Source organism: Miscanthus floridulus, chromosome 17 (genome assembly GCF_019320115.1).
Source record: "Miscanthus floridulus cultivar M001 chromosome 17, ASM1932011v1, whole genome shotgun sequence".
NCBI lineage: Eukaryota > Viridiplantae > Streptophyta > Magnoliopsida > Poales > Poaceae > Miscanthus > Miscanthus floridulus.
The window spans coordinates 93,300,604-93,371,524 of record NC_089596.1 but is presented as its reverse complement, the minus strand read 5'-3'; the positions used below and the strand labels follow the sequence as shown (position 1 = coordinate 93,371,524).

The 70,921-nt window shown below is 50.9% G+C and overlaps 4 protein-coding genes and 1 pseudogene across 5 annotated transcripts; 3 read left to right on the top strand and 2 right to left on the bottom strand.

Annotated features, from left to right (window-relative positions):
- Positions 1 to 13,585: 13,585 nt before the first annotated feature.
- On the top strand, positions 13,586 to 13,933 carry LOC136515998 (uncharacterized). The gene has a single exon (XM_066509424.1). It carries the CDS (start codon positions 13,586 to 13,588, stop codon positions 13,931 to 13,933), a length of 348 nt encoding a protein of 115 aa, XP_066365521.1.
- An 11,143-nt stretch (positions 13,934 to 25,076) lies between these two features.
- LOC136516722 (uncharacterized) lies at positions 25,077 to 29,492 on the bottom strand. The gene is made up of 7 exons (XM_066510201.1): positions 28,697 to 29,492; positions 28,020 to 28,259; positions 27,102 to 27,191; positions 26,287 to 26,436; positions 26,054 to 26,178; positions 25,521 to 25,650; positions 25,077 to 25,419 (listed from the first exon to the last, which is right to left on the bottom strand). Exons 1-7 carry the CDS (start codon positions 29,330 to 29,332, stop codon positions 25,294 to 25,296), a joined length of 1,497 nt encoding a protein of 498 aa, XP_066366298.1. The 5' UTR covers positions 29,333 to 29,492; the 3' UTR covers positions 25,077 to 25,293.
- LOC136515997 (BTB/POZ domain-containing protein At1g03010-like) lies at positions 29,385 to 36,676 on the top strand. Its single transcript, XM_066509423.1, has 3 exons — positions 29,385 to 29,555; positions 35,131 to 35,316; positions 35,408 to 36,676. Exons 1-3 carry the CDS (start codon positions 29,385 to 29,387, stop codon positions 36,674 to 36,676), a joined length of 1,626 nt encoding a protein of 541 aa, XP_066365520.1.
- Positions 36,677 to 38,517: 1,841 nt separating this feature from the next.
- On the top strand, positions 38,518 to 42,813 carry LOC136518294 (heat stress transcription factor A-4d-like). 2 transcript variants are annotated; one of them, XM_066511940.1, is made up of 3 exons: positions 38,518 to 39,525; positions 39,762 to 40,251; positions 41,429 to 42,813. In XM_066511940.1, exons 2-3 carry the CDS (start codon positions 40,012 to 40,014, stop codon positions 42,575 to 42,577), a joined length of 1,389 nt encoding a protein of 462 aa, XP_066368037.1. In that variant the 5' UTR covers positions 38,518 to 39,525; positions 39,762 to 40,011; the 3' UTR covers positions 42,578 to 42,813. The 2 variants fall into 2 exon arrangements, with proteins under 2 accessions (XP_066368037.1, XP_066368038.1); XM_066511941.1 differs by lacking the exons at positions 38,518 to 39,525; positions 39,762 to 40,251 and adding an exon at positions 40,503 to 40,853.
- Positions 42,814 to 43,839: 1,026 nt separating this feature from the next.
- LOC136516909 (serine/threonine protein kinase OSK1-like) lies at positions 43,840 to 60,461 on the bottom strand (annotated as a pseudogene).
- Between the last annotated feature and the right edge of the window lie 10,460 nt (positions 60,462 to 70,921).

The window sequence follows — 70,921 nt, the reverse complement described above, 5'->3', positions numbered from 1 at the left end:
TCTTCTCACATACTCTTTCTTCTTGGTATGATCTCTTCTCTTTCTTGCACCATAGCCCTTCTTCTTCATGAATTTTCCCATCTTGCGCACAAAGAGAGCCACAGCTTCATCATCAATATCACTAAGATCATCATCATCACTTGATTCTTTCTTGGACTTGCCCTTGTTCTTTGATGATGATGAGCTAGCCTTGAATGCTATGCTTTTCTTCTTCTTGTCTTCTTCTTCCTTCTTGTCATCCTTGTCATCCCCCTCTCTTTCCACATGGTATGTCTCTTGTGTCATGACATCACCTAGTACTTGGTTAGGGGTAATATCCTTCAATCCTCCTCTTATAATGAGCAATCTCAACATCTCAAATCTTGGAGGTAAGCACATCAAGAATCGATGGAAGACATCATCATCCTTGATCTTTTCTCCCAAGGCCTTCAAGTCATTGACAATTACTTGTAGCCGATGGAACATCTCCAGAATGCTCTCATCATCCTTCATCTTGAAACTTGTCAACTTGTCCTTGAGGATGTACAACTTGGCACTCTTCACCGCCGGTGTGCCCTCATATGTTTCCTCCAATCTCTTCCACACCTCATTTGCTCTTTCACAATCCTTGATTTGCTCAAACACCTTAGAATCAATGGCATTGTATATGGTGTTGAGAGCCATTGTATTGCATTGCTTGTTGATCTTATCTTGGTTGGTTGGATCATCAGGATCAATGATAGCATAGTCATTCTCGGTCACTTCCCATACTTGATCATTGATTGAACCAAGATACATCCTCATCTTTCTCTTCCAATAATCATAGCATGTGCCATCAAAGAACGGTGGTTTGCCCCTACATGGTTGAACACAACTTGAGCCATAATTTGACACCGAGGTTGTTAAGCCTTCAATCAAATGGTGACCACGGCTCCGATACCACTTGAAAGGTCCTAATATGGCTAGAGGGGGGGTGAATAGCCTATTTAAAAATCTACAAATCAACTAGAGCAATTTGATTAGTATGACAAATGGCGTAATGCAAACTTGCTCTAGCTCTACAAGGGTTGCAAGCCACCTATCCAACAATTCTAGTTGCAATGATTACTTAGGCATACAAACTTGCTATGTAATTACTCACTAAGTGCTCTCAAACTTGCTACTCTAAAGAGCTCAACTAGATGAATGTAAATAATAAAGCAAGCTCTTAATTCTAATTACACTAAAGAGCTTGTATCAACTAGTTTGCAAGAAAGTAAATAAGTGAGTAGGGTGATTATACCGCCGTGTAGGGAATGAACCAATCACAAGATGAATATATAGCCAATCACCGGGAGAATGCCAAAGATAAGAGACAATCGATTTTCTCCCGAGGTTCACGTGCTTGCCAACACGCTATGTTCCTGTTGTGTCGACCAACACTTGGTGGTTCGGCGGCTAAGAGGTGTTTCACAAACCTCATCCACATGATAGGACACCGCAAGAATCGACCCACAAGTGAGGTAACTCAATGACATGAGCAATTTACTAGAGTTACCTTTCGGCGCTCCACCGAGGAAGGTACAACTCCCCTCACAATCACCGAAGGCGGCCACGAACAATCACCAACTCGTGCCGATCCTCCACCGCTGCACCGAGCCGTCTAGGTGGTGGCAACCACCAAGAGTAACAAGCGAAATCCGTAGCACAACACGAATACCAAGTGCCTCTAGATGCAATCACTTAAGCAATGCACTTGGATTCTCTCCCAATCTCACAATGATGATGAATCAATGATGGAGATGAGTGGGAGGGCTTTTGCTAAGCTCACAAGGTTGTTATGTCAATGAAAAATGTGCAAGAGTTAGAGCTTTAGCCGGCCATGGGGCTTAAATAAGCCCCCATGGAATAGAGCTGTTATACCCCTTCACTGGGCAAAATGCGCTCTGACCGGACACTCTGGTCATACTGACCGGACCCTGGCCCTCAGCGTTCGGTTGCCCGATGGACGCCACGCGTCACTTGTTTCAAACGCTGTTCATCAGATTTCAACGGCTACGAAGCTGACCGAATGCTCCGCCAAAACTGACCAGATGCTGGAGCCTCAGCGTCCGGTCAGTTCCAGTAAGCTCCCTGAGGCGTATTTCTTTGACCGGACGCGTCCGGTCCACCTTGACCGGACACAGACCAGCATTCGGTGCAATACCCTAGGTACTATGCAGACCCGTTAGTTTGACCGGACGCAGCCAATCAGCGTCCGGTCGAAGAGTGATCCAGCGTCCGGTCAGTAGACCGACGCCAGCACCACTTTGACCAACTCTATTTCAATTCTAACTTCTTTACCCTTGCTCAAATGTGCCAACCACCAAGTGTATCACCTTGTGCACATGTGTTAGCATATTTTCACAAATGTTTTCAAGGGTGTTAGCACTCCACTAGATCCTAAATGCATATGCAATGAATTAGAGCATCTAGTGGCACTTTGATAACCGCATTTCGATACGAGTTTCACTCCTCTTAATAGTATGGCTATCTATCTTAAATGTGATCACACTCACTAAGTGTCTTGATCACTAAAACAAAATGGCTCCTATACTTTATACCTTTGCCTTGAGCCTTTTGTTTTTCTCTTTCTTCTTTTCCAACTTTGAGCATTTGATCATCACCATGCCATCACCATTTTCATGATCTTCGTCTTTGCTTCATCGCTTGGAGTAGTGCTACCTATCTCATAATCATCTTGATAAACTAGGTTAGCACTTAGGGTTTCATCAATTAACCAAAACCAAACTAGAGCTTTCACCGGTCCATGAGGGACCCCAGGTTTATGAACCCGACACATGGCGTCCTCAAGGGACACCTTGACCCTCTGTTCATCGTATGCCCTGACCGTCGGTGCTCTATAGTCAAGGTTAGTCGGGAGGATAGCCTCAGAACCATAGACCATGAAGAATGGTGTGTAGCTAGTGGCCCGGCTAGGGGTCATCCTCAGGCTCTAGAGCACTGCAGGAAGTTCTACGACCCATCTTGCGCCAAACTTGTTCAACTGGTTGAAGATCCTAGGCTTGAGGCCCTGTAGGACCATGTTGTTTGCATGCTCGACCTGCCCGTTCGTGCAGGCGTGCGCCACGGTGGCCCAATCAACATGGATGTGGTATTCATCATAGAATCGGAGGAACTTCTTTATAGAGAACTGTGTGTCGTTGTTCGTGATGATGGAGTTCGAGACCCCAAAGCGATGGATGATGTCAAGGAAGAACAGCATGGCTTGCTTGAACTTGATTGCGGAGATCGGCTGAGCCTTTATCCACTTTGTAAACTTGTCTACGGTGACAAGCAAGTGGGCGTAGCCCCCAGGAGCTCTTTTGAGAGGTTTGACCAGATCAAGCCCCCAGACCATGAACGGCCATGTGATGGGGATCATATGAAGTGCTTGGGCCAGTAGGTGGGTCTACCGAGCATAGTACTGACACCCTTCGTAGGTGCGCATGATATGCTCAGCGTCGGCCACCGTGGTCGGCCAGTAGAAGCCCTGTCGAAACATGTTTCTGACCAGGGTTCTGGGCACGGCATGATGACCGCAAACCCCACCATGGATATCGCTCAACAACTGCTTCCCCTGTTCTAGGCGCGAAGCCCTGATGCATCCTTGTTAGGTCACTCTGAGGGTGTGCGCTAGCTAACATTGAGCTCACATCGCCGAGACATCGAGCACTCGACCTGCTGCGCCACCGCGCGCTCGAGCAGCATGTGAATCTCATGATGGGCCCAACACTCATCGAGCGTCGTGGCCCCCGAAACCCCACGGAGCAAGGCCACCGCAGCAGCGATGTTCTGGCTCGCCTAGGCAAAGTGTGGGAGGGCTTCATCATTCTTGATGATCCTTCGGTTCACGTCATGAGCCATGGCACATGTGTGCCCACCGTCTCCATGGTGCTCGATCTCGCGATCGAGCTCCGCATGTTCCTGCTCGAGCTGGAGTCATGCTTCCTCGAGCTCTCGGTGCTGGGCCTTCAGCTACTCCACCCACAGGTGGGGTGGGGCCCCTACATCACCCTCGACCTCATCGTCAAGGTCGTTCGTCGGGGTAGCCTCCTCCTCGAGAAAGCTTTTGATGTGTCCTTCAGAGGTACCTACCATGAAGCATTCACGAGAGAGTTGATGGCCTCCCCTGCTGGAGTCAGAGCTGGAGGGCGACTCTGTTTCTCCCACGAGGAGGTCATGGAAAGACTCCATGACGTATTCGGTCACCCCCATGAACTCATCGTTTGTGGGGGATGGAGGCATGCGTGGTGCCACCAGGTGGCCAACGGTCTCTACAATGTTGCGGAGACCGAACGAGAGCAATATCGGGGCACTCTGGATGAGGTATTCCAGGGAGAGGGGCTCTCCCTCGGCGAGTTATGCCATGATGTTGGTGAACGAGAAGGTGAGGTGGCGTAGGTCCTCCCGGGACAGTCGAGGTCCCAAGAATGCACCAAGCTGGCACTCTAGCCTTCCATAGTCGAAGCCGAGGAGTTGGCTGCTCCTAGGGGCGTGGGCCTCCGATGCGTGCAGCAGCAGGTCCTCAAGCGCCTCAGCGATCGTGTCGAGGCGGTCAGAGTGAAGAGGCTGAATGACGATGGGTGCCCACACCAGCTCTCCCTCTATCGCGATGATGAAGTCCAAGTCCCCGAAGCGCACCTGCGCGCTCAGGACCTAGGTGATGTCGTGACTAGCCATCCGAGGCCTGGTGTTGATGTCGAGACATGCAAAAGGCCCATACCTAGCGCGCCAACTGTCGGTGTTTTGAGTAAACACCAACAAGTAAATTTCTAATATTGCGCGTCTGGCTCAGATGGTGTACTAAGAGGACATGAGGTTTATACTAGTTCGGACAGAATGTCCCTACGTCTAGTTTGTTGCTGCTGCTCGTGTTACCAGCACTAAAAGTTTGTAGTAGGGGTTACAAACGGGTGAGAGAGGGACAGGTCCCAAGTCTCTGGTGGAAAGAACGAATGGGTGCCATGAGCTCGGTTGCTGCTCGGCTATGCGTTCGAGGTTCGATGCTAGTGGTTCTGATCTGATGCGGGGGATGAGTTGTGATCTCGTGTGATTTAATGGGATGCCCTGCTTTCCCTTTTATTGGCCAAGAGAAAGCATGGGTTACAACGGGAGAAAAGAGGAGAACAAGAGGGAAAAGAAGTCCTTCAGGGTCGTCGGGCCTTTCTTTTCCTTCATGTGAGCCCCGCTGACATGGCAGGTGGTGATAGGTACAGCTCCACGCCTGGCGCCTATCTGCCGATGATGCCATGCCCTGGCGTTGTCAGCGGGTCATAATGTCCCACTCCGCCCCGGCGGGCGGTGCGGCGAACTAGCGTGCTAATCAACGGCCGTACAGGGAGTAGGCAGCATAGTGACCACGCGTCCGTCACTGTGGGCGATGTGAGTCCCCTGAAATGACATGTCGTAGGGACGGGTCGTGTTGAGACGTGACCGCTCCCTGCACGATGCCAGAAGTTTGACCTTGGGTTGTACTTTCTGGCCCATAGTGGTTGACGGCGATGTGAGCTTCCGTTAGGAGCCGTGCCCGAGGGATTGGGCGAGGCGGAGTCCGCCCTCAGACGTCGGGCGAGGCGGAGCCCGCCCTCAGGCGTCGACCGAGGCGGAGCCCGCCGTTAGACGTCGGGCAAGGCAGAGACAGCTCTCAGACGTCGGGCGAGGCGGAGCCAGCCCTCGGACGTCGGGCGAGGCGGAGCTAGCCCTCGGACGTCGGGCGAGGCGGAGCCCGCCCTCGGAGGTCGGGCAAGACGGAGCCCGCGGCCTCGGTGTTGGATGAGGCGGATCACACGACCTTGGGGTCGGGCAAGGCGGAGCCTACGGCCAGAGGTCGGACGAGGCGGAGCCCGCGGCCTCGGTGTCGGTTAGAGCTGTAGTCGCACCTTTGACTGTCTGGATGGATTAACGTATAACGACCATTAGCCCCTCCTATTTGGGCACCCTAGTATTGATCCCCGACACCGATTTTTGTGCTTTGTCAACATGCATAATGGACTTTACCATTATATTTCTCTCGTCGAGACAATCGAAAAAATCGTCTAGTTTGGAGTCTGAAAGAGGAAACTAGGACTTTGGGGATTGATTCAGTAGAAATCGACCGAAACCGGTCAAGCTAGATTTTTTACTTCTCCAAATTGAAGAACGGTCTACAGCATTGTAGTCCTCTCGTTGAGCTGATCCAAAAGCATACATAGATCATCTAATTGGGAGTCTAGATGAAGAAATTACGTCTTCCAAAAAGTTTTTGACCTAGCCCCGCAAAACTGGTCTGGCCGATTTTGAAAACCAGCCTGGCCTTTTTTCCAAATCAAGCCCAAATAATCATGATTTTCCTGTTGGAAACTCCTCCGACCTCTTGAAAAAATTATAAATTATATGTTAAAATAAGTTTCATATTAGGATAAAATCACCCTAACTACTTATATTAGAGGATCACGACCGATTGAGAGATTCATATATCCAATCGTCAAAAATATGTCTATCTTTACTTTTTACATCCAAACCCAATCTCTTCTAACCCTCTTGCTGTCCAGTGCGTCTCTTGACTAGATTTATCGGCGTTCTAGGTAGCCTTGCTGATCCTAGAGCACCCACATCGTGCGTCTTCCTGATGGATCTTCCTCAGGAGGGGTTCGTGGGTTTTTTTCGGATGATATTAATGTTGTTGGTCAGGAGGATGTTCTTTGCATGCTGACATTGTAACACATGCATGGCTTCACGGCGAAAAGAGTTGGAGATGCCAAGTATCTGTTGACCCTAGGTATCTCTCGGGAGAAGCTGTGCAGAGAAATCTCACTCGCCGCGTCTGTCAAGTCTAGCTGTGACGAGTTTTTGCTCAAAGGAAAAACAAGATTGGGAGTAGGTTTACCAAAAAAAAAAATCCAAAACACTGTTTTTGCAACCTTTCTAATAAATATATAAAAGGTAAAAATAACCCTATCGTCAACAGTTTCCAATAGTTTGGTGCTAATAAAATTAAAAGGCAGATTCATTTGAAATTTTTTTGTAACCGCTCGTGCTACACTACCGCCGCCTTATAACAGTCAGCTATCCCCGACACCTAACTCACACTACAAGCCTTCTGTTGCCTACTCTACTCCCATGCATTCTAATATCCAAATACATTAGACCTCCGGGCAGCAGCGGGGGCTACCGTGACCGTCATCCCCAGCACCGAACTCACATACATAGCCTACAAAACAGAATCTCTACTGCCAGCTCTGCTTCTCAGTATTCTCACATCTAAGAACTGTGCCCAAAAAGGTTCAACTCTGATGAACCTCCAAGTGACAACAGTCAGGACAATAGGGTGTCCAAGAAATAAAATCACCACCGGAAGTAGCGGTCGTCTGCGTATCTTTACACGTGGATGTCTTATTTTTCTTAGCACGGGCAAATTCGGAGTTAGGATAGAAATTTGTTTGATGAAGGTTTATTCTTATCCTACCAAACCAATGTACTCTCTCAATTCTAAATTATAAGTCATCTTGAGTACTTTTTTTAGTATGTATTTAGATACAACAAAATCTAGGTACCTTGAAACGCCAAAACGAAGAGAGTCGTTTCACTGAAATGTGGCTTATATTGATGTTTACGTTGATTTATTGTGAGAGAAAAATAATGTTCGTCCGCTGAAAAATACTGTTAAAGTAGTGCTGAAGAACCGGACCCTCGGTGACGCGTGTCTTGTGTGCATATGTATGGCGCTCCAGGCAGAGATTCCAACAACGACGTGTCGTCGTTTGACGCTAGGGGTACACACTTACATATTCTCACCGCATTCGTATGAAGACTTGTTCGTGGGCGACGGCGCCGCGTGCGCGAACACCCAGCCAAATTAAACTGAGCCGCGAACGTACCAGAGCGTGCGCAATGTGTTCCGTTCCACTTCCGCCCCGTGCGTCTGCATCTGCATGGCAAGTGTGAAGCGAATGGAGCGCTGGAGCTGCAAGCCTGCAACTGTAGAGACGGAGACATGTCGTCCGAGGTTCAGCGCCGACGGTTCAGAGCTGTTGGCGTCGTGATCGTGAATCGACTGCTCTGGACTTTTCGGAGGAAGTTACTGGCTGTAGCTGCACGGAGGATGGAGCTTGGATCATTGCCTGTTGCTTGGATCATGCTGCGCCGTCGCTTCAACCCTAGCCGTCCGAGTGTTGATGCAATGGCAGTCGTTCTCCAAGTTTCTCTTCTCTCTCTCTCTGATTAATAGCAGAGGGGATCTTGACTTCTCGAGCGCCTCCGATCTCTGGGGCAGGCCCCGCCTCGCCCGACCTCTAAGTTGCGTGCTTCACCTCGTCCGACCCCTTTCTCCGACCAAGGATACGCCGGACCCCTGCGTGCTGCTCTTTCCCGACCAACACGTTCGGGGACTACTGGGAACGACCGACCGGGGACGCTCGCTCGGTGTGGGCCTGAGGAGCAGGCAGAGCAGATAAGGTAAGGCGCTCAAGTCAACCGCAATATCGAGGACCATACCCTGCCATACCCTGCACACCTACAAGACGGTGCCTCCAGGTCATGACAGATGGACACTATACAACCTTCCAGACGTGTCAGACCACAAACAGTATTATGGGCGCCGACTTTTGCCATACCAGGTGAAAACGGTAGAACCTGCCAGACGCATCTGGGCATAAACAGTATTGTGGGCGCTGGCAGCCATCCCGTACCCGATGGCGTGAACAACAAGACTAGACAACACACGTATACACTTTCTCTCTTTCTCTCTAGCTTGTAAGGACATCCCTTTCAACTATAAAAGGGGATGCGCTCTCTCCTGAAAAACGACGCTGGCTCTCTCTCGATGACGCTCCATATACTCAGCATACGTTAGAGCCCCCGCCACTCTTAGCCACTCGGTTCATAGTCCGACCGGGCCTCTAACATCCCCTTCTCATTCTTTACTTGTTTGTAACCCCACAGCAAACTTCGAGCACCTGGGCTTAGGAATAAAGTCACCGACAGACCTCAACTGGACGTAGGGTCCGTTGCCTGAATCAGTATAAATCCTGTGTCATTGAGTGCTAGGCCACATCCGATCACAACGCACGGCAAAACAACAAATATTTATTTGTTGATTACTTTTCGCATCGACAATTGGCGCCGTCCGTGGAGAGGACGTCGTGCGTTAACGTTTTTGGTCATCGAATGGCCCACCTTTCCACCATCTTAGGCATGGTGGTCTCGAGCGATACGATTCGCTTCGGCTCATTGGAGTTTCCCACGCTCCCACTTGCTAGGATGTGGACTCCTCCCATCTTTGTGCCATTCCAGACCTTCCTCTTTGGGAGTCTGAACTTTGTTGCTGACCAGCTCGGCGTACTTCGCCTCCGCGAAGAGGCGCTTGTCCTGGCGCCCACTGGAGGAGCGCCCTCCACCGACTGCAACGGGCCTCTCGACGACCTCAACGTCGAGACACTCATGCTTTGCCTCGAGCCCATGCTAGGCTCAAACCCCACGATGAGTGATGTACATATTGTTCTTTACTCACTACTTGACACCTTTCGTCGACTCTCTAGAGGGACCCCGTTGCCCCCACCGCGACCGCCGCGCAATCGGTTCCCCTACGGCTTCGCGTCCCCTGTGGACGTGTGCGCACGGGGGGCTTCGAAGGATGCTGACGCCGCCCCCTCTCACGTCCGAGTTCGTGGGGATGGCAGTCTATGCTCTCGCCTCCTTCCACGACCTCATCGATGATGAGGTCAAAAGTGACGACTCCAGCATCGACGACGTCGTGGCACCTGGCCACCCTCTGTCCTGGGAGTGCGCTATGGCAGATGCCCTAGGATAGCCACCGGTGGTAGTGGAGTCTCTGTAGACTCACACCCCTTCGAACCCCTGTGCGAAGGCTGTGGCACGTGCGCAGGAGCACGGCAAGGAGTTACAACAAAGGCGATAGAGCCAGCCGCCACCTATGCTGGTGCGCTCCGCGCAGCACGCTGCATCACATGCGCGTAACCCGGCGAGCGGCGCTCAGGGTCATGTCCGTCAAGTCCAGCGTAACATCCTGGATGGACGGAGTGACCCCCCTCAGTTTGCTCGGGCTATCTAGAACATCGCTGCTACGACGATGCTTCTGTGCGACCTCTCCGAGCCTGTTGACCCCTAGGAGCAGGCAATCCACCAGAACCTCCGGGTGCTGGTGGAGACCGCCGCCATTCAGCAGGCAGAGAGCTCTGTATCACAACACCGGCTCGCAGCCTCTTGCCCAACCAGGGGACTAGGGCCGCACCAGTCGAATTGCTCCGTCCACTCACCACTACAGTTGTCGGGCGTGGGTCAGGAAGCCGTGGCTGCACCGCCGCCTGACCCAGCGCCCGCTCAACACCGACCATCTATGTGTGAACAGCTTGGGCCGAACCTTGACGCTTGTAGCGTCATCAACAATCGACGCCACGCCCAGCACAATGATAACGCCCATTGAATGGCAGCGAAAGCAGGCGGCAAGGGCCTCGGTTTGACCATCGAGGAGTGTGGGGACACACGCCCTAGGCATGGCGGCCGACCGAATGACCGAAGCCCTAGCCCCGATGGCCCAGGACCATAGACCCCGGTATATAGCTCAAAGACTTTCGGCTCGCCTACTGAGCCGGAGGAGTGGATGGTGACTACTTCATCATCCAGTACCTCCCCATCTGCGTGGGGGAGCATGTTCGAGCATAACTCAAATTCCTTCCGCCTGACAGCATCCACGACTGGGCAGATCTCAAGAAGGTCTTCATCGGAAATTTCTAGGGGACGTATGTCCATCCTAGGAATTCCTGGGACCTCAAGAGCTGCCAGCAAGAGCCTAATGAGTCCCTGTGGGATTGGATTCATAGATCCTCAAAGCAGTGCAACTCCCTTCCTGATGTCGTCGATGCAAATGTCATCAGCGTGTTCCTCTCTGGGACAACCTATAACTCCTTGATCCACAAGCTCGGCTGTGTGAAGCCCCGTACCATCCGCGACCTGCTCAACATCACCATGAACCACACCTCCAGCGAGGAGGTAGTCAGGGCAGTCTTCAGCGGTGGTCAGGACAGGGGCAAGGCCAAGCGTGAGAACCAAGGCGAGTGCCCCTCCACTTCTAAGGGCCAAGAAGAACAAGAAGGATTGGCGCCAAGCGGCCAACCCAGCTCTGGTCGCTGCGGCTGACCCAGCGGGCAAGCAACCCCAGCCGGGCTAGCCTGACCACTTCGACAAGCTCATGGAGAGTCTATGCACCAACCACGCCTATCCTATCAAATACCTCTACAAGGACTATGAGCTCCTCAAGCGCTTCTTGTGGCAAGCCACCAAGCCAAAGGAAGGGAAAGGCAAAGAGGAGGAGGCCAAGAAAGGAGGCACGACGGGCAAGGATGATGATGGCTTCCCCGGCCCCAAGGAATGTCTTATGATCTTTGGGAGGTTCGACGCTATCCACTCCAAGTGTCAGCACAAGGTACGCTATAGAGAGGCATACACCATCGAGTCAGCCATCCCCTCTTTCCTTAGCTGGTCGGACTCCCCGATCACTTTTGATCAGAGAGACCATCCTTCCCATGTTGCCTGACCAAGTCGCTACCCGCTCATTGTCGACCCCATCATCCACAAGAAGCGCCTCACCAAGGTGCTAATGGACGGCGGCAGCGGCCTCAACATTCTCTACGTCGACACCCTCGACACCATGCACATCCTCTGGTTGAGGCTCCGCTCAGTGAGCTCTCCCTTCCACGGCGTGATCCCAGAGGCATAGGCATATCCACTCGGGCAGATCGACCTGCCCCATCACATTTAGCGACCGCGCCAACTTTTGCTCAGAGGTCCTAACCTTCGAGGTGGACTTTCCGGGGTCCTACCACGCCATTTTGGGGTGGCATGCTACGCAAAGTTCATTGCGATCCCCAACTACACCTACCTCAAGCTAAAGATGCCGGGGCCGAATGGCATCATCACCATAGGCAGCACCTTCTCACACGCCTATACGTGCGACCGCTAGCATTACGAGCTTGCCGCTACCATCATCAACTCCGCCGAGCTACCAGAGCTTAGGAATTCGACGACTCTAGTAGTCCCTGATTGCAACGGGCCAACCTCCTCGAGTACCTTCCATCTGACTGAGGAAACCAATGCGGTGGAGATCGACCCCACTGACCCGACCAAGACGGTGCAGATTGGGACCAAGCTCCCGGCCAAATAAGAAAGCGAGCTCATCGACTTTCTACGCGCAAATCGCAATGTCTTTGCGTGGAAGCCTTCTAACATGTTGGGCATATCGAGGGAGGTCGCCGAGCACGCATGACGTGTCATCCTAGGCTCAAAGCCTGCCAAGCAACACCTGCATCGCTTTGACGATGAAAGGCGTAGGGCCATAGGCGAGGAGATCGCCAAACTTCTAGCAGCCGGATTCATCAAAGAGGTATACCACACCGGCTAGCTAGCTAATCATGTTCTTGTGAAAAAAGAAGAATGGGAAGTAGAGAATGTGTGTTGACTATATTGGCCTCAACAAGGCGTGCCTAAAGGATCAATTCCCTTTACCATGCATAGATCAAATAGTCAACTCCACCTCAGGGTGCGAAATTCTCTCCTTCCTGGATGCCTACTCAGACTACCACTAGATCGTAATGAAAGAGTCCGACCAGGTCACAACTTCATTCATCACCCCGTATGGTTTGTACTGTTATGTAACCATGCCTTTTAGTCTGAAGAACGCTGGTGCCACCTATCAATGGTGCATGCAGCGATGCTTCACCAACCAAATCGATCCGCCCGACCAACCAGATCAGGTCGAGCGGCTGAAACCAACAATCGTCGTTTATGTAGATGACATAGTGGTAAAAACGGCTCAAACTAGGGACCTAATCACAAACTTGGCCACAACATTCATGAACCTTCGAAGGTTCAGCATCAAATTGAATCCTGAAAAATGTGTTTTTGGGGTCCTAAATGGGAAGCTGCTTGGATACATCATGTCTAAACGCGGCATCGAAGCCAACCATGAAAAAATCATGGCCATCTCCAACATGGGCCTGATACGTAACATCAAGGGCACACAGAGGCTCACCAACTGTTTGGTCATTCTGAGCCGGTTCATCTCCTAACTAGGCGAACGAGGGATGCCTCTCTACAAACTTTTCAAGAAGACAGATGCATTCGTCTAGACAAAGGAGGCACAGCAGGCTTTGGAAAGCCTCAAAGCATCACTGGCGTCGGCACCAATCCTCGTCACTCCTAAATGGGGAGAATCCCTCCTCCTCTAAGTCGCGACAAGCAACCACGTTGTGAGCGTCGCCCTCATCGTTGAGAGGGAGGAGCTGGGACACCCCCTAAAGGTCCAATGGCTGGTGTACTTCATCGATGAGGTACTCACCGATGCCAAAGTTCGCTACCCCTAGGTTTAGAAGGTTCTGTACGCTGTGCTAATGGCGACCTAGAAGCTCCTGCACTACTTCACCGACCATGATGTCATGGTTGTCACCTCGTACCCACTCGGGGAGGTCATCCATAACCGCGACGCCGCCAGCTGAATCTCTAAGTGGGCTCTCAAGCTCATGGGCCATGACATCAGGTATGTCCCCTACATTGCTATTAAATCTTAGGGTCTTGCGACTTCATCGCCGAATGGATGGAAGTCCAGCTCTCGACCCCGAATGTCACCCACGAGTACTGGATGATGTACTTCAATGGGTTAGTCATGGCACCTGGCTTGGGGGCTAGAGTGGTTTTGATCTCCCCAGATGGGAGCAGGCTCCGCTACGTGATCCATCCCTATTTTTTAGCCTCGAACAATGCCACAGAGTACGAGGTTCTCATCAACGGACTACACATTGCCATCGAGCTCGACACCACGTGGCTGTATGTTCGTGGTGACTCAGACTGTGTCATTGACCAAGTCATGAAGGAGTCCTCCTGCAAGATCCCTCTCATGGCGGCGTACTGCCAGGAGGTTCGCAAGCTCGAGGACAAGTTCTGAGGGATCAAACCACATCATGTCCCTTGAAAGGACAACGATGCCACCAACTTCCTTGCAAAATTAGTGGCCAGAAGAGAACCACCCACCGATAGGGTCTTTGTAAATGACCTCCACGAGCCATCTGTCCGCATCTGAGAGGATCCGACCCAGACACGCTCCAACACCAATCTAGCACTCAGGGGCTCCAACCTCCCAACGTGCCCCGACCCTGACCGAGTGCTCGGGGGCTCTGACCTTGGTGCCTCCATGGCAACATCGCCCAGTGACATTACCATGATGGCACTCGATCCGGTCGACTAGAGAGCACCACTGCTCATCTACCTCCTTGAGGAGGTTCTCCCACCAGAAAGGATTGAAGCGCAAGGAATCACTCGACGCGCCAAGACGTTCATCACCATTAGTAACAAACTTTACAAGCAAAGTCTATCAGGAGTGCTCATGAAGTCCATGCCAGAATCTATGGACATCACGCAGCCCTAAGGTCGCTGGTCGGGAAAGCCTTTCGCCAAGGTTTTACTAGCCCACTGCGCTGCAAGATGCAGAGGAGGTGGTCCGCAGGTGTGAAGGATGCCAGTTCTATGCTCTCTAGACTCATTTGCCAGCGCAGGAACTTCAGACCATCCCCATCACCTAGCCATTCATGGTCTGGGGCCTCGACATGGTTGGACCCCTCAAAAAGGCCCCGAGTGGCTTCACTCATGATATGAACCCGCTAGGGTTTATGGATGATCTTTCGATGAGAGGCGTGAGACAACTCGATTTGGTGGATGGAGATGACGTTCACGGCCTGACTACAGCCTTCCAAGACTGCGCCTTAGCAACCGATACACCACCTCCAAAGGCCGTCACGATCTTATGGAGCGCAACAACCAGCCACTAGGGCTCCTGTCCTGCAAGCAATCGAAGAACTAGCAAGAACAACGAAACAAGCACTGAATTTGCAAGATGAAATTGAAAGCCTCAAACTGAATCTTATTATGAGTGGGGTTCCGAAGACAAGGAGACGGGCGGCTGGATCAGCACGCGCGCCTACAAGCAAGTAGCAAAGGCTAAACTTGATCTAAACAAAACCCAAGTGTTCCTGGTGGTGGCTAAGGGGTATATGACATGTGGAGGATGACCACAAGAGAGTTTGGGTCGTGCTCCAACCCTAGGACGCGTCCCTACTGGACTCTAAACGATACAAGCCCATTGGGCTAACTTAAGGTGGCGCAGCACCCTAGACAGAATAGACCTCTCGGTGATTTTTGGACTGTTGACGCCGCTTCTGAGCAGGTATGAGTACGAGGTTAGATCCGTATGAAAGTAGACTTTATTAGCTTTCCAACAAGTCCAGAATCACCCCAATCTGACTCCGTATGTAACCGTGGCGACCGTCGCAAGTTGGAGGTGTGCTGCAGTCCGAATCCAGCCTACGCGAGTCCTTTTCCCTTTCGGTCTTCTCCTTGATTCCTAATCAAAACAAGAGTGCACGTGTCTCCAAGATCTAAACAGGATGGACAAGAGCTCAAGAAGGAACTCACTTAATGATTAACTTTTCGAGCACGAGCACGAGTAATAGGACCAGCAGGTGTCGGCATGGACGGCGTGGATGTATGATCGATGTTGATGTCCTCATCAACTCACCTACTCATGGCGGTGGACAAGTTCACGAAGTGGATAGAGGCAAAACCCATCACCAATATCCGCTCAGAAGAGGTAGTCAAGTTCTTCCTCGAGATCATCTATCGGTTTGGTGTCCCTAACTGTATCATCACTGACCACAGAACAAACTTCACCGGGAAGAAGTTCCTAAACTTTTGTGATGGATACGGTATCAGGATCGATTGGGCCTCAGTCGGATACCCGCGTACTAATGGTCAAGTCGAGCAGGCCAATGACATGGTCCTCCAAGGACTCAAGCCCCTCATCTTTGACCGACTCAAAAAGTATGCCGAGCAATGGGTTGCAGAGGTCTCAGCAATCCTCTAGAGCCTAAGAACGACCCCAAACTGATCCACAGGGTTCACCCCTTTCTTCCTTGCATATGGAGCCAAAGCAGTGTTGCCCTTCGACCTCGTTCACAGTGCCCCAAGAGTAAAGGCCTTTGACCAAGACCGAGCCGTAGAGGATCAGTAGGACATAGTCGACCTGCTCGAGGAGGCTCATGAGACGACCACCATCCGCTCCGCTCATTACCAGCAAACTCTCTATAGGTACCATGAAAGAAAAATCAGGGAGAGGATCCTCGAGGTCGGTGATCTCGTACTCTAGAGGACCTAGTCAACCAAGGAGAAACATAAGCTCTCTCCACCATGGGAAGGACCGTACACGATGACCAAGGTGATCCGACCAGGCGCCTGCCGGTTGAAAGACGACAATGGCAACGTTCTCACCAACACATGGAACATCAAACAGTTACGTTGTTTCTTTCTCTAAAGCTCGGTCTTACTGTTTATTTCCATTCAACATTTGCTCCTATAGCGCCCTAGACTGAGCACTCTCGGTTAGGGTCGCTCGAGGGCTCCACGAGGGTGCACTACCACCCTCCTTTTTTACAATCATGTAGTAATAATTTTTGCCCAAACGAAAGGGCGTCTCCCAAACGAAAGGGTAGGTGCGAAAAAGAAAGGACAAAAAACAAAGCTACGTAAGGGTAAAAACAAGGGCGGATGGGACAAGCTTCCCCTCATGAGTGATTTCATCACAAAACGAACTTGAAATATTCACAAATGTAAAACTGTTTACACGGGGGCTCCCCCCATGAACTAATGTTTTACATAAACTGACTATTTCTACTCTAATTCCATTATGGCCCTCGGCTGCGTCGGCTGATGATGCGATTGACGAGGATGAAGGTAGCTCGGCTACGGTCAGAACGATGTTTGGCTCGGTTGGGGGCTGGACGACACTCGCCTCTGACTCGGCCTCTGCTACCTCTGCAGGCTAGATGACATCTTCCTAACGCACATCTATAGCCACGGTCGAACGGTGAGCCTCCATGACCCACTGCGCAGTGATCTGCTTCGTCTCGCCCGACCCCTTGTGTTCGTGGCCCTAGCTAACAGAACGTGGCCTAGGAGAGGCCCACCACTACCACAACCCAAGCACGGGAAATGAGGCACAACCACACGCAAATGACCCTCCACCTTCCCAGGCACAATTTGGAGGGGCCCATTGATGGAATCTCCATCAAGGAGAGGCCAACTGGTCACCCAAGTCGATCGGACGGCTCGGGTGGCTACCGAGAGATAGGTAAGGAGCAGTGGGATGCCCCATTTGGGTTATGCTGACTCCATCATGAACGACGGATCCAGATTCCACTCGAACATATCTGATAGGAGCTCCCCGAACTCGTCACTCGAGCCATCGAGGTAACTTTACCAACCCCAGTTCTACTTTTCCAGTGCATAACCATTCATTCATCCATTCTCATGCATGCATTCATATATTCATTCATACATTCATCCATACATTCATCCCATACATCCAAGCATTGCATATGCAATTGTTGCATCACAACGCTCCGCGTCGCGTCACGAAGCGGTAGTCGCCTCATTCGATATAAGCGACGACCGACAGGGTTCGAAGGCCGGTTCGCGAAGGGCTCGAGGCCGCCTCATGTCAAATAGAGCCAGGGGAGAAAATACAGATGAGCCCCAGTGGTCTTTGCCCGATCCGCTCAGAAGCGGATAGGGTCATCTCGACCTTCTCGTTTGATCCGGACCTCAAGACATGCCCACAGAATCTCCATTGAGGGGAGGCCAGCGGGCCACCTGAGTCGGTCTTTGGAACGGCTCAGGCATCTACCGGGAGATGGGTTAAGGAGCAGTGGAATGCCACATGAGTGCTATGCCGACCCCGTTACGAACGATGGACCCGGATTCCACTCGGACATGCCTGTTAGTAAGCTCACCGAGCGCATCACTCGAGCCATCAAGGCAAGCGACGTTAACTCAACCCCTCCGGTTGCAGAAACCGTGGACAGGATGACGCACGAAACTCGATCGACCCTTACCAAGCCCAATGGGGTTCGGAGGCTTGGGCCACACGACCCTGACTCAGGAATCTAGCCAACCGCATAGGTTGCGGTCGGAACGAACACGGGTGAACACCCCGATCGGAAGAGACACAATAGTCTACAGCCCCAAAAAAGAGTACCAAGGCGCTTAGCCTCCGACCGACCCCTAGTCAGCCGTAGGCTCAGGGGCTACACACATCAGGTGCGCTCGCGCGTACCCTGTGGAAAACGGATTACCAACGAGTCTCCTCCTCAGGGACTGGGCGCCTATGTCTGCATGGCGTGCCTCCGCGGCCTTCGCCAGTCCCTTCCTCAGGGGCTGGGTGCCAATATCCCTCCCGTGGGCCTCCGTGGCCTTTGCCAGTCCTCCCCACGGAGGCTGGGCATCTATATCCACTTTGCGCGCCTCCACGGCCTTTGCCAGTCCTCCACATGGAGGCTGGGTGCCTAAATCCTACTCGATTACCCTACGCGGTACAACAAACCAAAAGGGAAAACACCGAAGTTCCAATAACAGCCCCTTCACGACTTCACAGAAGTCACAAAGAGGCTCGGGGGCTCCTGTCGGGTTCATAAACCCGGGGTCCCCAATGGACCCGCTTCCCTACAAAACTTGGCCCAACAGGTGGTGCAACGACAACACACGCCTGGGCCGACCTAGATACACAATAACATGCCAAGGCCACAATCCGGTCCCCGACCGTCACCTTCGATCTCTGGGGGCAGGCCCCGCCTCGCCCGATCTCTGGGTCTTGGGCTCCACCTCGTCCGACCTCTAGGTCGTGAGCTCGACCTCGCCCAACCTCTGGGCCGCGTGCTCCACCTCGCCTGACCTCTTTCTTCGACTAAGGATACGCCGAACCTCTGCTTGCTGCTCTTTCCCGACCGACACGGTCGGGACAACTGGGAACGACTGACCGAGGACACCCGCTTAGTGTGGGCCTAGGGAGCAGGCAGAGCAGATAAGATAAGGCGCTCAAGTCAACCGCAATACCGAGGACCGTACCCTACCATACCCTGCGCACCTACAAGACGGTGCCTCCAGGTCATGACAGATGGACACTATACAACCTTCTAGACACGTCAGACCACAAACAATATTGTGGACGCCGATGTTTGTCGTACCAGGTGAACATGGTAGAACCTGTCAAATGCGTCTGGGCATAAACAGTATTGTGGGCACTGGCAGCCATCCCGTACCCGATGGCGTGAGCAACAAGACTAAGCAGCACACGTATACACTTTCTTTCTTTCTCTCTGACTTGTAAGGCCATCTCTTTCAACTATAAAAGGGGATGCGCTCTCTCCTGAAAAACGACGCTGGCTCTCTCTCGAAGACTCTCTCGACGACTCAGGAACACAACATAGTTCAACAAGCTTGAGACACGCAGAGCATACACTCCATATACTCAACATACGTTAGAGCCCCGTTGCTCTCGGTCACTCGGTTCAGAGTCCGACCGGGTCTCTAACACCCCCTTCTCATTCCTTACTTGTTTGTAACCCCACAACAAACTTCGAGCACCTGGGTTCAGGAATAAAGTTACCGACCGACCTCAACTGGACGTTGGGCCCGTTGTCTGAACCAGTATAAATCCTGTGTCATTGAGTGCTAGACCACATCCGATCATAACGCACAGCAAAACTATAAATATTTACTTGTTGGTTACTTTTCGCACCGACACGAAGGATCTTGGGCCACGCAATGAGTAGTCTTGGTCTCTTGGCATATTCTCTGCCAAGCAGGTTGAGTAACCCTGTGATAAACTAAAGACCTAATCAACGATGCAAATAAAATGGCCATTTGCTGAACTTTGTGAGCCATTGTTTTCCCATGCTTCCTTCCCTTTTGCAAATCTATCACGGTCGGCCATGATAACCTAAAAAAACCACCCACGGTTCGTCTTATATAAAAGGAAAAGAAAAAACAAGGTTTATACAAGTCAGAGGATGCGTGAGGCAACGAACGAATATGCCATTTCCACGAGGACGCCTGATTGCATCGGCTTGCACGAGGACGCGATGGAGCAGATAGAAACACAGAAGAACACAGCAATGGCCGGATGTGTGTTTAATCCTGGCCGCTCTCCCTCCCTGCAATGCGTTCTCGAATCAGATTTGGGCATTTGGCCTCCCTTTCGCTGGCTGCCGTCCGTTTCGACCGCGATTCCTTCGGTTTTTTCCCATGGCAACCGGTGGCTAGCACATGCCGAGTTGCCGACATCCCGATTCGCAGCTGCTGGCTGCTAGCTGCTGGCTAGGTTACTTGTGATCCTCCTCTCGAGCTCTCCTCATAGTCATAGGTCAAGAACTCCGTCGCTGACGCACATGCAGCCCACACACGAGTGTTTAACTGTTTGTATATTCGTTTTCAGCAATCAGCTCTAGTAGCCCCTAAATATTATATATATTGTTTGGAGAAGTCGTCGTCGCATACTTAACTGAGGATCAAGGTTTACAATTTCGGTGAAATATCGCCGAAATTTTCAAAATATCGCCTTTTTCGCTGAGGCCCGAAAAAATTTTATATCGGTCAAAAATTTTCGGTTAAATTCATCTTTCGCTCCAAAATTACACCAAACCATACTAAAATGGCCCTTCATATCTTCTAGTCTTATAAAAGCCCTAAATTTCATCAAATTTATTTAATTTTCTCACTCACACATTCGATGACACTAGCATATGCAGCTCGCCCACCGTCAGCCTGTTGTATTTACCGCGGTGATATATTGTGTTATTTCGTCGATGTTATATAAATTTGTGATGGATGATGGATTAGAGAGTTTTTCTAGTGAAATGATGCCAAATTAAAAAAACAATTTGAATTTATTTAAATTTGACTAGATATTTCCAAAATTTCTGAAATTTCATATTTATTGCCAGGGACCGAAATTTTTTTCCTACCAGTAAAAAAAACCTTGCTGAGGATTCGCGCAAGCTTTGTACTGAAGATGCTGCATGTTTGCCAAATGTAGTTTGGTTAGAACACTTGACGTAAAAAGTAATCAGTTACACGTTCGAACTAACTGCCCATGTTGTTATCTCCAATAACAAAAGAACTCGTTAGTCAGACGGTTGACATGTTCAGATTGGATTGGAAGTTGTTGTACATAGTAGAGATGTCACAGTCATCAGTCATCACCTCTGCATCGGCCGTCCGTTAAAAAAGAACACCGGGAATTCCACTTCGGCAGCTTTAACACTCCAGCTTTGGTAGAATACTACAGAAAGACATGAGCTGAAAAGTTGAGAACCCAGCTGCCGTCTGTAGAGAAAGATACTAGTTTGGTGGCCGGCAGTTAGTCGCGAAGAGTTCTCCACCGGAGACGAGGAATCTCCCCGCGCCGCGGGCCTATAAATTCAGCGCGGCGCTCGGCCCCATCGGCACCAGCAAAGCAGCCCATCATCAAAGCCTGTCTGCAGCAGCAACGAAGCAGAAGCAGGTGCCGTGCCGCCGGCTATAAGCAGTGCAGCTGTGCAAGGCCGAGCCACCACTCTTCCAAGTTCCAAGTTCCAAGTTCCAACGACCAGAGCAGAGCAAGCAACGCCGGCCGCCCACCACCTCGAGGTCCAGCAATCCAATGGGTTCACGCAGCGGCAGTATCGGCGGCAAGGCGGCTGCGTCATCATCGTCGCTGCGGCCCGTGCGGGCGTGCCTTGCCCTGTGCCTGCTCCTGCTGCTGTCTCGCTGCTCGCCATGCCAAGGCCGCAAGCTGCTGGCAGCGGCCGAAGAGGAAGGCGGCAAGGTGATGTACTTCGAGGGCGGCCTGGTGCTCAGAGTGCCACCGCCACCTAGCGTCGTCGTCGGCGAGGAGCCCGTGGCGGCGGCCCCGGTGCCGAGGGGGTTCGCGGCCGCCGGCAGGGCCGCGCGGTTGATGCGGTCCGTGCCCAGTCCAGGCGTCGGGCACTAGCCACAGTTCACTGCCTGGTGCTCGTGTAGACGTGTACCAGTGTGCAGCTGCGCTGGGGACTCCATCGCGATCGATTTCTTTGCTTTCGCTACTGCTGCTTGTACGTTTTCTTTTCTTTTTTTCAGTTCTTGAGATAAAACAAAGCACGCCAATGACACATGCATCCAAAATGTTGAAAGAGTCGAATAAGGTGTACGTGCTTGTGCATGGCCAAGCTGAAAACAGTGAAAAGTTCATGCCTGTAAAAAGTGTAACGCGATGCACTAGATAATAACGCTGCTACGACGTCGGCGGCAGAGCTCCCCTGTCGTGCTAGTTGGCAGTTGCGCTGGTCAGGTGTTCGGTAGCGTTGTGCTCGGCGCTTGCCATCGTCGCTTCGCATTGATGTCTCGGCCGCTCAGCGACGGTGCCCACCTTTTTGGCGTTATTTTGGCACGGTGTGCTAAAAATTGGTGTCTTGTTCCTGGGTGAATAAACACGTGCTATCTGTGAGACGGCACTCCCCTTCTACAGGCAGAGCCAATACACGATCAGGACAGGCCCAAGATATGACATCGCCGTGCGCATCACTGAGAGCAGATGTACATAAGACCTTTTCACTTCACATCCGCTGTATACGGTGGTGCGATGGCTCGGCTCAGGCGGCGGTGAACACCGTGCTGACAATGATGACCCAGCGTGACCACAAGAGCAACCACAATACTGAGAGAGAAAAAGTAACTTTAAGTATTTAATATTGCAATAGTAATACATAATAGATCTCGTTTGGTACGTCTCTTTTTTGAGCTATTTTATGCTAAGCGGCGTAAAATAAAACAACTCTACTTGAGGAGCTTCTTAATTAAAACATGCTCTCCCAAAGAGTGGAGGTAAGATGGAGCTGAAATAGTAGCTTGTCCCAGGTCCCACTCACTCTGATGGGTCTTGCGTAGAATTCTGCGAGAGCATATTTCAAATAGCTACACATATAAAATTGTTTCGTCAAATTGTTCACCAAAACAGCTTCACTAATGAAGTAGAGCCGTGTAAACACAGGGCCTTAGTAATTGTGGATTATGACCACAAACACATGACAACAAAAATGGACCACAAGCTTAAGGTGCAGCCACAAGGCAATAGAGCACAATTGTTTTGATCTATTGTTCAGTCTAATAAAATACATAATCGTTGGCTTCCGGACGTTGGCCTGGTGCCTGACATCCTATTCATTGGCTTTCACCTTGCTAGTCGTTGGCTTCCTCTACTTTCAACCCAGTGATGCCTACAAAATAGATGCATGACTCCATCAGAAACACATCAACACAAACTTTATTGCATTAGTTTCACTACACACTACATGGACATTTCAATAGAAACCTCACAAACCAGAGAGGCCGATGGCCAAACCTCCCCTCCTACCTAGTTTCCTGTTTTCAGCAGTACTTCGCCCCTAATTTTCTCCAGAATTTCCACCCTTCTAGTCCTCCTAGCAATTACCAGCCATATAGCCACCCTCCTCCAATCTTTCAATGTGCTCACTAATAAGGAAATTGGGGGGCAAACTACTCCTACTAGCTATCAAGGTGTTCAATAAATTTTAGTGCGCTCACATATATTCCGATAGATCACAATTTAGTAGCCAACAGTTCTTCCCATGGATCAGAGTCAGCTTCTCCATGTCTTACAAGTCCAAAGGACAAACATGAAACTCAAGTGTCAAGAGTTAAGTTAGAACATTGAAGAGGATGGAAGAAGAGGAACACACATCAACTGGACTGAAGATGACAATGTAAGATTATTAAATTCTTGGTTGAACAACTATGTTGATCCCATAAAAGGCAATGAGAAGAAACTAGAGGGTTTTATTCGAAAGCTTGGAGTACCTTCACTAGGGGATACTCTGATGATATGATCTAAAGGAAGGATCTGAAGGACCAACCCTAATGGTGTAGAATCCTTAAAAGAGGATCTGCCTTTTTCTCCGGTGGTACGCCAGTGCCTTCTTTGCACGCACAACCGTGGCAGGCCCTCCTCCTTGCTTACCATGGTGGATCTCACCATTGCAGGTGCCAGCAAAGGCCAAGGCTTCCTGAACGACCATGCCATGTGCCCTTCGCTCAGCCCCCACATGTCTCTACTCGCTTGCTAGAGTGGATTCGAAGGATTTTGTTGGCGCTATAACCTAACTCTCTCCTCTCTAAGAGGATTGGGGATCGGTTTCTCGCACAACAAACTTTATGGGTGGTTAGGTGATCTTTTTTTCTAGCGAGCCAATCCCACCTTATCTCCTTCATGCGCAGTAAACATTGCTGACCAGACCATAGCTAATGCCGCCAGGGATGGATCCCGCCCCTAATGCCATCTGAGACATACATTGCGCCTGCCCTAACTGAATAGACAAGCAATCATCTTGTCACAGAATACAGTCATGTTGACGTGACTGGTGTTGTGTTGTCATGGAGGAAGGAGGCACAAGGTGATGCACTCCCACGGCTATCGTGATGACAACGGATTGTAGCACGATTATATGATGAAAAATGGATCTAACTCTAAGTATGACCAGAGAAAAGTCTAGGTTGTGGCCAATGCACGGCAGCATAACATTAATCTTTGGGTCCTCAAACCCCTACCGGAGAGATTATGGACATCAATCTCCCTAAGTGCAGCCAATGCGAAAGCATGGATATAACATCTCAAGTGCAGTGTTGTCTCTGCACAGGTCCACAATAATGATTCGCCTTAAGCCACCTTCACCTGGCCCGTCTAACGTTGAGTCAGATGACAAGGACCCCTAAAATCAGACGGCAAGGGTCGACGTCCATCCAGAGAGAGCACCCTTGAAAACTACATTTTTCGATATTTTATATGTATAAGGTCATTTAGTAAATACGACACTTGTCTAATAGGAAACTCAGATTGCATGACTTTCAAACGATGCCGGTGTTACCCTGGCATGTGCTGGCCAATAGGAGGAAGGCCACCTGGTGGCCTCTGCACGAGTATGAATATGCACTTGTATAATAGGTGGATCTTCAACGCGTAATGAAAAGGGCCTGCGTCCGCTTGCCCACGTACCAGAGCGTGTAAAAAAGAGTCACTCCAATTGAATTGGGCCAGGCAGACCCTCACTCTCATTGTCTCACATTCGATAGGATCGATGTGATGACCTTTTGTATATCGCATAAATGGTAAAAAGAAAATGACACGTATCAAAAGATTGACATAGGAGTATAGTTGTTATTAAGACAGATAGTTGTAACGCACGAAATATGAGCCTTCGAATTTATTCATAGTGGACCAAAATAGTAGGCCATTTTCTGTTTTTTAGGACTATACACTTCACTCGTTGGGAAGATATCTACTGAAACACAGCTATATGTCTACGGGGATCGTGCAATATATACAGTGGTATCATCTTCTCGAAATGAGACACAGTATATACAGTTGTATCCAGAGCTCACGGGGGGGCGTCAGAACTCAAAACCCCCGTTCAATTGAACAGATAAAGAAGGCCTTGCCATGTTGTCAAGGGGTGTCTCCAAGGTGATCACTAGTCCCGAACTGCCGACCTGGCCATTCCATTTGGATCGCCCAAGCTGCCAAAGCACCATTCTAGGCCTCAGTTCGCGGTAAGGTGTGCACAGTGCAATTCAATTACAGGCAACTTATTATACATGAGAAGAGGTGGAGTGCTTACAGAGAGAGCTGTGAATGCTGAGGGATGTCTTGAGCAAGAGAAACCACACATTACGCTGAGTTCGTCTTTCAAAGAGTGGACAAACTCGGTGCGTATTCCAGGATCACTTCCTCCAAAAGTGGGGCAAACACTGGTGCATGTACTTTGGTTAATAAGTTCAGAAGTGTGCAACTAAAATAAACTTGGAAAGAAGGGATTGATACAATGGCATGAGAACCACAGTAGTAAAAACCCAAAAGACACTTAAATATCCACCGATGTTTGTACTCATTTAAAGAAGGCCAAAAAGTAAAATGACATAAGCAAGATCAATGAACAAGCTCTCAGGTTGTATTCTATAGTAGAATGTAGTATATCTGCCAAACCTTTCCTGACCAACAAAAATATTTACAAGATGATGCATCCAACAGAAGATGTCACTGTATTGTGACTAACAGCAGGCCACATTTTTACTAAGCTACTCAGAATAACCTCATTTATCTTGAAAAGCAACTGCTAATTATAACTCTGAGCAAATGCTTATATTTATCTACCTGATTTGAATGCTGGGCCTCACCATAAGGCCAGACCTCTTCCATGCTACAGCTTGTGCAACTCCAAATGAAACGGAATTGTCAGGCCACTGAAACGTTGGGGTGAACCTAGTACCTTGTTTGTTCTTCAAAAGAAATGGAGTAGAAATAAGAAGGGGCAGGTGAAGTAATTAGGAACATATCTCAAGAGGATTAAGTGATGCTACAGGTAGCATGCTTACGCATATACTAACCTTGAAAGAGAAGCTCACTCTTGTATCACCAGGACACTTTCCATGTGCTTGGAGTAATCCGCCAAATAAAGGGATTAAACCACTTGCTGTTATCCCCTCACCAGCAACATATGTCAATTGTCCATTTGGAAATTGCACATCCATGAAGGACTGAAACAAAAAGCCAAGCAAAGAGCATAAACAGCAGAAATATGTCATACTGCAGCGGTAAGATGATAATCTGTACTTCTACAAAAGGGCATGTCACAGAAATTATGAGTCCTGCACAGTAATTCTATAAAACTCTAGTTCGAAGTCCCATTTTCCTGCAAGCAGTTAATGGGGGCAATCCTATAAAAACAATATGATAGGAATCATGTATCCTTCAATAGCATGATGGCAAATTTAAACAGGAAAGCTTGTTAACCAGCCAACTAGGCACCAGCTGCCCAGTTATCAGGCCAATGTTCTTATCATATTTTTTTTGAACCGGAGGAAACCCCAATTCTATTAAAGACATAACGGAAATACATCATTCCAAGAGTATACCAGATAGAAAGAACAGAGAGCTAGAAAGCTTAAGAGAGCGGCTACTAAAGGGCAGTTTTAACTTCTACCCATAACATGATGCGGCTAAAACCTGCATAAGCACCACAGAACCTAATGTTCTTATCATATGGAGTGACAATTTGCAAATATCATTCAATCGCATTGTTAATTCGCTAGATATAAATTACTGAATTTTGATAGCAACCACAAATTCGGTAAAAAAAATGTGTAGAACCAATAGGATAAAATGGTGCATTGAGAGACAGGTAAAAGGCATATACACTTACACAAGCTACAGGGTTGAGGCACATCATTGACATCAGCATCCATTTTCTATGCTTTGACCAGATAGCTGGGCATAGGGAGTGCATTCCGTTCTGCAACACGTGCATGAATCTCAATATGGACATGTAATAAAGAACAGCCGGTACAGACACTTGAAGTGCTTGGATAGGCGTAATTGGTACACAAACTGGAAATGCTTGAATATGTGAAATTCTATAGAGAGGGCGGCAGACACAACTATATTAGGTGCTAGACGTCCTCGATTTAGAAGAAATTGGTATGTGTAAAATAATATACTTCTGAGAATAGCAAAAGAATATTACATGCATGACTTTGGCGATAGGGCCAAAATTCAGCAATGTAAATAGTTTATGTAGATATGGATACATAAATAAACAGCAAAAGGTTGATTATCAATCAGTAATGTTCAGAAAGAAGATAAGATAGATAGCTAAGGAAATATAAAGCTTCCATAGAGCTACTTGAGTATTTGAGTGGAAAAACAAAAATATACAACAAAAAATTGAATATCCATCTGTAATGTTCAGAAACGGATATTTAGCTGGGAAATGCAAATCCTCCATAGAGCTACTTGAGCATTTGAGTGCAAAAACATAAAACATAAATAACTGTGAATCATAGCGAATGATTCGCCGGAGAGCATTCTCTAATACCTAATTATACGCTATCACTTGCATGTATGAACTATCCTTCAAACCAAGAACGAGTTCCATCTGCGGTGGATTTTCTATGACCATAAACTACATGCTAAACTTTGAAGCTATCATGGTGTATAGAAAATAATCCAATAGGTTGCTAGTGTTCACAAATCACAAGATAAGTGATGTAACTATACAATTTGAATGGCCACATACATAACACAAAATGACATCAAGCCTAAAGAAAGGGAGGAGAAGTACCTTGCGATCGTAACCATACCAAAGAAGGTGTTGCTTTGACAGATGAACGGGCAAAAGAAGTGTGGAGTCTCGAACAAACAGTAAAGGCCCCAGTTGAACAAGGAAAAGTGGCGAACTATCATTTCCAGAAGTTAAATTGCCACGTGATGACTCTAACCTCCAAAGGTCTCCCCGTGCAACTACTGAACTCTCGAAGTCATGGTGCCTGGTGTTGTAAGTTGCTGAGATATTTACAGTGCCCTGTGCCAGCATAAACAGAAGAGTTATGAGTTATGACTCGTAGATCGGGATTAAAAAAAATACATTTAACACCCATACGACTAGCAGAAGATAAGAAAGAAGTTTTTGATACAGCAACAGCATAATTGAACTGCAGGTAGTGCTAATTACAACCAATTAGTCACAACCAGTTATTAACATAAAGGGCTCATAACAGACACATTAGATGAGTGAGAGCTATTTAAAGCACCAAAGCATAAAAAAGAAGTCAACGTAGACAAATGATATGCAGTTCACCTAAATGCCTAAATCAACCATATAGCCAAAACATCATATTCTTAAGCACAGTTTAGCTCACCAAAATGTTTCAGAACAGAACAGAGCAGTCTAGGTTATCCTGTGACTGAAATGTGTCAGTTATGTGCAAGTTCATCGTCAATCCGATTGATCATACAAACCTTAGCCTTCTCAAAGTTCTCCAACGTCCCAATTTCGCATCCAAATCCGTCTTCGTCCTCATCCAGTCCATCGTCGCCCATGGCCCCAACCGCACCCGCACTAGCTGCAGTGGCACTTCCAGTGGCCGCAGCAGCAGCCGCCGCTGCCACCTCGAGGGACCCTATGTCTACAGCCCTTTCCAAAGGGACATTCGTGGACCCAACCGTCCTCACAGCGAGCGCAGCCTCCCCCTCGTCCGCCGTCACCACGGTCGGCGGCTGTGCGGCTTCCCATTTCAGGAACGGCACAGGCACAGGCACAGGCACCAGTCGCGCGAGCTGCTGAACCGCCGCACCGAGCTCGGACCCCGCCTGCCCGAGCCTGCCGCCGATCTCGACGAGCGACGAGACGGCCACGGCGGGGAGGTCCACGGCCCCGGCCGCGCGGCGCACCCCGCCAACGAAGGGGACAACGGGGAGGTCGATGTCGAAGGGGATTACGATCTTGGGCGGCAACAGCGCCGGCGGCGACCACGGGGGCAGCTGCGGCGGCTGCGCGTGGAGGAGGAGCCCCGAGAAGCCCTGCGCGAGGCGGTCCGCCAGGTCCTGCCCGTGCCGCTGCACGCCCACCCACGACGCCTCGAGCGAGATCTCCATGCTTCCGATCCGATTCGATCGGAGCCCCCCGAGCCCGTAGGCTTCGAGGGGAATGGGGGGGAGGTTTCGCGGAGCCGAGAGGTGTGGAGAGGAAGAAGCGGGTTTAGTGGTGGCGGTGGTGGTGGTGGACTGGTGGTGGGTGATCGGGAGGCGCTGCGACGGCGATAACGTCTTGCTTGTCCCCGACGAGACGACGTGGATGGATGGACGGCTGGATATTAGGGCATGTTTAGTTCAAAAAAAAATTTTACGTCGAATTTTGCGACACATGGAGTACTAAATGTAGACAAAAAAAAATTAATTTCACAGTTAGATGAGAAATCGCGAGACGAAACTTTCAAACCTAATTAATTTATAATTAGACACTAATTATCAAATACAAATGAAAATACTACAGTAGCTAAAATCTAAAAAAAATTGCATCTAAACGCGCCCTAATATCCACGCTATGGGGCCTACATGTTCGCTTCTGTGGTGGGAGCACGTGAGGACATGTCACGCGCGCAATGGAAGATGGTTAGAGCATCTCCACTTGCCTCCTGTTTAGTTCCACTCTAAAATACCAAATTTTTCAAGATTTTCCGTCACATCGAATCTTTAGACGCATGCATGAAGCATTAAATATAAATAAAAAATAAAACTAATTATACAGTTTAGACGAAATTCACGAGACGAATCTTTTAAGCCTAATTAGACTATGATTGGACACTAATTACTAAATAACAACAAAAGTGCTACAGTGGCATTTCGCTAAAAATTTTGCCAACTAAACGGTACCTTGATCGGAACAAGTAATCTCATTTCCCTGCAACCAATAATCATAAGAAAGATCTAAGACAAAAAACCAGGCTCCAATAGATTTCCTTCTCAAGTCTCTAATTTTTTTCCTTAATTGAGAAAACTAATCTCTCAATCCCTTAAAGAAAGGGGAACAGCTAGATATTTTTTTCAATCCCCTTTCCTATTCCTCTCTCACTGACCAGCAGGACCCACGCTCTTGAGCGACATCGGCACATAGCCGCGCCGTGCACGCCGTGCGCCGAACGGGAGGTGACGCCGCCGCGCCAGGTGGACCGCAACCACGCGCACATATGGGACGGCCGCCGCCGCGCCATGGCCCGTCGGCCAGCTTGTTATGCCCTAGCGAGACAAGATGACTGTTGCCATGCCACGCGCGTTTGCGCGAACCTCGCCCGTCACTTCGCCGTGGCTCACGCCGAGCATGCCGGTACCGCACCGCGCGCTCTTGCGCAAGCTCCGCACACCGCCATGCCCCATGCCTAGGTTAGCCCGTCGTTGTTGCGTGCCGCTATGGATAGGAGAGAAACGAGAAAGGAGAGGAAGGAGGAAGACAGATTGCAGATTGATTTGGCATTGACATGTGGGGTTCACGTACATAAAGGGATGAGATTTCCTCAATCAGACGGAGCACATATCTCCTATCCAGTGTAATCCAGTTTTTTTAATCTCCTATACTAAATTTTAAGAGAAAGGGGAAAGAGGATCTAACGGAGACAAACTAACTCCAGTCCTCTACTTTGATCTCTATTTTTTTATTAAATTTATCGGTACTTGATCCTGTCTTGAGTTTTTATCCTAATTCTGGTGTCTACAAAATTCTAGCTCTAACAAGAAATTATAGTCCGGTAATCCACTACAAGTTTTATTTTTTTCCGAAATGTCTATTCTCATACCTTGTCTAGGTGATATATGGATCCTTTCAATTGGTCAAAAAGAAAGAGACAAAGATGGTTGCACCCATGTGAATAGATAATGAGAAATGACATGAAAACTTAAGTGGTTGAAATAGACATATCTTTTTCATATTGAGTATAAGTATGGCATACTATCAAGAAGGAGGCAACATGAATAGTTCGACAAGTTTCAACTGCTCAAACTAAACGAACACCAAGTGCAAACATGAGAGAAACCTTCACATAACACGTACATTTGATAGTATCAAATTTTGTTTTTTACTTGGGATGGCGAGCCCTCCGAATAAGCTTTCCGCAGAGTCCAAGATCATTGAAATCGAAGTTTTGAGTAAAAAGTTATGACACTTTTTGTTGAAGTTTTGCATTTTTTATTGCAACGACTAGTTTCATGTGCCTGCATTTATACTCCTTCCCCTTCATTTGGAGGGTTGATGGCTTTGTGCATGAACTAGAGACATTGCAGAGGCCTTGTGGCACTGTCCAAAACCCTCTTCGTAGGTTTGTGTGATTTATGAGAAATCTAAAGAGTTGGGTTGAAAGATTTAGGGTCCCTTTAAAATGCAGGAATTTTGCAACAATAGTATAAGAATTTCACATGAATCGGTTCATTTTAATAGGAAAACAGAGGAAAACAAGACAAAATCCTGCTTTTCTGAAGTGGGGCCTAGTGGTTGAGAGCAAGAGTGAGCAACCAAATCAGGAACACTTATGGGCTTCTTGAAGCATATATTATTTTTTGAGGTTAAACCTCCTAGATGGCTAGATGTTGTCAGGCAAGCTCCTATCCTTATTTTGAGCTACGTGAAAGTTTGTGAAAGCCTCGACTTTCCCTCAAGAACGAAAGAATTCCAATAGTGAAGCAAGGAAAGAGACAATGCTAGATCTAGACCTTTGGTGGTCGCTCACGGCCCCTTGGAAGGAGCCAAACTTTATGAAACAAATCTTTGAATTTTCATTTAGCTTTGCTTACTTTTGAGTTCTTGCTTTGATTTGTGTTTCCCACTCAAACTACTTGATTGTGTGTGTTTATGAGTGTAGGTGCATTGTGGAATTGCTATTTTCAAGTTGTTCTCCTTTTTTGCTAAACTTATGCAAAAATGTGGAAGTTTCGCAAAAGTGTGATTCTGCAAAAGTGCTGAAGTTGTGCACCTAGCTAATCCGTTGAGAGATTTTGTTGTTAAATTCTAGAAACACGTATTAACTCCACTCTAGATGACATCCTATCCTTTCAAGGGTGTTGAAAAAGTCTCATAGGATAATCTAGTGATGGCATTTTTTGTCTCTATATGTCGTCTTCCAGTGATAACTAGAAGTGAAGCACAAAGTATTAAATGATCATAGTATGATCTAATGTTAGCATTTGTGCGTCATCTTATCATCTGGTGTTCACAAACTATTTCTAATGGCTAGTTGTACTAATAGGATAATCAAATGATGGTATTTTTTGGTCGCAATATCATTTGTGATTGAAAAAATGTGTATTTGGAGCAATGGCTAGTTGGTTTGCTTGTGCTATTTATATTACTCCAGCTGGACACTTCAATTGTGTTGGAGACATGAGAGCCTAGAGGAACTTGCTATTTTTGAAATACACTCCAACCACATATGAGAGCATAGCTATCATATCTATGGTTTGTAATCACGCATAGTTCTTTATTCAGTGAGTGTTTAGGCCTTTAGATCAAGAGCTAGACAGAGATCGCTTTGTGCTCCTTATAATGTTGGTGTGCTAAAGCCTTTGAGAGTCTTAGTGACTCTCCAACAACGTCGAGGATCTTTCGAGCTTCAAGTGGAGCGATAGAGACACCGTCTACAGGGGATGATGCAACCCCCACCTTGGTGGACAAGGACCATAGTGGATGACACCTTGGTGACTGAGAGAGTTAGTTGACAAGTAGTGAGCCTAAGTGGCTTGCGTGAGAGCCTTTGTGACTAGCCCAATGTCATGACTGAAGGAAAGCTTGTTGACCAAGAGCATGTGCTTAGTAAAGTTCCAACGTCGTGTCTTGGGAGTTTGCTCTTTCCTAGTTAATCTTTACTTACAATAGTTATGCTTCCACTCATGTGTTTATGTGTCTATACCTTTCCTAGAGTAGTTTAGAATATATAGTTGATAGGTTTGACTACAAATTGCAAAACTTTTTTTTGCTATTTAAGTGAAAACATTAGATAAACCATAAATGCACATCTTGCTAGTTAAATTATTGCGTATCTTAATATTTTTTTTTTAATTCAAACGGGGGAGAGCTTCCCCACTAGATTTTTATTCCAAATGAGAGCTCCAGCTAATTTAAGCTATCAGGAAGTTACAAGAGAGGAGGCAGCGATGCCAATTGTTAGGCTGTTTACATCATGATCGTGACTTAGGCGTTTGCGCCAAATTACAAAATCATCACCGACCTTAGAAATAATATCTTAATAGTTCGATTTTATATATTTATCTAGTGTCGTCATAGGTCGAAAAACTTTTAGTGACCTAATTCACCCCTTCCTCTCTTGGATCCCATCGAGCTCCCCCTTCTTCTTTCAACCTCCTTGTCTTGGGAATGAGGCTATTTGGCTTGTTTAAAGAAAGAATTTGTTTTCCACGACATTATGAAGTGGTTATTTTACAAAATAGTACATGTCTTTCTGCTATGCGCATGAGCATCTAATCACGTTGCATCTCTCATGGTAGAAGAGCACAAACTCTTTTAAGCATGCAGTCCCTCAAGTTCAAATTATGATTTACTTTGATTTTGTCTTAAATCAAACTTCTTAACTTATCAAGTTTATAAAAAAATACACCAACATCTAATTATTAGTTCTATTAAATAAATTCTCCACGAAACACATTTTGACAGTGTGTTTATTTGAACAGGTAGATGTTGTAGTTGATAAGTCTTTTATTCGAGGTAGTTTAGAGATTTAAATATTTATTTTAAGTTCTCAGATTTTAACAATTAAAATTTATAATTTTTATATGACTTTAGATATCGACATATTCCCTCCGTCGTAAAAAGAATGCAATTTTCGTTTTGGACCTAGACACGCGCTTGTCCGGGTTCAAAACAAAAAATGTATTTTTTTAAGACAGTAGGAGTAGATCGTAGATTATGTTGGTTCTTGTGCGTAGGGATGGGAATGCGTCGGGTTTGGTGCCGGTGGAGTAAAAACTTGCCCTCGACAATGTCCGTGATACTTGGCTACACCCGTCTTAATGAGACCCGCGGGTGGAATATCACACCCACACCCGCGGTGTGTCAATAAGAAGCTAATATATAACAAAAAAATTATAAAAGTTGAGAGAAATAACACATAATTATCAATTTATCATAAAAAAACAATGAATCAAAAGTTCACAGCAACTTAAATCTAGTCTAGCATAGTACATACTATGTAGACAACATAGTCCATACAAAACATACTATTTTTACACAGATTTATACCAAATATTAGTTTTGGACCTCTAATTATAGATGAAAAAAAATACAAAAACATAGGCTTTGGGCTCCACGAGTCACCCGTGGGTGAAATATGACAAGCGCACCCCACCCTACACCATCACGGGCCCTGACCCGAGCGGATGTGACTGCCATCCAGAGTGCGTATCAGCTGTTCTTTCTCTTTATTTTTTGGACTATGATCAGGCATGTCCTTTTTGTTCAACTCCATCTTTGCACGTGTTAGTGAAGTTTGAAAATACGGTCCTCGTTTTTTTTAGTGAACTCGACATTATTGCCTCCAGAAAAGTTGCTTCCAGAATCTTGGGTTTCTATCTAGTTCCTCGTCAGCAAATTTACAAAAACGAAAATTCTATTGTCCCATCATCCATGGCCAACTTTATCCAGAGCTGGAGAGTCATAATACTTGACAGTGGTATCTATCTATAAATTTGTCCAGAAGTAGACTTCCGAGTTTGGGTATGTTTGCTTTTCACCCAAATATGCTATGCATTAGTCAAGCCAAAACTTAGCGGTAGCTAATTTTTTAAGGGAAAATTAGTCTGGTAGCATTGAAAGATCGCCGTATCCGGAAAATACCATCGAAATTTTGCCGCTCCGTAAAATACCATCGAAGGAATGCAATGTCACCTGGATATAGCATTCCGTCACGTTTGGAGCAAACGCCGTCGCCTCCGTCAAGCTCGTCCCCTTCTCCTTCCTGTGCTCCGATCCTGTCACGAACTCAGCTGAACCCTCTCTTCGTACTACGTCTTGCAGGCCTCCGACCGACGTCTCCAGCGACCTCACCGTCGAGGTCGGCACCTCCAGCTTCGCGCTCCACAAGGTGAGAGACTGAGAGCTCCTTGGCCTTGCACAAGAACGCGGCAGAAAACCAAAACGATGTGCTAACGCCGACGGCATAGCTGTTCGCGCAGTTCCCGCTGGTGTCCCGGAGCGGCAAGATCCGGCGGCTCGTCGCGGAGGCCAAGGACGCCAAGCTGGCGCGGCTCAACCTGCACGGCACCCTGGGGGGCGCGCCGGCGTTCGAGCTCGCCGCCAAGTTCTGCTACGGCGTCCACGTGGACGTCACGGTCGCCAACGTCGCCATGCTGCGCTGCGCCACGCACTACCTGCAGATCACCGACGACTTCTCCGATAAGAGCCTGGAGCTCCGCGCCGAGGCGTTCCTCCGCGACGTGGTGCTCCCCAGCATTGCCAGCTCCGTCGCCGTGCTCCGCAGCTGCGAGGCGCTACTCCCGGCCACCGAGGACGTCGGCCTCGTGCCCCGCCTCATCGCCGCCATCGCTAGCAACGTGTGCAAGGAGCAGATCACGTCGGGGCTGTCCAAGCTGGACCAGTGCGCGGCGCAGCTGAAGCCCGCCGCGGCGTTCGCCGACCTCGACACGCAGGGCGACTGGTGGGGCAAGTCGGTGGCCGCGCTCGGCCTCGACTTCTTCCAGCGCCTGCTGTCCGCGGTCAAGGCCAAGGGGCTCAAGCAGGAGACGGTGACCCGGATCCTCATCAACTACGCGCAGAACTCGCTGCACGGGCTCATGGCCAGGGACGTGCACAGATGCGGCGGCGGCGCCGCGAACGCTGACGCTGTCAAGAAGCAGCACGCCGTCGTGGAGGCCATCGTGGGCCTGCTCCCGGCGCAGTCCAAGAAGAGCCCCGTGCCGATGGCCTTCCTCTCGGGGCTCCTCAAGACGGCGATGTCGGTGTCCGCGTCCAGCATCTGCAGGGCTGACCTGGAGAAGCGGATCGGCATGCAGCTGGACCAGGCCATCCTGGAGGACATACTCATCGCCGCCGGCGCAGGCGCGGGCGCGGCCACGCCGGGGCACGGGCAGCAGCACGCGCTGTACGACACGGACGTGGTGGTGCGCATCTTCTCGGTGTTCCTCAACCTCGACGACGACCACAACGAGGAGGACGCCGGGTTCGACTACGACAGCCCGCGGTCGCCCAAGCAGAGCCTCCTGGTGAAGGCTGCCAAGCTGCTGGACAGCTACCTCGCGGAGGTGGCGCTCGACTCCAACATCCTCCCGTCCAAGTTCATCTCCCTCGCCGAGCTGCTCCCGGACCACGCTCGCGTCGTCACCGACGGCCTCTACCGCGCCGTCGACATCTTCCTCAAGACACGCACCGATGCAGCCTGCTTTAATTTCCTTCGCCTAGCCAGAATCAGAAGGCAGCTAGCTTAACGTGCTTGTGCACCAGCCCGCGATTCCGCCCGCAGCAGCCAGACGCCGGAGCTCGCTGCCATGGCCCCCGCTTGGAGCGGAGGCAGCGGCCGCGCTCACCTCAGGAAGGAGAAGGGGACGAGCTTGACGGAGGCGACGGCGTTTGCTCCAAACGTGACGGAATGCTATATACAGGTGACCTTGTGTTCTTTTGATGGTATTTTACGGAGCGGCAAAATTTCAATGGTATTTTCCGGATACGGCGATCTTTCAATGCTACCGGACCAATTTTCCCATTTTTTAACGAAATTGGTGACTATGGTAAAGCTAACCCAATGAAGATCGATGTTGATGAAAGTAGCCAAAATTTAGCACGTACGTCATCCGTAGCACACATGGTTCACCAATCAACCCCCCCCCCCCCCCCCCCCCCCCCCCCCCCCCCCCCCGGCTCAAATGATCTTTTATTTACCGTCACATGTTTAGTCATGTGCACCGCAAAAAAGTCTCGTGCCTTTTTCATTCACAAAAAAGGACAACGTATATATGTACGTGATACGTGGATGTGTACTCGAGCCGTACATGGATTTACAAAGCCAAGAATTATTATGTAACCACAAACATATTTCTTTTTGCTTGTTTTATATTTTGAAACCGATGACAAAATGCAGGTACGTACACTGTTACTGCCCATCACATGTTTATATATAGTGATGAGAAGTGAGAGAACATCCTCTTATCGCGTCACGAGTTGAAACCAACCGCCGAGGGTTCATACGACATGCCACTCGCGCGCCGCCCTTCTAGATTACCGGTAGTACTTACTGCTACTACAGGAGTATTTATTATTACTACTCCTTCCTATACGTCGCAGGTAGGTATACACGCGGACGCGGACGCGGCAGGGCAAGCACAAGTTGCAGAATCTAGAAGACGAACTACTAGGTAATCTCGCTCGTGCAGATAAAATAAAGAACAAACCCCTGATAGCCTGATCCTGCAGGGCATCAGAAGTCCATGCTCATGCATCTAGAAGAAGCATGATAGGAACCCTCAGAAACACTCAGCAACAACCTGAACTGAAGCCGAGGTCAGCCCGCCCCTTCCGATCCGCGCGGCGGGTGACACCATAGCTGACGTTTTTCAGCGGCTAGCTCCATCGCCATCGCACGCACAGGATTACTATTGCCATGCTTCTCAGTCTTGTAGTTGGTTCATTCTTGAGGACAAAGTTACTGTAATGAAGAAGAATTAGAAGAAGGGATAGCACACGCAGCGCCCACAGCGCGGACATAGGGGAAGGGAACCGTTGACACGCAAAAATGTCCCGACATGAAAATTGGGTTGCACCGTCAAGTTCATAGCATAGAAGACGTGCTAGAGGATATTTGGCACAACACAACTTGAAACACGGAGCAAAAAGGAGAAGACGACGACGCTGCCCTGCCGAAGCCGGATAGGCCAGCCACCAAACTAAAGCCGGCTAGGCCGCCAGGCCGGGTGCCCAAAGCCAGCCTCCCTGTTGCCGGTTTTTAATCTATTTTGACGTAAAGTTTTTGGAGAACACGTTTTGGTGCCATCGCACAGAATTATCGCCATGCTTATGAGTCTCAGTTGGTTCATTCTTGGCTCTTGGTGACAAAGTTAATTAAGGAAGAAGAATAAGAAGAAGGGATGGCACACGCAGCGCCCGCGGCGCGGACACAGGGAAGGGTACGAAGCGTCCAAGCCCGCCGTCGCCGTCGCCGTCGTATCGGCGTGGTTGTGGTTCTGTCTACAAATCTGCTTGTCCGTGCGCTCGTAGCCACTCGATCGCTTGGCGATCCACGATCCTCTTTTTCCACGGCGCACGGCCGGCACCAGCGCACCGCTGAAAAGTCTCCCCCTGGAATGGTCGCCCGCCGAGACCGAGCTCACGTTCACATCCTGCCCGCGATGACCCGACGAGCGACTTGCCCGGAAAAAAAAGGCGTCTCGCTCGTCGCTGCCAGTAGGATCTCGGGTGTGCCTCGCTCGTTTGTTAGCTACAGGTACTCCTCGGCATTCGGCAATTAGCTTCTTGGCTGCTTCAGCTCCGTCTTCCAAGCGACGCGCAGGGGGGTGTTGGAAGATTCCTGCAGGCTCCTGAAGCTGACCGACGTCATTGGAGAGCGACGGTCTCCACGTCGGAGCACATGCACATCATGACAGCACACTGACGGTCGCCTGTTGCTGTTCCAGTCACGAAGACGACCGACGGGGAGACTGGTCCGGCCAACAGCTAGCGAACGCTGCTGGCTCGCTGCTGGTGCCTGGTGCCTGGTGCTGACCGAGACCGAACCTTTGCCCGTGCGCGCTGGCTGGCTGGCTGGCGGCGAACTTTGACTGCCCGTCCGCCCTCCCGACCGGTTTCCCCATTCTAGAAGCAAGTTGGGGGCCAAGGGGCCACGGAGCGGCCAAGGGGCCAACGCATTGGCCAGTCAAACCTCACACGCCCCATGCAACGACCAGCCGCCGATGCGCCCAGGATGCGCGCGGGCGCCAGCGAGCGAGCCCAGCCCCATCCACGTCCACGTCCACGTCGTCGTCGTCGTCCGAGTCCCGGTGGCCGCGCACCCAGACACACGCGACCCCCTTATAAGACCGCGGCGCGACGGCGCACGCCACTCCCCCTCGATTCATCGGCCCCTTCGCTCGCTCGTCTGAGCTGATGCGAGCCAGCGAACCGCGCGAAATCCTAGCAAGTTGCCGCGGTCTCGTGCCCGCCAACCGGACGGCCAGGCTTCCGTGACCTCCCTTCCCCTTCCGTAGCTCTTGCTTTCGTCGTCGTCGGCCCGTTTCCAGCCAAAGGCCAAGGAGGAAGGAGGAGTAACTAAAATAACTACTTATAGGTGAGTCGACGCTGCTTCTCTTTTATATCCTTATTTAAAATGGGAAGAAAAATTCCTCTCTACTCGAAAACTTGTGCTTGATTCTTACTTAGAATCCTGACTGGAGCTGGACCCGAATCAATCGACCGCTGCGCTGTGCCTAGTTGCTTCTTAATTTGCATTCAGATTCCTTCTTCGCTTCTACGCTGCGGTTGGTTACCTGATCGACGCGTCTGTATCTATGTGTGTTCTTGCAGCACAAGCAGCCCACCGGAAAGTCGCCGTCGTTGCGGCAGTTTGGCGAGAATTTTTCGCCAGACTTCAGTGTGAAACCTGGCGCGGAGGGACCTGACGACGCCCAGTCCATTCTGGTGGGTAAGAGTAAAGACAGAGAGTTGGGAAGCGGCGTTGAGACCCAGTGAATTCCTGCACACGCACGCACGCCCTTCATTAGTTAGTCGGTGAGAGCGAGGGAGAGACAGAGGAGGTGGAGGGACGCCGGCCGGCATGGAGAGGTCCAACTCGCACGGCGGCAGCGGCGGCGGAGGCGGGACGAGCTCGCCGCCGCCGTTCCTCATCAAGACCTACGAGATGGTGGAGGACCCGGCGACCAACCACGTCGTGTCGTGGGGCCCCGGCGGCGCCAGCTTCGTGGTGTGGAACCCGCCGGACTTCTCGCGGGACCTGCTGCCCAAGTACTTCAAGCACAACAACTTCTCCAGCTTCATCAGGCAGCTCAACACATACGTGAGTCACTCTAATCTCTGTCGCTCCATGTGTCATGTGTGTGACCCACTTCTTCGTCTCGAATTTTGCTGTGAAGAGATGTTGCTGTGGCGCGTCGATTTTCACCATTTCGTTTCCGTCTTCTTTTCTAGACGATGTGCCTTTTCCGTGGCAGTTTTTGCATGTTTTTAGTTGGCACCAAACACGTGCTTCGAGTTTCAGTGCTGGAAACAGAATCCCTACTGTGAACGGTCATGATGTGGCATGGCATTCAATTTAAAAAGTTTCGTTTAAACTTATCAGCCGGCTTTATCAACTAGAATCTACAATATTTTTCTCTCATAATAAAACAGCTTCAGCCGGCTTTAATACCAGCCGAACAGACCCTTTGCAAGGAATCCTGTGTGCTCTGTTTCTAGTTCTTCTGTACAAGAAGCCCATGTTTTCTATTCACTTTTTCAGCATGCTCCATAGCTGCTCATCCTCAAGGTTAGAGGTGGGACTTGGGCCATGTCGTGCCCTCTACGCACGGCGGGACGTACTGATATGGCACGGTAAATCTTTTCTTCGGCTCAAGCATGGCCCGTGGTACGTCGGCACGTCTTCGGGTCGTGTCAACCCAAGCACGGCTCTCGAAATATCTCTGCTAGTTTTTTTTTTTTTTTTGCTCGTGACATAAAAAATATATATCTTGTGTGCACCATTTTCGTGTCGTGCCGGCCTAACCACGACAAAAAATGAGGGCCGGGCCATGTAACCCGCCATGCCGAGATCCTAGGCACGTCACGACCCTCGTGTTCGCATCGTGCCGGTACGGTCCAAAATATTTTGTGCTATGACGTGCTAAGAGACCGTGCCATATGACCCACCCTCAAATGGCACGGCCAAGTCCCAGCTCTACTCAGGGTCATCTAGATAATTTTGCCGCGGTTCAAAACTGCTATTGCAAGTCAGCATGCAATTTTCCATGCTTCATCTGAACAAAATGCTACCATTCTCTTTTCCCTTCCGTCCTTGTGCAGCATGTTCATGTCATTGTCAAGGCAATGCCAGGACTGTCTGGTACCAAGTTAGCAAATTTAATCTACCATGGAATTGTAAAGCTTTAATTAAAGTGACAAATCTTTTTAACAGTTGGCTCCTCATGGTTTATCTGTCTGTCTTCACTTTCTGCTTGCAAACTTCATTTTACTTTCAGGGTTTCCGAAAGATCGATCCAGAGAGATGGGAGTTCGCCAACGACGACTTCATAAGGGGACACACGCACCTTCTGAAAAACATCCACCGGCGCAAGCCGGTGCATAGCCACTCGCTGCAGACCCAAGTGAACGGGCCGCTAGCGGAGTCCGAGAGGCGGGAGCTGGAGGACGAGATCAACAGGCTCAAGTACGAGAAGAGCCTGCTGCTGGCCGATCTCCAGAGGCAGAACCAGCAGCGGTGCGGGATCAACTGGCAGATGCAGGCGTTGGAGAGCAGGCTGGTGCAGATGGAGGAGCGCCAGAGGAACATCGTGGCCTCCCTGTGTGACATCCTGCAGAGGCACGGGGTTGTTCCGGGCTCGACGACGCTGGTGGAGACGGCGGCGGACCACTTCAGCAAGAAGAGGAGGGTTCCGAAGATCGATTTCTTCGTCGACGACGAACCCAAGGTCGAAGAACAGCAGGTGCCGTTGTTCCTGCAGACAGTGGGCGCAGCAGAAACACCAGGCATGTCTCCGATCCACCTTTTGAATGCTGAGCCGTTTGAGAAGATGGAGCTGGCCTTGATGTCGCTGGAGAATTTCTTCCAGAGGGCAACCCATGCGTCTCCTCAAGACATGTACGCTGGTGGTGCTGCTGAACCACCCAGCCCTGCTCTGAGTCTTGGCGAGATGCTCTCAGTCTCAGCACCAATGGATACCAGTATCAATCTGCAGTCATCAGCTTGCCAGAATCCCTTTGCTTCGACCTCAGGGCAGGACCAGTCGTCTTGTCCATTGGCGGAAGCAGAACCTCCGAGCTACGCCCAGAGCCCGATGCTGCCGATGGCACAGCTCCATGAATATGCTGCCCATAGAACAGCTGAAGTCGATATGAACTCTGACACCACAACCGGCGACACCTCACAAGATGAGACCACCAGTGAAACTGGAGGCTCCCATGTGCCGGCCAAGGTGAACGATGTATTCTGGGAACAGTTTCTCACAGACAAAGAGGGTAAAAGCGAGGCAACAGAAGCAAAGGAAGATCTGAAAACTGCCGTAGACCGCAGCTGTCTTCGTCTCCAGGACAATGTTGATCAGATTACTGAGCAGATGGGGCAGCTTGATTCAGCTGAGAACCACTCTTATGCACCCCAGAATTACTGATATCACAACATCGGTGCTGATCCATATAGTCCATTTGTAAAGCTATAGCAATGTACATTATAGACTAGTTTAGGCCACCTTGATAGTATAGCTAGCTGAGTCTTTTCTAGCATTTCTTATTGTAAAAAGTAAAATTATCTGCTGACCCATGTACATTATGTCCTTGCGCTGAAATCGATTATGTAGAGCTAGAGGAGCACAGATTCAGTTATTTGCAGTCTCTAAGCTCTTCCGTTGTTGTGCTTGTGTGTGCCCTTTCTGATAAATCCTCTGGGATGCATCTTATATAATACCTAAAACAGTAATCTTATCTGATGATTGCGCACTTGCTGTGACATCTAATTACTGTCTCTCCTGTTATGATGCATGACTGCATGGAGCAAAATGAGCACCGACCTTTAGTGTCAGAGTTAACCCTGGTATGTCAACGGACAAACTTTCTTTCCAATTTTCAATGGGACAATTCTCGGTCTGGGTATATCATGCTAGCACGATTGCCTTAGGGCGTGTTCGGTTAGCTGATTCCAGGCCAGGAACAATACCAGGTTTACTTGATTAGTACGGGTACAAAGCTAGTACAAATTAAGCTAGTTGTTCCAGCTGGATTTTTTCCAGAGAGTGATTCCCTACTAACCGAACATGCCCTTAAAGGGATATCATGTCCCAGGAGGCCAGGACTAAAGAAAGGCCAAAAATTTTTGAGGAAGAAGGCCTAGGGCTCAAAGAACTCTCAGCTGCGTTAGACAGGCGGAACTCAAGTCCAGAAAGAGGAGCTGAAGGTACTCCCTGTCCGTTTTCTACCAATTTCAGATACCAAGGAGCAACCGGAGTTTGTGACAACATATTAATCAAGCGCTAGTTACAGAGCTCTTTATTGGATAATTTTTTTGTGGCATGCATGCGATTGCAGCGCAACAAACACCTCAGTATTAATCTACGCTGGATGCTGAGGTTTTCTATTGGATCGGTATCAATCATGCCAGAAGGAAAATGGGAAAACCTCCATGCAAGCGATTGTTTAGTTTCGTCTGCGAGTAAAAAGCTGCCTTTGTATACATGTGACACCTAATATTAAGAACTTTCTCCAAAATACAAATACACCTTAGAAATTGGACCAGAGGGAGTAATTCTCACCCCTTGTTTTTATAAAGCTGCAGTCAGTGTAAAAGTGTGTTAGAATTGAGTACATTTTCCAAGTAGACTTTATGCTAACAAAATGGGAGCATCTAGTATGGAAGTGCAAATTATGGAATATGTTAATTTGAATAACAAAATATACTTCGTCCCAAGGGATTGTGAATATCGAAGCAGTTTAGAAAATAACATAGCATGCAAATATAATCCTAACAAAATTAAGTTTGCCTGCATAAACATAGCACATAAAGAAGTCAAGGGTATATGTTAAGAGTTATGCACAATGTCGTTCATATTCTGCACAGCAAACGTTCTAATCAAGACTAGGTTACATAATACTTAAGCGCGTATGATTAAGGTTCCAAATGATAACTGAATCTCAAACTTCACTATACGGGTTTTATCGATGAGATCATCAGTTTCAAGTATAGCAGGTTCCGCACCAAAGCCATCACAGTTATGCATCATACTCTCAAGACAGCCAGGACTCCCATCTACATTTCATGTTGTAGTGTCGAATCCTTTTCTAGTAAACATTCAGTTTTTGCAGAGCTTTAAGCACTTCTATTATTATTTCTCATGGATGTGCCCGAGACTGTTAGACAATTACAGATAAATGAATCAGAATAATTCAGGAAAAATATCATAAGATGTACTTAACATGAAAATTACCTGAAGACCAAGGGCCCATTTCCTTTCAACTGCAAAATGCTGCCTCAAGCTGGATCCTGGAGATTCTGGGCGTGTTTGGTTGGTTTACGTGGCCAGCTCACCTCGCCTCGCTCAGCAAGGCCAGGCTTGCCAGCTGCGCAAAGCGGTTTCAGGTCGCTTGGGTTGGCGACGAAAATTGTGGAAAGCGCAAGAACCGAGACTTGAAGCAAACCAACCAAACGGTGTATCTTGATGCCGAGCCAAGCAAAGCAAGGCAAAGCAAAGCGAAGCATCCAAATGTTCCCTCTGTAAACACATGCTGCTGAAGTTCAGTTGCTGAAGTTGGTGTTTCAGCGATTACTTGAGAGAAAGATGAATCCTAGAGATCATATAAAGCAAGACAGAAAATTAGTGAGAAATTTATAGCATCACAAGTACTGAACAACTTGCAATCAACATCTTGATATACAAGAGAAAAGAAAATCATACTCACCATAGATTCTTGAAAATCAGATCCAAGATAAACACTGGTTGTACGAAGCGTATCATCCAAGAGTAAATAATAGGCAACTGTTGCCTGCACAGCCAAACTGTGTCATGATACCATAAAACACGACCAAAGGAAACAGAATAAAGCAGATACCTCATTCTGCAATCTGTTTTGCAGAGATGCAATTAGCTGATTCTTGTCAAAACCCATATTAAGAACATCATTAAGAGTTTCCTCGTTGAGCTACAAAATTCAAAACAATGTCATTTGCTGAAGTAGAAAATGTTAGATAATCTACTGCTTCCTTGTGTGAACACACAGCAAGGGAAGACGGCGCCGAAAAGGCTCTCTGCTGTGGTACTGTAGCCACTGTAGGGGCAGGCGCCGAACGGCTCACCTGCCTCACTGTAGCCACGGCAGGGATAGGCGCAGAAGTCAGTCCTGCTGTGGTATATAGTCACTGTTGCAGCAGGATAGCTGTACTAGAACTAGATGAATAGAGTTGTATATATAGTTTGCCACTGCAACTCAACAAAAAGAGTTTAGATTTGCCATCTCCAATACAGGGCTCCGACCAACGCTAGTGCTTATACTGTGTGTGTATGCTCTGTTCTCCTTCTTTTTCTACCTCTAGCCATAGTGTGTGGTCGGACAACGTCTATCGTGCTCGGCCGTGGTCGGCAAGACTGGTGAATGATCGACTCACCTGAGCCGGTGATCTAGTGGGCTAACAAGTGGTATCAGAGCTGTACAAGCGCCGTCGCCGGTCTAACCGCTGGCGATGACGGACGGTTCGGAGATGGGCGACAGCAGTGGCACTGCTGTGGCTGCCCAACCACGATAGGAGGTCGTTGTTCGCACGGTGCGGGAGGTCAGCGGCACCAGTTGGCCGACGGTGACTCGCACCAACTATGGAGAGTGATCGGTGACCATAAAGGTCAAGCTCAGAGCCCGACGGCTCTAGAATGCTGTTGACAAAGGCACCGACAATGAAGAAGATGACATGTCAGCGTTGGAGGCTATCCTCGCTGCTGTACCGGCGGAGTACAGGGAGCCATTGGGGGCGAAGAGCTCTGCTAAGGAGGCGTGGGAGGCTATTGCAGCGATGCACGTCGGTTCCGACCGCGCAAAAAAGGCGACGGCCCAGCTTCTGAAGCAGGAGTACGCCAACCTCAAGTTCAAAGATGGTGAAACGGTGTTGGACTTCTCCCTCCGCCTGCAAACGCTCATCAGCAAGCTGAAGAGCCACGGCGTCACCATCGATGAAGAGGAGGCGGTCTCCAAATACCTCCACTTCGTGCCGGCAAAGTACATCCAGATCGCTTTCTACATAGAGACGACGTTGTACTTGTCCATCCTCATCATCGAGGATGTGACAGACCGTCTGCGGGCGGTGGACGAGCGCCTGAGGCATGCGTCAACAACGAAGGACAGCGGCAAACTGCTGCTGACAGAGGACTGGGTTGCTTGGAGGAACTCCAGGGTAGCCTCGTCCAGCCGCGGTGGCGATGGCAAACGCCGCGACAAGGCTTCTTTGGTGAAGAAGAAGCAGGTCGACCCCAACGCCTGTCGGCGCTGCGGGAAGACGGGCCATTGGGCACGATGGCAAACGCCGCGGCGGTGATGGCAAATGCCGCGACAAGGCTTCTTCGGTGAAGAAGAAGCAGGTCGACCCCAACGCCTGTCGGCGCTGCGGGAAGACAGGCCATTGGACACGGGAGTGCCCAAATCGCAAGCAGGAGAAGAAGGCTGAAGCTCATCTGGCGCAAGCTGATGATGATGATGAGGCCACTATCCTGATGGCGACGTTCTGTGCACTGCACGACGTCGAGGCCGAGGAGAAGGAAGAGGTGCAGACGGTGGAAGGACCTGAAAGCCGTCAACCTCGACGAACCGCGCGCCCAAGTCCACCTCGGACGGCTGGGCGGCGAGCAGGAGCTGTGGTGGTACCTGGACTCTGGCGCCAGCAACCACATGACGGGCTCCAAGACAGCCTTCTCCGAGCTCAACGATGATGTTACTGGTATGGTGAAGTTTGGTGACGGCTCAAGGGTGGCAATCTAAGGACGCGGCACCATCATCTTCAGGTGGCAGAACGGGAGCACCGCACGCTAACGGATGTATATTACATCCCGCAGCTGTGTTCGAGTATCATCAGCATTGGTCAGCTGGATGAGCGTGGTAGCGAGGTACTGATCAAGGACAGAGTCTTCAGGATCAGAGACCGAGAGCAGCGACTTCTCGCCAAGGTGAAGAGGTCCCAGAACCGGTTGTACCTGCTCGACCTGAAGGTAGAGCAACCGGTGTGCCTGGCGGCAAGGCACACCGAGGAGCCGTGGATATGGCAAGCCCAGTTCAGACATCTCAGCTTTGACGCGATTGGTCGGCTGGAGAAGATGGTCCGAGGGCTACCCCACATCAAGCACGGAGGCAAGCTGTGTGTCAGCTGCCTAGCCGGCAAGCAGAGGAGGCTACCGTTCCCAAAGGTGGCCAAGTATCGCACGGAGAACGCTCTCGAGCTCGTCCACGGCGACCTCTGCGGGCCGATCATGCCAGCCACAAACGGTGGTCGGCGGTACTTCCTTCTACTCGCGGACGATTACAGTCGCTACATGTGGCTACAACTCCTGACGAGCAAGGACGAAGCGGCGGCGGCGATCAAGAAGTTCAAGATGCGCGCGGAGGTCGAGAGCGGCAAGAAGCTCCGCGTGCCAAGGACTGATCGCGGCGGCGAATTCACTTCGGTGGAGTTCGCTGCGTACCGCGCAGGCCGTACTCGCCACAACAAAATGGCGTGGTGGAGCGACGAAACCAGACGGTGGTCGGCATGGCCTGATCTATGATGAAGGCCAAAGGCATGCCGGCAAGTTTATGGGTGAGGCAGTGACCACGGCGGTGTTCATCCTCAACCGCGCTCCGACCAAGGCCCTGATGGGCAAGACGCCGCTCGAAGCTTGGTATGGGCGCAAGCCGAGCGTGTCCTCCTCCAGACATTCGGCTGCATCGGCCACGTCAGGAAGACGAAGCCGATCCTCACCAAGCTAGAGGACAGGAGCACACCGATGGTGTTCCTGGGCTACGTGGAGGGTACCAAAGCGTACCGGCTCTACGACCCACGCGGAGACAAGGTACTTGTCTCACGCGACGTCGTGTTCGACGAGAAGACGGCTTGGGACTGGACCAGTCCGAGCACGGGGGAAGCTGGCGGCTTCACCAGCACCTTCGTCGTCGAGCAATTGGTGCCGAGCACTCCAACAACAGAGCCGAGCACTCCTGGGGCGGTGCTGAGCACTCCTGGAGGGATGCCGAGCACACCAGGAGTGGTGTCGGGAGGTTCTGCAGTGGTGGCGACCACTCCAGGACGGGTGCCGAGCAGTCCCGTAGCAGAGCCAAGAGGTCTTGCAGTGGTGCCGACCACTCCAAGACTGAGGCTCAGCACTCCTACAGTGGTGCCGACCACTGCAGAAGTTATGACGAGTTGTCCAAGAGTAGTGCCGAGCATTGCAACCGGGGTGCCGAGCACTCCGGCAGAACAGGGAACTCCATCGATGCCGATCGAGTTCGCCTCACCTCCAAGTGACATCACTGAGTTCGTGGATGCCTTCCACGAAGGTGAGGAGGTGCGGTTCCGCAGGCTGGATGATATCGACGGCGCCACAGGGCCCTCAGGCCTGGCTGGTCGGCTACTCAATGACCAAGAACTGCTGCTCGTCAGTGCAGAGGAACCACCCACGTTCGCGCTGGCAAAGCGCGATGGAAACTGGCGACGAGCGATGCTGGAGGAGATGAAGGTGGTTGAGGAAAACGAGACATGGGAGCTCGTCGATCCACCTCCAGGATGCCGTCCGATCAGCCTAAAGTGGATGTACAAGATCAAGCGCAACGAGCTCGGCGCCATTGTCAAGCACAAGGTGCGCCTCGTCGCCCGAGGCTTTGTTCCGCGCGAGGGCATCGACTTCGAGGAAGTCTTTGCGCCAGTAGCGCGCATGGAGTCTGTCCGTTTGCTACTAGCCTTGACAGCAGCAAAGAACTGGCGCGTCCATCACCTGGACGTAAAATCGGCCTTCCTCAACGGTGACCTGGCGGAAACGGTCTTCGTCAGGCAACCTCTGGATTTCGCCGTCGAGGGAGCGGAGCATAGGGTGCTCCTACTGCGCAAGGCGCTCTACGGGCTGCGGCAGGCCCCACGAGCGTGGAACGCCAAGCTTGACGCCACGTTGGGGGAGCTTGGGTTCACGAGGTGTGCAACCGAGCACGCACTCTACATGCCGACGGCGTGCGCTGGCAGAGCGCGATGGAAACGGCGACGGGCGATGCTGGAGGAGATGAAGGCGATCGAGGAAAACGAGACATGGGAGCTCGTCGATCCACCTCCAAGATGCCGTCCGATGAGCCTGAAGTGGGTGTACAAGGTCAAGCGGGACGAGCTCGGCGCCATTGTCAAGCACAAGGCGCGCCTCGTCGCCCGAGGCTTTGTTCAGCGCGAGGGCATCGACTTCGAGGAAGTCTTTACGCCAGTAGCGCGCATGGAGTCTGTCCGTTTGCTGATGGATAAGTCTCATGTGTGGCTGGTCTTTATGGGGCTATGATGCTCACATGGTCATGGTCCTTGTGGCTGTTTTTTTGTTTTTAGGACAGCATCTTAGACTAGAGGACAGCATCTTAGAGAACAGCATCTTAGATTAGCATCTTAGACATGGCATATGCTTGGCTGGCTAGCAGCCTATAAATATGTAACCCCAACCCCTCAGGTTGGTATGGCATTTGTGTGAGTTTGTGTGAGAAATAGACAAGAAAATTGCCCCAACTCCTAGTGTCATCCTCTCTCGATGAGAGTAAGAATTCTCCTACTACCAAGAGTGAGAATTCAGCGACTAACAACTGGTATCAGAGCCGTATTATCCTGTAGCCTGAGCATCTCTTGCTCATCTTCTCTCCCAGCCCCACAACAGCCCCAGCTGTTGGCAGCAGCAGCTCCTCCGGCCGCTCCTGTTCACTCCTCTCCTAGCTCGTCTGAAGCAGCCCTCTCCCCACGCAGCAGCTCCCCGGTAGCGCGTCATGTCCGCAGGGCAGTCTCAGCGCTCGGTCGCCTCGAGCACGCGGCGTCGGCAGGAGGCCGAACTTGCCGCGGCAGAGGAACGCGAGCGAGCAGTGGCAGAGACCGCTGCGGCGGCGGCAAGGGCGTCGAGGCTGGCAGCGGCGGAGCTGGCAGCAGCCAGAGCGGAGGCGGAGGCAGCGGCGGCGGCGAATGCAGCGCGTGCGGCGGCAGCGGAGGTCGAGGCTCTGCGCGGCAGCATCGGCAGCTCCATTTCCGCTGACGACACCGCCGACGCGGACCTCGAGCTGCTAGGGAGGGAGGCAGCGCGAGCGCGGGCGGCGCAGTGGGCAGCCGCGCACGTCCACAAGCGTGGCGGTAGCCCAGATAGGCGTGGACACGCCGGCGGCGCTCCTGGAGGAGGCGCGCACGGCGGTGGCGCTCCTGGGGCAGCCGCGCACGCCCACGAGCGCGGCGGCAGCCCAGACAGGCTCGGACGCGCCGGTGGCGCTCCTGGAGGAGGCGCGCACGGCAACGGTGGCGGACGGGTCGATGGAGAGCGCGGCCTTCACAGGCAGCGTGGCTCTCTCTCCCCGGATCGGTACCGTGGTTACCACGGGCTCCAGGCTGTTGTCAGGGACGTCGGTCCCGGCGGTGGATGGCCTACCCTCACCAAGACCAACTACGTCGAGTGGGCTACGGTGATGAGGGTAAAGCTCCAGGTGCGGCACATGTGGGAGGCAGTCCGGTATGGCGACGTCGACTACGACCTAGATCGACGGGCGCTGGATGCTCTCATCGCTGCAGTCCCGCCCGAGATGCAGTTCTCGCTTACCAGCAAGCGGACTGCCAAGGAGGCTTGGGACGCCATCGCTGCGGCACGCATCGGCAGCGACCGCGCCCGCAAGTCCACACTGCAGGCACTTCGCAAGGAGTGGGAGAACCTGGCCTTCAAGCCAGGTGAGGACATTGATGACTTTGCTCTTCGTCTCAACACTCTGTTGCAGAAGATGGTGCAGTTCGGCGACGACACTTACGGCGAGGAGAGAGCTGTCGAAAAGCTCTTCCGCTGCGTCCCCGAGAAGTACAAGCAGATGGCTCGCTCGATCGAGTCTCTGCTGGATCTCTCCACGATGTCGATTGAGGAGGCGATAGGTCGCCTCAAAGTCGTCGACAACGATGAGCCACAGTCCCTCTCGGGGCCCATCACCACTAGCGGGAAGCTCCTCCTCACTCGGGAGCAGTGGCTTGCCAGCCAAGGTGACCGGAGGAAGGGGGAGCCTTCTTCCGTGACAGGCGGCCGCAAGCGTGGCAAGCCACGCAAGGCGCGCAGAGACGCCCAGGCCGGGGCGCGAGGACGTGCCGAGGGTGATACCCGCGGAGGCGCCCAGGGCGGTGCCGCCGGCAGGCACAAGCCGGTACGAGACGACGCCTGCCGCAACTGCGGCCAGCTTGGCCATTGGGCCAAGGACTGTCGACAGCCACGACGCGGCCAGGCCCACGTCGCACAGGCGGAGGAGGAGCCGGCTCTATTCATGGCACATGCCAGCATCGAGCTACCTCCAGCGGCACCGGCCGCAGCGGCTCTCCTCCACCTTGACGAGCCAAAAGCACACGCCCTCCTCGGCGACAGCTCCGGCAACGACAAGACTGACGGGTGGTGCCTCGACACCGGCGCCACCCATCACATGACCGGTCGACGGGAGTTCTTCACCGAGCTTGACTCTAGCGTCCGAGGCTCCGTCAAGTTTGGGGATGCCTCCGGCGTGGAGATCAAGGGCGTCGGCTCCATCATCTTCACCGCCGTGTCTGGTGAGCACAGGCTGCTCACCGGAGTCTACTACATCCCCGCGTTGAGGAACTCCATCATCAGCTTGGGACAGCTGGATGAGAACGGTTCGCGCGTGGTGGTTGAGGACGGAGTCATGAGGATTTGGGATTGTCGTCGTCGCCTTCTTGCCAAGGTATCCAGAAGCGCAAATCGACTCTACGTCCTTAACGTGCAGGTGGCACAACCCCTCTGTCTCGCTGCTCGTCGGGACGACGAGGCGTGGCAGTGGCACGAGCGTTTCGGGCACCTTCACTTTGAGGCCCTGAAGCGGCTCAGTGCCACGGAGATGGTGCGAGGCCTGCCGTGCCTCGACCATGTGGAGCAGCTCTGCGACGTCTGCGTGTTGACGAAGCAGAGGCGACTCCCTTTTCCCCAGCGGGCGAGCTTTCGAGCCAAGGAGAGGCTTGAGCTCGTGCACGGGGACTTGTGTGGCCCGGTGACACCGGCCACACCGGGAGGACGACGCTACTTCCTCCTGCTCGTCGACGACCTCTCCCGCTACATGTGGGTGATGGTCCTCGACAGCAAGGGAGAGGCTGCGGGCGCCATCAGACGCGCGCAGGCTGCTGCGGAGGCGGAGTGCGGCCGCAAGCTGCGCGTGCTGCGCACCGACAACGGCGGCGAATTCATGGCGGCTGAATTCGCGTCGTACTGCGCTGACGAGGGCATTCAGCGCCACTACTCCGCGCCGTACAGCCCGCAGCAGAACGGCGTCGTCGAGCGGCGCAACCAGACGGTTGTGGGGATGGCTCGGGCCCTCCTCAAGCAGAGGGGGATGCCGGCTGTCTTCTGGGGAGAGGCGGTGGTGACGGCCGTCTACATCCTCAACCGCTCGCCTACCAAGGCGCTCGACGGCAGGACGCCGTACGAGGCTTGGCATGGGCGTAAGCCGGCGGTCTCCCACTTGCGGGTCTTCGGCTGCCTCGCGTTCGCCAAGGAGCTTGGCCACATCAGCAAGCTCGACGATAGGAGCACTCCGGGAGTGTTCATCGGCTACGCGGAGGGCTCGAAGGCCTACCGCATCCTCGACCCGAAGACACAGCGTGTGCGCACGGCGCGCGACGTTGTGTTCGACGAAGGGCGAGGATGGGCGTGGGACAAGGCAGTGGACGACGGCTCGACTCCGACGTACGACGACTTCACTGTCGAGTACGTCCACTTCGAGGGAGCTGGGGGAGTAGGCAGTTCTTCTTTGGCGAGCGCGTCTACCCCAGTCTCCGAGCCTCCACCGACCCCGGCACCTGCTACTTCGACAGCACCACGCTCTCCAGCCAGGACCTCGGCTGCGATGAGCTCTTCGCCGGCTCCACCACAGCCGGCAACGCCACGCACTCCAGCACCGACAGGCACCACTCCGGGCACGTCTACTCCACCACCAGCTCGTGTCGAGCACGGCCCAGTTGAGCTCGCTACTCCGCTCTCTCACGACGAGGAGTGCGTCGACGCGTACCACGACGGCGAGCCGCTGCGGTACCGTACGGTGGAGAACCTTCTCGGCGACCAGCCGGTGCCGGGACCGGTGCCTCACGACCTGGAGGCGCAGTTGCACCTTGCGTGTGACGACGGCGAGCCTCGGTCGTTTGCAGAGGCCGAGAGACACGCGGCATGGCGCGCCGCGATGCAGTTGGAGATGGATGCGGTTGAGAAGAACCGCACCTGGGAGCTTGCTGAACTTCCTCGTGGTCACCGCGCGATCACCCTTAAGTGGGTGTACAAGTTGAAGAGGGATGAAGCCGGCGCCATCGTCAAGCACAAGGCTCGCTTGGTGGCACGAGGTTTCGTGCAGCAGAAGGGGGTCGACTTCGACGACGCCTTTGCTCCCGTGGCACGGATGGAGTCCGTGCGACTCCTCCTTTAGCTAGCTGCCCAGGAGGGCTGGCGTGTTCATCACATGGACGTCAAGTCGGCGTTCCTTAACGGCGACTTGAAGGAGGAGGTCTACGTGCACCAGCCGTCGGGATTTGCGATCCCCGGCAAGGAGGGCAAGGTGCTCCGCCTGCGCAAGGCCCTCTATGGCTTGCGGCAGGCACCGAGGGCGTGGAATGCCAAGCTGGATTCCACGCTAAAGGGGATGGGCTTCGAGCAAAGCCCGCACGAGGCGGCCATCTACCGACGGGGCAATGGAGGTAATGCCCTGCTAGTGGGTGTCTATGTCGACGACTTGGTGATCACCGGCACCAAGGATGCGGAGGTGGCGGCATTCAAGGAAGAGATGAAGGCCACCTTCCAGATGAGTGATCTGGGGCCTCTCTGCTTCTACCTAGGAATCGAGGTACACCAGGATGACTCTGGGATCACGCTTCGACAGACCGCCTACGCCAAGCGCGTCGTTGAGCTAGCTGGGCTCACCGACTGCAACCCAGCCCTCACTCCGATGGAGGAGAGGCTGAAGCTGAGCCGCGACAGCACGACGGAGGAGGTGGACGCTACGCAGTACCGGCGTCTTGTGGGGAGCCTTCGCTACCTCGCCCACACACGGCCGGACTTGGCATTCTCCGTCGGCTACGTTACTCGGTTCATGCAGCGACCGACGACGGAGCACCAGCAGGCTGTGAAGAGGATCATCCGCTACGTTGCGGGGACTCTCGACCACGGCCTCTACTACCCGAGGTGCCCTGGGGCGGCACACTTCGTCGGGTACAGCAACAGCGACCACGCCGGCGACATCGACACCAGCAAGAGCACGAGCGGGATTCTCTTCTTCCTCGACAAGTGCCTCGTTAGCTGGCAGTCGGTCAAGCAGCAGGTGGTGGCCCTGTCCAGCTGCGAGGCCGAGTACATAGCGGCCTCCACCGCTTCGACTCAGGCGCTCTGGCTCGCTCGACTGCTTGGTGTTCTCCTCGGCAGAGACACTAGAGCGGTGAAGCTCAGGGTGGACAGCAAGTCCGCTCTGGCCCTGGCAAAGAACCCCGTGTTCCATGAACGCAGCAAGCACATCCGGGTGAGGTACCACTTCATCCGAGGCTGTTTGGAGGAAGGGAGTATCAAGGCGAGCTACATCAACACCAAGGACCAGCTTGCGGACCTGCTCACCAAGCCCCTTGGGAGGATCAAGTTCCTTGAGCTCTGCTCCAGGACCGGGATGGTTCAACTCTCCCACAAGACGACGCACAAGACTTAGGGGGAGAATGATGGATAAGTCTCATGTGTGGCTGGTCTTTGTGGGGCTATGATGCTCACATGGTCATGGTCCTTGTGGCTGTTTTTCTGTTTTTAGGACAGCATCTTAGAGGACAGCATCTTAGACTAGAGGACAGCATCTTAGACTAGCATCTTGGCATATGCTTGGCTGGCTAGCAGCCTATAAATATGTAACCCTAACCCCTCAGGTTGGTATGGCATTTGTGTGAGTTTGTGTGAGAAATAGACAAGAAAATTGCCCCAACTTCTAGTGTCATCCTCTCTCGATGAGAGTAAGAATTCTCCTACTACCAAGAGTGAGAATTCAGCGACTAACATTTGCTACTAGCCTTGGCAGCAGCAAAGAACTGGCGCGTCCATCACCTAGACGTAAAATCGGCCTTCATCAACGATGACCTGGTGGAAACGGTCTTCGTCAGGCAACCTCCGGGTTTCGCCGTCGAGGGAGCAGAGCATAGGGTGCTCCTACTGCGCAAGGCGCTCTACGAGCTGCGGCAGGCCCCACGAGCGTGGAACGCCAAGCTTGACGCCACATTGGGGGAGCTTGGGTTCACGAGGTGCGCAACCGAGCACGCGCTCTACATGTCGACGACGCGCGCTGGCAGATCGCGATGGAAACGACGACGGACGATGCTGGAGGAGATGAAGGCGATCGAGGAAAACGAGACATGGGAGCTCGTCGATCCACCTCCAGGATGCCGTCCGATGAGCCTGAAGTGGGTGTACAAGGTCAAGCGGGACGAGGTCGGCGCCATTGTCAAGCACAAGGCGCGCCTCGTCGCCCGAGGCTTTGTTCAGCACGAGGGCATCGACTTCGAGGAAGTCTTTGCGCCAGTAGCGCGCATGGAGTCTGTCCGTTTGCTACTAGCCTTGGCAGCAGCAAAGGACTGGCGTGTACATCACCTGGACGTAAAATCGGCCTTCCTCAACGGTGACCTAGCGGAAACGGTCTTCGTCAGGCAACCTCCGGGTTTCGCCATCGAGGGAGCGGAGCATAGGGTGCTCCTACTGCGTAAGGCGCTCTACGGGCTACGGCAGGCCCCACGAGCGTGGAACGCCAAGCTTGACGCCACGCTAGGCGAGCTTGGGTTCATGAGGTGCGCAACCGAGCACGCGCTCTACATGCCGACGACACGCGTTGGCAGAGCGCGATGGAAACAGCGACGGGCGATGCTGGAGGAGATGAAGGCGATCGAAGAAAACGAGACATGGGCGCTCGTCGATCCACCTCTAGGATGTCGTCCGATGAGCCTGAAGTGGGTGTCAAGGTCAAGCGGGACGAGCTCGGCGCCATTGTCAAGCACAAGGCGTGCCTCGTCGCCCGAGGCTTTGTTCAGCGCGAGGGCATCGACTTCGAGGAAGTCTTTGCGCCAGTAGCGCGCATGGAGTCTGTCCGTTTGCTACTAGCCTTGGCAGCAACAAAGGACTAGCGCGTCCATCACCTGGACGTAAAATCGGCCTTCCTCAACGGCGACCTGGCGGAGACGGTCTTCGTCAGGCAACCTCCGAGTTTTGACATCAAGGGAGCAGAGCACAGGGTGCTCCAACTGCGCAAGGCGCTCTACGGGCTGCGGCAGGCCCCACGAGCGTGGAACGCCAAGCTTGATGCCACGCTGGGCAAGCTTGGGTTCACGAGGTGCGCAACCGAGCACGCGCTCTACACACGGCGACGGGAGAAGCAGGAGCTCGTCGTCGGCGTGTATGTGGATGACTTGATCGTCACCGTCGCGCATACGGAGGACATCGATAGCTTCAAGCACGAGATGGCGGCTCGTTTTCGAATGAGCGATCTCGGCGCACTCTCCTACTACCTCGGCATCGAGGTGAGACAGGGGAATGAGGAACTCACGCTCGGTCAGAGCGCGTATGCCTCGAAGCTGTTAGAGCGGAGCGGCATGGCTGAGTGCAAGCCATGCGTGACTCCGATGGAGGAGCGGCTGAAGCTGACGAAGGCCAGCATCGTGACGAACGTGGATGCAACACTCTACCAGAGCATCATCGGCGGTCTGCGCTACCTAGTCCACACGAGGCCGGACATTGCGTTCGCCGTGTGCTACGTCAGTCGCTTCATGGAGGATCCTCGAGAGGATCACTGGGCTGCAGTGAAGCGGCTACTACGCTACATCAAGGGAACGGTGGATCAGGGGATCATCTTTCCCAAGACCGGCGGGAGTAGGCTGCAGCTCACTGTGTTCAGCAATGCAGACATGGCGGGGGCATTGACAGATGACGGAGCACCTCTGGCGTGTTCGTCTTCCTCGGGTCGGCTCCAATTTCATGGCTGTCCCTAAAACAGCGTACGAGGCAAAGTACGTAGCGGCGGCCACCGCGGCGTGCCAAGTTGTGTGGTAGCGCCGGCTGCTGGGCGAGCTGACCGGTGCGGAAGCCCACCCACCAGCACTGATGGTGGACAACCAGCCCACCATCGCCAGCGCGAAGAATCCGATTCTCCATGACCGGAGCAAGCACATCAACGTGAAGTTCCACTTTCTCAGGGACTGTGTCGATGAAGGGCAGATTGTCATCGAGTTCGTCGAAACTGGTCGGCAACTCGCGGACGTCCTCACCAAGCTGCTCGGACGTCTTCGACTCACGGAGCTGAAGGAGATGATCGGCATGAAGGGGGTATAAGGGATAGCAGTAGGATTAGGGAAAGAATTGTTAGATAATCTACTGCTTCCTTGGAGATGAACACACACCAAGGGAAGGCGGCGGGAAAAGACTCCCTGCTGTGGTACTGTAGCCGCTGCAAGAGCAGGCGCCGAACGGCTCACCTGCCTCACTGTAGCCACGGCAGAGACAGACGCAGAAGTCAGTCCTGCTGTGGTATCTAGTCACTGTTGCAGCAAGACAGCTGTACTATGACTAGATGAGTAGAGTTGTATATATAGTTTGCCACTGCAACTCAACAAAGAGAGTTCAGATTTGCCATCTCCTATACAGAGCTCCGGCCAACGCTGGTGCTTGTACTGTGTGTGTATGCTCTGTTCTCCCTCTTCTTCTACCTCTAACCATAGTGTGTGATCGGACAACGTCAGTCGTGCTCGGCCGTGGTCGGCGAGACTGGTGAGTAGTCGACTCACCTAAGCCGGTGATCTAGTGGGCTAACAGAAAAGGCAGAATAAGGATTTTGCCGAAAAGCGCCATCCGCAAAAGCAGAGGATTCTAAATGGCCGAAGGAAACAAATACACATTGTCAAGTTGATACACAGACAATATAATCAATATACCTTTTTAACTTGTTGTGCAGTGTCTGGAGGTGGCACAGCCAAATAGCGTGGAAGTTGAATATTGAACCACACATGTTCACGGATTTCACGTATTGTAATCCTTTTCATTGGATCAACAACCAGCATTCGGGGAATCAAGTCCCTCGCTGAAGGTGATAAATGACTAGGAAGGGTATATATTCCACCCTACAATTAGGATATAAGAATTTACTGAGCATATTAAAAATAAAATATAAAGGAATCCTTTTATCAGGTAAATCACTGAGATTATAGCTCACCTTTATTTTGTTAAAAAGGTTTGGAATATTCTCATCATCAAATGGGAGAGTGCCACAAAGAAGAGCATAAAGAATAATGCCACAGCTCCAGACATCAACTTCAGGACCAGCATATAGTTTACCAGATATGACCTAAAGATATGAGGAAGAATCGTGCCATAGCAAGCTATATACGTAAATGCAACCATGAAGAGTGCTAATTGCAAATCATGCCAGATGTAATACCTCAGGTGCTGCATAATTCGGGCTACCACAACTCGTCTTAAGAAAGTGACCATCACGCATAACATTACTTGAGCTAAAATCTGCAATCTTAACATTGCATCTTGAATCCAAAAGAATACTCTCTAGCTTTAAATGACGGTTGACAACCATCTTCCTATGGCAATATTCAACCCCAGATATGATCTGCATAAAAAGTCAATAAGAAAATTATCGAACTAAGCTCAATGAACCAAATAAACACAAATAATCAAGTTATTGATTGCAGATATGAGAGAAGCATGACGTTTAACAGATTTCAAATATTCATCAGGTCGCAAAACAGCTTATGCCAACCATATACAGTTCGAACCAGGGATTACAATGCATTGTGCAATAGAAAGCCACCTGCTGAAAAAAACGACATGCTTCTTGTTCATGTAGTCTTCCTTTCTCAATGATGTAATCAAACAACTCTCCTTTTTTACAATACTCCATAACCACATAAATATCAGCAGGTGTATCTATCACCTCATAAAGGCGTATGATATGAGGATGCATCAATAATCTCAGCATCTTGAGATATCTCTTCACTGCAGGTACATAATAAGAGAGAATTAAGTTGAGTACTTCATCAGATAAAATAAATTGCAAGACACAATAAGCAGCTTTGCTGCGTGTCTATACTCTATATATACATCACGCGCAAGCTTAAGAACCACAAACGAATGTTCAGCCTTTCTAAGAAACAAACGAATGTTCTGTACAGAAGGAATAAGCGCTGACCTTTCTCTTCCATTTCCAAGCCTCTGATCTTGCGGCGATTGAGGATCTTGATTGCCACCTCATGGCCAGTCAATATATGTTCCGCAATCTTCACTTTACCGAACGACCCAAATCCCAGGGTTCTGCGAATTCGGTAACCGCTCAAAGGGTTGGCATCTATTCCAGCTCCCTCCATCGTGTACCTGAATTACAATCAAAGCATATCATACTAGTTTGAGGGCAAAGGAAAAAGGAAAGCTAAAACCATGCGAACTCGCGAGCATGAAAATCTACCATGCACTGAGCCACTGATACTATTCGAAGGTTGGATCTAGACGATCGAAACAAGTAATATTCCGATTCAGGCTAAGCGCGCGCACACACACAGAGCACGCCTCAATTTACTACGAGGAGAGGCGGGGAAGGCGAACCAGAATCCCGTTGCCAAATCCTCAAGCTATCTTTCAGAAACTATTCGCACCCGATTGGCCTGGGCCTGTAGAAAACGAAGCTGAAGCGCCCCAACCGCAAATCCCCAAACCCCGCACAGGCACACCGCACACCCGAACCGCTAGCGCGCCATCCCACGATGAGCTTACCTCGCAGCAGGGGAGAAGCGGCGAGCTGGGTCCCGCCCACCGGAGCAGGTGGAGGCGGAGGCGGAGGCGCGGCTCGCGGCGGATGCGAGGCCGGCTCGGGCCTGGACGGACGGGAGGCCGGGAGGGCACGGTTTGTCGTTTCGGCGGGCGCGTGGGATTGGCCATGCCCGCGGCAATAATTTGGCAGGTCGATCTCTCGGTTGTGTCCCATCCCAATGCTTACGGGACACGCACTGCGGCTACTCCTTGCCTGACCGCCTGGAACAAGAGCCGGCGCCTGAAACAGCCCAGCCAGGGATTCGAGTGCAGACCTGCCTCCGCGACCACGAACGACCCGACGACGGAAGGGGAGCGGCCGAGAGAAGCTGTTCGCCTGTTCCTTCACCTCGCATCCCTGCGACGTGCGACCTTGACTGCGGGCTGCGGGCGGGAGAATGGTGCCATGCGTGGAGCGCCTGAGCCGACGAGCGAGAGACGTGGAGAGGAAGAGACCGTCGCGGACTCGTGGCCCGGCGCAAGCACGGCACGGCCCGCCGGTATTGTGCGGTCCCGGGCCAGCATGGCCCGATGCATAGAGCCCCGATGACAGCCCGATGTTTTTTCCCCAAGGCAGGCTTTCTACTTTATAATAAGCCAACATCATCGGTTCTAAGGCCCAATACCATATGGCCCAATACATATACAACTTTCTCGTACAGTAGGCACAGATCGATGCCTCGCTCGTGCGTTGACGTCGCTTCGCCTCTCCTTCGCGAGTCGCGACTTCGCCCAAATCGGCCGCTGCTTCCTACCTCGCCTCCTCCGTCGCACCATTGACCACCTCCCGCCACCTCTACCTAGCCTCGTTGGCCGCAAGCTCCTCCCCAAAGTCCACGCGGCGCCCTATTGCTCGCCGCCATGGCACCATCTCCAGCAGTCTGCCCTCCCCGCTCGTCTCCTTCCCTCCTTCCCTTCTCCCCGCGAATCTCCGGCATGGGCGACGCCGCAGCCCCGCCATTGGAGCGCGCCGTGTGCGGATCTGATGCCCGCCGCCACCGACGCGGCCTCGACCTCGAGCGCCACCATCCTCTCTTCCCCTGCTCAATCGGGCTTCGGGCTGGCCCGGACTCCTCGACAGGCCGTGCGTTTCGGACCAGTCCGGCCCGAAAATCGGTGCAGCAGGCCGTGCCTGGGCCGCTGGACAGGCACGAGGCCTGCTTGGGCACGCTCCGGGAGGCACGACGTGCCGTGCCGGCCCGACCCCCACGGGGCCGTGCTTTCACCGGGCCCGGGCCATGTCGGGCTAGGCCGCCCCGATGGACATCTATAGCTGCGACCGTTAGTGCGACGGACTCGATGGGAACACGATGGGGAAAGATGGTGTGGCTGGGCCTGGGTGTGATGGGCTAGGAGCTTAGGAGTGGGCTGGATGTGATGGGCTCCATGTATTTGTGGGCTACATTAAAGTGATATGGACATTAATTTCGGTCCCGTGGGCACCCGCGAGGAATAAAAAAAAGCGCGAGCTCTTGCTTTGTTTGTTTGACTAGCAAACGTGTCCATATATTGTAACGGGACTAAATACATATTGGGATCGAACTCCGTGTAATCATTAGACATGAGTTGTTTTAACTCGTATAAGCACGACTTATAAGTCCGAGTTGCGTACAGGACAGAGGGCTCGACCTAATATGTCTTGAAATCGGACTGCATATGATTCACCGCTAGACACGAGTTATTCTAACTCATATGAATACGACTCATACGAGACCAGATCACATACGAGATACGGAAGGTGTAAGTGCAGCTTTGAAAGTAAAAACACGAGGTAATGTTGGGGTCAAAGCGTCCGGGTCCGGATGGACGGACGTCGTTTCCCAGAAATTCCCCCCCACACGCTACAGCGCCGCCCGCCTTCCCTACTCCGCCTCCATCATGCCGACTGCCTTCTGTGGGGGATATACCACCTTTTGTCAACAGTTGACGCGTTAGGTAGACGTGTGCGCTTCGCATGGCGAGCCAGATGGATTTGTAGATCATCGGCACGTTCTCGGCGACGGCCTCGTGCATCCAACTGCTCAAACAGGCTGCCGTCGGGAAGGTGCTCCTACGCAAGCAAGCTCGTTGCGTCGTTGGATCTCGAGCAGCTGCACGGGAGCTGCTTCACTACGTTCACGTGACTGGATCAATCTCAGGATCCCCACCTCAAGTTGAACTCAGGCCCCTCATCGTCGTCATTCAACACGAGCCAAAGATCACCGGCGGCGTCTGTGCGGATGTCTCCTGCGACTACTCTTCGGGTCGGCCGAACCAGCCGAGGAAACAGGGATCCGTCAGCAGCACGTGGTGTCGCTATTTTCCCCCGGCTCGATCGCTCCATCTACAGCGGCGGCGGCGCGACATCTCCGCTCTCCAGATCCAATCGCGGGACGACAAGCTACAGATGGTGTGACTCTCGTCCTCCTCCCATCGGTCCCACTTGGCTTCGACAAGCACGCCGAGCTGCATCCGCACGGGAATACGGGAATCCTACTCTGATCCGATCGGACATGCATAGGAGTCCTGCTCCAGTTCGATAGGTGCATAATAATTGGTGATTACCATCGGGGCCCAGCTGCTAAAAAATAATCCCAGTCAAGCATACGTCTAATCTAATCTACAGCACCATGAAGATCCGGCCAGGGCATTGTTCCGTCGTGAGCAAACAAGAAGCGTGTACGGGGGCCATGCAAGTTATTTAATCAAGGCGAAATTTGCACGTCCGTGCATGCACGACATGCTATACGCCCTAATTTGGCCCAAGCGCCCAGACGACAAGATCCCATCAGTCAGCAAGCAAATCAACAAGGATCGTCATGCATGTACGCGGGAGGAAGACCTCGGACTGCGCCTCGCCTTAGTCGGACACGGGCTTCGTCCATCAGGCTCCGACTATACTCGTCCGACTACAACTCCGACTCCACGCACCCATCCGACTTCATCGAGCTGCCAGCAAGTCGCTAAGGAAGTTGTCTGAGTTCTACGTCTCCGATCAGACATTATGACTAAAGAAAAGTATATTTTATATATCCATATTTAATATAGCTTTCTCATCGTCATATTTCTGAAATTATTATTTTTCTAGTCGTTCTCCATAATTAATTTCTCTATGTATAAGATACTCCGATCGTTCTCCATGCACTCCATTTGTTCGCCGACCAGCCACATTCTTTTTTTATCACCCAGAGATGGTCTCCTACACGTGCACGAGCCACACTCTGCGTTATGGACAGTCAACAGCGGCTCCTTGACGATGCTCTTTCTCTTACGCGTACACAGGTGCCGCCCACTCCACGCTATAGAGTTTGGGCTAGTCGGGGATAGTGATGCAATACAAAACTAATCGGAAAGGCAGTTATTCATATTTAAAATATGAACAAACTCCAAATAAATACAATGTTTATCTACAACTGATCGTCGAGCTGCATATGCTATTTCATCACCGCTGATTTTTCTCTAGGAGTTCATATATTTTATTTTTATATCATGTACTGTCCATTTGTATATATTTATTTTGCAGGGGCCTAGTTCAGTCAGCGAGCTTATTTCTTACGCTCGGGGACTGGATCATCCAGGAAGGACAATAGGATCATTGGCTGGGTGGTCGCACCACTTGGCAGTCGGATTTCTCCGCCGATCAACTTATCAGACCGCTAGGTTCATGCACTTCGTCGTCGACCAGTTGGTTGGACTGCTCGGCGCTCACTTCTACTTGGCGCTCACCTCACCGCCGACTAGCTGGTCGGATTGTTCGTCGTTTCATCATCAGTTACGCTGGGGCTGCCAGCTAAGCTAGGGACTCCTCGGCGTTTGGATTCTTCGTGCAAGAGTTGCCAACTATGCTAGGGATTCTCTTAGCGGTCGGGTCTTGCTACGTCTCATCGGTGTGCTATCAAGTTGCTCCATACTGTTCGGATCAGGATGCTAATCTTGAGCAGCATGTCTGGGGTCTTGATACGCACATGACAAATGACGTTGGTAAGCTTTCAGACTTATTTTCTTTGACCCTGCTACAAGATTCATTCTCCATCTTCCAATAGGCCCGGGGACTAAGTGGCTACACTTCACCTAGCGGTGAAGTAGTGCCTTTTTCCTGATTTACACTCTGACCTTGCAAACGGAGTCTAAGTGGCTACACTTCGCCTAAGGTGGAGAATTTTTAATTTTTTATCTTGAGCCCCTTACATCCTTCTAGCAAGCCTTATTTGGCTAAGTCCGAGATCTGCGTACCAGTTAAACTGGTCGGCTTCGACTTTCACCGCTCAGATCACCAGTTAAACTGGTCTGCTTCGACTTCCACCGCTTGGATCACCAGTTAAACTGGTCGGCTTCACGTCAAACTGTTCGGGCTTGTTCAAGACAGTGTTGCTCAAAGGATACAAGGCGCTTGAGGACTAGCTGTGGGGGATATATCTCCGGTATCCACAGGACAAGACATGGGCCGCATCATCAGAGGTGGTCCAGCCCACAAGATCAAGATGTGTGGCGCACGACACTAGTCGACATGCACCGTAAGGCTACAAGAAGATATGATTTACTAGGATACTTATAGTTATTGTAATACCAAATAGAATATTTTCCTTGTAACCCTACCCCTTCGAAGTATATAAGGAGGGGCAGGGTCGACATACCTCATTCATCCCATCTAGATACAAATAATACAAGTCGCCATAACACAGGACATAGGGTTTTACGTCATACTAACGGCCTAAACCAATCTAAATCTTGTGTCTCTGTGTTCTTGTGCTTGTGTTACCGTCCGGTTCCTGATCACACGCACCCTCACCACACAATCTACCATCGTGGGCATACCCCTCGGTGGACTATCGAGCATCTTTTGTCGACACCTTCCCCACTCCATGCTCCACCGCACCACCCACCTCCACCGCGTTGCCCGCTCACCGTGGCCACTCCACCACTACACTGAGCCAGCGAGCCACCACGATGGATGCTCCAACAAGCAGGCGAGCAGAGGAGCTTCGTGTAACGCCGCCCCGCTAGCCATTTGCCCATGCCACTGCCGCACCGGCGACTCCATGCCGTCATGGGCTCCACGCGCCGTGTAACACCCTAAAATTTGGCCTAGTTTTAAAAACTACTAAAAATTTGAAGTTTTTAAAATTTGCATAGGAAATAATATATATAACCAACCTAAACAATTTTACAAATAAAACCACATAGGTGCGCAACTTTGTTTGTGAATGTTTGTTTGTCTTGTTGAACTTATGGTGGCAGCCTTTTACACACACATGCATTCAAATTTGAATTTGAATGCATTCAAACATATACATGTAAGAGACAGGAAATAGAAAAGGGAATTAGAAAAATAGGAAAAGCCACTTAGCCTCGTTCCCTCCCCTCCCACCTTTTCGGCCCGAAGTCGTAGCCCAGCCCTTCCTATTCCCCCTCCTCTCTCCCGTGTGCGAGCCGGCCTAGCAAGCCATGGCCTAGCTCAGGCCGGCCTCGCCCGCTCTCCCCTTCTCTCCCACCGACGTCCTAGGCCTACCTATCAGCTTCGTCGTCCACCCTAGCTGGCAAGCCATACGTGGCCCCACCGTGTCATCAACGCTCGCTAGCGAAGGTCAGCGGAGGCACGGCGACATCAGGACCCCATGGTGCCCCTCTCTTCTCCTCTCCTCCCTCTTCCCCCACACTGTGAATGCATCAACGATAGCGCCATGGTCACCACCGTGCAAAGCCACCGGAGTAGCCGCCAAGGCAGCTTCGGCGTGCGCACGGGCAAGCGCCAGCCATGGTGATGTGACTAGACGAGGTCAACTATGGTAGAACCGCCTAATCTAATACCTCTCAGGAGTGCTCGTCTTCCATTAGACACTAAGCATCCAAAGGAAAACACCAAATTACTCGGTTCCATTGGGCACACCCTAGGGGAGAACCCAAAAATCCATATTTTTCCATCAGGATCACAAATGAGAGAATAAAGCTTACATCATTCTTAACCATTTCTTACATCACTTTTAATACAACATCAGAGTATAATATTTATTATTATAACAGCGGAATGCAATCATATTATCAGAGTTATAAACAGTTTAATTGAACAGTGGAATATAAACCTGTGATCAGAATTACCGCGGAAATAAATATCTAATCATGATATGATGAAGTATTGATATATAAACTACGACAACAGATTATGAAGCTTTCATTTATAAAAACATTTGGTGAGAGTTATAAATAACAACTATGATCGTAGCGTAAAGGAATCCTCGCTGAGCCCAACAGGAGGTATCCACACACAAGGGTCAGCTCTAGCATCCACCTGTCACCTGCAACAGGGGGAATAAAACCCTGAGTACTCAATTGTACTTAGCAAGACTTATCCGATAGGAGGAAAGAAAAGACTCCAAGGATATGCAAGGCTATCTGGCTTGTGGGTTTATTGTATCTGCAGGAGCATTACTAAAAGTGTGTCCTTATATTCGATAGTCATTAATAGACGCATTGGTTCATTAACTAACCATTCTATGTAAGCACTTGTGCTACTTTCAAGCAGGTGGTAAGCAATCAGATTTCCTTTTTCCATTCCATCTTTCATCTTTCCGTTCTTACTACGGTGCTAGGCACAAAACAAGCCATACTGACTCGGCGGCGATTCATGAATCAATATCTCCAGCTGGGTACTCCAAAAACACACGATCCGCTTGTATCCAAGGCACAAGCAGAACCAACTCATCACCCTCTTGTCTAGGGGTCCTAGGTCCCCATCCAAACTAGGACTCCAAGCCCCCGCCTCTAAGTCCCGAACTCAGTGCGGTGCAAAGACCGCCTCCACCAAAACAAAACCCTGACAGTCAGTCCGAAAAAGCCAGAACCCATGACAAGAGAGCAACAAGTCTTTCAAGCACCCATACACAAGTATATGCTCGGGATAATAAATCTGTGACTTGCCTCAATGGCTTATGCAACGACCGGTTCTTAACCGACACAGACAGGGAAAGCAGTGTAACCAAGCCATGCCCCGTGTCCACGGCGACACAACCTCTTACACCCACCAATACCCAAACCATATCCCTGCCCGGTCACCATTTTTTCTTTTCACCATTTATATTTTCCAAGTGATAATGATATAGTAACATATTTCCTATATCTCGCGAGTGACATGCAATCACTCGACTTCTACCGGTTCCTGTAGCATAGCAATCTACTCGATCCTATCATACTAGTAAGACTCATAGAATAAAGATATATATATATATATATATATATATATATATATATATATGTGTGTGTGTGTGTGTGTGTGTGTGTGTGTGTGTGTGTGTGTGTGTGTGTGTGTGTAAGTGGGTTTCATTCAACTCCTTAAAACTTAATGCACACATATAATTTAAACTATAGAAAAGTAGAGGTTATGCACCGGGGCTTACCTGGGTAAGATATATATTAAAATGTTAGTATCTGCATCTTTAGATCATCCACCATCTACTAAATAACAAGCCCATTGCATCATCTCCTAGAGGAAATACCATTACACCATTCTCGAATTCTCAATCATCCTTCAATTGATCCGTTGATCCATCATCATACATATATGATATGCATTGATGCAAATGCATAAATGTAAATAATCAACGATAGCCGAACTGTTTAGAAACCCGATCACGCCTCACAAGCAAACGAGCTAGTTCTAACGACGACTGTACCTAGACTACATATACACATGGTCGGTTAAGGCGTTATTTTCCAACAATTATTTTAGTTATATAAACCAAGGTTGTTTCTTTATTTCTATTCTCTCAATTTAATCTTTATCTGAAATAGGACATCGGTATCCATCTAGCAAACTAATTATTCTGAAGCTACAAAAATTACAGTGAGCAGCTAATATTGCTAGGAGCCTACTGTAAAAATTTTAGATTCAACACTATTACTAATTTCTCATGGAAATTCCTATAAGTTCACCTTTTAACAATATTAGGCATGTTAAAATAATTAGAGCAATCCTAAAAATATATAGAACCTATGCGAACGAAATACCTTATCAGATATATCATGATTTTAGGAACTCAACAAAACTAGTTTGGAATTTTTATGTTTTTTCTTTGATTTACTACAAATTTTACATGTTTATTTATGAAACTAACTTAACAAATGCTTTAGAAATCTAAAAGGGCCAGCGGCCAGATCGGCCCAACGGTGCGGCACCAGGTCACCCGAAGTGCGTAGCCGACGGCCCAGGTCATGGCCCACGGCATGGCGACAGGTAGGCCCAGACAAAAGTCTGCGCACCCATGGCCCAGGCGCGGCGGCAGCCCGGGAAGCATGGCTCGCCTACAGGCGTGCACGTGGTCGGCGGCCCAGCGACCAACCACGCGCGACACAGAACGGGCATGGCAGCCCAACACGAGCAGGCTGGCCCATGAGGGGAAGCCCAGCAGTGGCGACATCATTGTGCAAAAACACCCCTACGCTTCGATCTATTTATTATCCTACTGTTCATGTGAGTCGCCGGGCGCTATCTTCGGCCACCAAGCTCCTAGCAGGGTGAGGATGAGTTGCACGGCCGCACGGCAAGCGGACGTCTGGCTGCACGCACGCTAGTCCCAAGCTCGACAGAGAGAGGGGCAACACTGAGAGCCGGCACGTGCTCGCGTGAGGTGGGGGAAAATCGATGACGGGTGGGTGGCGCGACGCTGGCGCGGCGCGAGGCCACGACGGGCGCTGCAATTGGGAGGCATGGCTGCTCGATGATGGGGGCTCGAGCGACTGCGGTGATGGCTGTGGAGCAGCAGGGAGCACCGAAGCTGGAGGTGGAGCAGCGCGAGGAAAAACCGGGCGGCGCTGCTGGGCACACGAAGCTCAGGAAGGGCAACGCCAGAGCGGTGAAGGGAGGGGGCGGCGTTGGGAGCTGTAGGCCCAGCACGGCAGCAATGGGGCTCGAGCGTGCTGCGGTTGCAAGGAGGGGCAAGGAGGAGCCGGGAGGGCAGCACTGTGGGACCCGCGTGCTTTCATGCGAGCGAGAGAGCAAAACCGATGACGTCAGACTAGAGCTGGGACGCCTCCTCCTCGATAGTAGAAATAGAAAAAGGAGGGAGGAGAGCAGCACGAGGGCTCAGCCGAACTTGGCAGACAAATAGAGGCAGCAGCAGCAGCTCGAAGATGACCCGATACAGACATGTCAGCAGAGGCAGACAAAAGCAATAAGGTAGGTAGAGACGAGCAATAGCTCAACCTTGGCATGCACGAGAAGGAGCGTAGGGAGAGAAGATAGGTGAAAAGGAAGAGCAAGAAATTGACTCGACGGAGCGGTGCGATACAATAATTTGGGTGATTCCAGCAGTCAGGACGCCAGCTGTCGCGGGTACATTACCAATTTATCCTAGGGACTAAAACAAGTCTATACATAAACATAAACATGTCACTTAGACCAAAGCTTTTCAACTGAGCGTGCTTATCAAAATAAACACGTGAGTATACATATATATATATCGTTTTATTTATTAATGGATTTTATTTTATTTGTAAAAGTTGCTTTTCATACTTAATCTAATAGAGCAAACCATTCGCCATTTACTTGCTAGAATTGTCGTTAGATGTCCATAGATATTTTTACATAGTGAGCAATTTAACTTGACATTTATTGGAGTGCACCAAAGTGGGTCACACAAGATTTGCTTATCACCTCAAGTATATTTTAAATCAAAAATTTTGAGAACTCGTTTTAAAAATTTATCTTAGGCCTAAATCGCGGTGCTAAACGAGCTCATAACACCAGGGGTGCTACAACCAACCCCCCTTAAAAAGAATCTCATCCCAAGGTTCGAAGCTAGAACTAGAAAAGGGGAAAACATGATTATATTTTGTAGCATAGTCATTACACGAAGATTACATGACTTCGAATACTAAATCACACGAGGATCTAAGGATACATGGTCAAGAGCAACCAGGTACAACCGAGACTTAATCCAGAAGTCAAGATAGACGAGGGCAGTGGAGAAACAATAGGATAATGAGTATCCAAAACATGGCATAGCACCAACAGATCCAGAAACAATCGACTGAGAAGTAAAATATCGTGAACCCTAAGGCCAAACTAACCAAAGGGAACTTGAACTTCTTTGATGAAACCAGATCCTTCTTCTTAGATTACACCATCACCTCAGACTGACGAACCTAGCTTCACAATGTCAACTGGATTTCATAGCTCTGCTCTGAATGCGAGGCAAATGGGTATGGATAAGAAGAGCAAGTACCAAGGGTATTTTATAGTGGTGAATGGAGGTGGGGCGGAACACACTGGAAGTGGAGACGGCATGGATGAGATACACAAATGGTTCATGCTGTGGAGATAAGGTCAGACATGGTGTGCTTACCCAACAGGAGGAAAGAAAAGACTCCAGGGATATGCAAGGCTATCTGGCTTGTGGGTTTATTGCATCTGCAGGAGCATTACTAAAAGTGTGTCCTTATATTCGATTTTCATTAATAGCCACATTGATTCATTAACTAACCATTCTATGTAAGCACATGTGCTACTTTTAAGCAGGTGGTAAGCAATCAGATTTCCTTTTTCCATTCCATCTTTCATCTTTCAGTTCTTACTATGGTGCTAGGCATGAAACAAGTCATACCGACCCGGTGGCAATTCGCGAATCAATGTCCCTAGCTGGGTACCCTGAAAACACATGCCCCGCTTGTATCCAAGGCACAATCAGGACCAACCCGTCACCCTCCTATCCTAGGGTCCTAGGTCCCCGTCCAAACTAGGACTCCAAGCCCCCGCCTCTGAGTCCTAGACTTAGTGCGGTTGAAAGTCCTAATGGCTAGATGGGGGGTGAATAGCCTATTAAAAATTTCTACAACAACACTTAGCAAACCGGTTAGACAATTATGAGGCGAAGCAAGTGTTGTGCTAGCCTACTAAAAATGCAAGCCACCTACCATAATTCTAGTTTCTATAGATTCTAACCCCACAATAACTATGGCACTACACTAAGTTAGTGTGCTCTC

Coding starts and splice junctions, on each gene's coding strand:
- LOC136515997 (XM_066509423.1), top strand. CDS start 29,385: ATGGGGGGGAGGTTTCGCGGAGCCGAGAGGTGTGGAGAGGAAGAAGCG. Junction 29,556..35,130: donor ATGGACGGCTGGATATTAGG/GCATGTTTAGTT, acceptor ACCTGGATATAG/CATTCCGTCACGTTTGGAGC. Junction 35,317..35,407: donor CCAGCTTCGCGCTCCACAAG/GTGAGAGACTGA, acceptor CTGTTCGCGCAG/TTCCCGCTGGTGTCCCGGAG.
- LOC136516722 (XM_066510201.1), bottom strand. CDS start 29,332: ATGGAGATCTCGCTCGAGGCGTCGTGGGTGGGCGTGCAGCGGCACGGG. Junction 27,192..28,019: donor GGTATGGTTACGATCGCAAG/GTACTTCTCCTC, acceptor CACGTGTTGCAG/AACGGAATGCACTCCCTATG. Junction 26,179..26,286: donor GAGTGAGCTTCTCTTTCAAG/GTTAGTATATGC, acceptor TTTCTTTTGAAG/AACAAACAAGGTACTAGGTT.
- LOC136518294 (XM_066511940.1), top strand. CDS start 40,012: ATGGAGAGGTCCAACTCGCACGGCGGCAGCGGCGGCGGAGGCGGGACG. Junction 40,252..41,428: donor TCAGGCAGCTCAACACATAC/GTGAGTCACTCT, acceptor TTTTACTTTCAG/GGTTTCCGAAAGATCGATCC.
- LOC136515998 (XM_066509424.1), top strand. CDS start 13,586: ATGGAAGTCCAGCTCTCGACCCCGAATGTCACCCACGAGTACTGGATG.